This window comes from Adiantum capillus-veneris, chromosome 30, assembly GCF_014529385.1.
Source record: "Adiantum capillus-veneris isolate H3 chromosome 30, ASM1452938v2, whole genome shotgun sequence".
In the NCBI taxonomy this organism is placed as follows: Eukaryota; Viridiplantae; Streptophyta; class Polypodiopsida; order Polypodiales; family Pteridaceae; genus Adiantum; species Adiantum capillus-veneris.
Genome location: NC_140960.1, coordinates 98,114,653 through 98,186,741, shown reverse-complemented (window position 1 = coordinate 98,186,741; position 72,089 = coordinate 98,114,653). Strand labels below are relative to the sequence as shown.

Sequence of the window (72,089 nt, the reverse complement as noted above, 5' to 3'; positions counted from 1 at the left end):
AGAGACTAAGGCCATACTTGATAGCGGAGCTAGCATTGCCATTGCGACCAAAATGTTATGGGAAAAATGGGGAAAACTAGCAATACGAACAACTAGAATGAAATTGCAACTAGCGGATGGGCACATAGAAAGGCCTATAGGATTGCTTGAGGCAATTGTGGTATCTTCATGTGGCATAGAGTACGAACATACATTTGCCATAGTAGATTTTGGCAAGAAGAACAATTATGAAATTATCCTTGGTAGACCGTTCATGAGGCAACTCAAGATGGTGCAGGACTGGGGGTATGATTATTTGTATCTAAGACATGCTGAAACCACTACACGTGTAAACATGAAAATCATAGCTACCATGATGTCACGAGAACACCTGTGGAAGAATTTGACTCGGCCACCATTAGTGGATCAGAAGTCCCAGCGTGGCTTTATAAGAAAAAGGAGATATGGATGTGCGGAGCATCTCAATGTAGTGAATTTGACCACAATGAAAGGACACTAGAGAGGGTCTTGGAAGATGATGCCTATATACGAGAACCCTTTCCTGAAGAGAAGCTCGAACCCCTAGAATGGTCTCAAATTTTGGCTACATTGGATGTATGCGTCAATGAAGTCACTCCCACCAAATTTTGTGATGAGAATGGCTACGTTGTAGTACCATACTACATGTTGAGCAAAATTGTGGAGGAAGACGAGAACGATGTAGATACTGAGAATACGAGGATCAATAAAACGGAAACGAAACTTGAGATTAAGATAGTGGGCTATGTGGACATCCCCACTAAAGAAATCGAGCAGGATGGAGAAGAATTTTATGATTCTTCTGATCAATGTGAAAACAAAGATAATGTGGATGACGAGAAGTCGGAAAATACGGAGGAAGATGACCATCAAGATCAAGACAATGACGTCTTCTACAATTTCCCAAACCAAAGTGAGAGACGCCAAAAAAGATACAAGAGTAGGCGACACCATAACAGTCTACCAACTAGGCTGAGACCTATGCCAAAGTTCAGGGGTAAGACACATTTCCTTATGAACATTCATGCTGTTGATTGTGCTAAGGACAAAGTGTCAGGAAGATTTCTTGAGGTTGCTGAAGACTCAGGTTTTAAGTCCAGACTGTTGAAACCTAAGAAAACCAGCAAAGCAAAAAAAAGAGTTGCAACAGAAAAATTGGATGTCTCTGGCGATCCAATTATAACGAAAGTTGAGCGGAAAAAGAGATACAATGATTTGAAACAAAAACTAAAAAATGTATGGACAACTGAAATGGAAAGTAGCGATGGAACGAACGCTAGTGGTGGGAGTAAAAAGATAGATGTACCTCCTCACTATTGTAAGTACACCATTCAGGAAAGAAAATTGGTGGTTCAGCAACCAATGAGAGAGCCTAAATCAAACGGGTCCTACAATGGGCCAGAGAACGCCAAGAAAATAGACCTAGCAGAGCCGAGAGAAAGTCCTCGATCTGCTAACATTGTCACAGATCTAAGCCAGGAAGAAGAGGACTTACTGATCAAAACGCTTAAGGAATTTCGTGATGTATTTGCTTGGTCGTACAAAGATCTGAAGGGGGTGGATCCTAACATTTGTGAACATTCAATCCCTCTGAAGTCTGATGCAAAGCCAAGCAAACAACGTCCATACACGTACAATGAGACATTCGCCAAAAGGATAAAGGAAGAGATAGACAAACTTATGGAGGCTGAATTTATTTATGAGATAGAGCACACGGACTGGGTGTCGCCGATAGTGGTGGTACCTAAGAAAAACGGGAAATTACGAGTGTGTGTGAATCTCAAGAAGGTAAACACAGCAACAATAAGGGACAATTATCCTCTTCCTATCACGAAACACGTCCTGGAACGAGTAGCAGGCAAGCAAGCCTATAGCTTTATGGACGGATTCTCTGGTTATAATCAATTGGGATTCAAACTAGAAGATCAATACAAAATAGCATTTACAACAGAATGGGGCATATATGCGTTTAGGGTAATGCCATTTGGCTTGACCAATGCTCCAGCCACATTTCAGAGATTAATGACACATGCTTTTAAAGAATACTTGCGAATATTCTTGGATATTTACATGGATGACTTGTGTGTTTATTCTCTATTGAGAGAAGACCATATAGATCATCTTAGAAAGGTATTCGAAAAATGCAGAACGTATAGGATTTGCCTCAACCCAGAAAAATGTGTATTCATGGTACGACAAGGTAAAATCTTAGGCCACATAGTATCGGCTAATGGAATTACCACTGATGAAGACAAGGTAAAGGTGATCATAGAATTGCCAAGACCAAAACACTGTACGAGAGGTACAATCATTTATGGGACATTGTGGATACTACCGACGTTTTATCTACATGTACGCTGTAATAGCAAAACCCTTGTATGGTCTAATCACGATCTTCATATGGACCAACGAATGTGAGGAGTCATTTCATAAACTAAAAGATGCACTGGTATCTGCACCAATTCTAAAAGCACCAGATTGGTCAAAGATCTTCCATGTACAAATAGATGCTTCGACATTTGCAATAGGCTATATATTAGCGCAACCAGGGGAGGGTTATACAGATTTTCCGATCAGTTATGCTAGTAGACAACTCAACAGTGCAGAAAAGAATTATACCACCACTGAAAGAGAAGGATTGGGTATGATATATGCAGTAAAGAAATTTCGGCATTACTTACTTGCGAACAAATTCACATTTTTTGTGGATCATCAGGCACTCTTGTACTTAGTAAGCAAACCTTGTAACACGGGACGAATTGTAAGATGGTTCATTGTGTTGCTGGAGTTTGATTTTACGGTAGTAGTTAAGAAAGGAAAAACTCATCAAAGAGCAGACCACCTTTCTCAATTACTACATGGCAAAAAAGCTACTGGGGTAGATGATGATCTCCCAGACGCATACCTGTTTAATATAGAGATGGTATCGAAATGGTCAGAGCAAATTATTCCGTTGTTGACATATGGAATGAATCTTGACGAGACACACGGTGGAAGATGTTAGACAAGCACGAAATTACACAATGCTTGCGGGAAGAATGTACCATCATGGAAACGATGGGATTCTAAGGTTGTGTATAGGCCCAGAGGAGTACGATGCGTATCTAGAGGAGGCCCATACACAAACAGGGGGATTCCATCAAGGAAATCAAATGACCTATGAACAGTTAAGAAGACTTGGAGTGTATTGGCCAGGAATGGCATGCGATGTAGCTAATTACATCAATAAATGCAACTTTTGCACATCCAATACCACTGTGGAATATGCCACATTATACCAAGTGACAGTAGCACCTGCATGGATTCATGCTATTGTGGAATATTTGACTAATAAGGAGTTGCCAGGAGATTGGTCTAAAGCCAGACAAAAGGCTTTACAAATCGAAGCGAATAGGTATACCCTCATTAGTGACCAATTGTATAAAAGAGGAACTGATGACCAGCTGAGGTTAGTTCCTCATGAAAATGACTACTTTCCATTATTGGAACAAGCTCATGCAGGCATAGCAGGAGGTCATTTTTCAGCGAAGAGAATCGTGAAACTAATTATGGTTGCAGACATATGGTGGCCGACCATGATTCAAGATGCAGCAGAATTCGTGAAAAGGTGTAATGAATGTCAACGCACTAAGGTACCAGTTAAAAGAGACGAAATGCCTTTAAGACCAATGATGAGTGCTCGAGCATTCGCTAAATGGGGATTGGATTTTGTTGGTCCTATTACTCCACCAGCGTATCGTTCACAAGCACAATATATCATAGTGTCCACAGATTACATGACCAAATGGGTGGAAGCAAAAGCCACAACGAAAGCAGACGCTAGAACCACAGCACAATTCTTATATGAATATGTGTTTACACGTTATGGCCTTCCAATCGAGCTGGTGAGTAATAGAGGGACACTTTGTAAATGAAGTTATCCAACATCTCTTAAATGAGTTTATGGTAATTCATCGCAAATCTGCACCCTACCATCCACAAGCCAATGGTCAAGCAGAAGCAACCAACAAAATATTGTGCATAGTTCTTACAAAACTGGTTAGTGAAATAAGAACGGACTGGGATCGGACTGGGATCAAATGCTATATTCGGCATTGTGGGCTTATCGAGTTGCATATAAAACAACACTCAATGCTACACCATTTCATATGGTATATGGGTTAAATGCAATATTGCCTATTGAATTTTTAATTCCCACACTAAGGGTAGCCACACAATTGGACTGGACAGGGTATGAGCTTTCAGAACGGTTAGCGGACCTTGAAAAATTAGATGAGTTATGACTCAATACTGTAGCAGCCATATATGCAAAAAAAAAGACAACAGAAAGAGTTTTTTGACAAACATGTCAAAAACAAGGACTTCAAAACGGGAGACTATGTCTTAGTATACACCCTTAAATAGCATGCCAAGAAGCTAAAGAAAAAGGGAATGGGGCCTTATTTGATACAAGAAATATCGTCCAGTGGAGCAGTAAAACTGTCGACACTAGATGGAAAAGAAATTCCGAACTGGATTAGTGGGTGTCGTTTGAAAAAGTATCATCTACCTTTAACACCGGAAATGTTGTTTCAATTGCATTATGGCAAAGCCTATAGACAGGAACAGCAACGAATTCAGGACCAAGCACAACAAGAAGCCAAGGAATGCATTGCTAAGCGAAAGCAGTTTCTAAGGACAATAAACATGGTCACACTAATGATGACTGACGAATATCCTCTTTCGACATTCCAAAAAATCGAAGCGGATATACAAAGCGAAGAATTAGCAAAGACAATAACAGACTTTATGGCTCAAGATGAAAGCACCATTGACAACTTGGAAGATACGTGGTGTAGTCCTTACATAAAAGCTTATGCAGGCATAGAACAAGTTGAAATCTATACATTGCTTGATACTGGAGCAAAAATGAGTGTCATCAGCTTTGACCTCTTTCAGAAACTTGGACCAATGAGGAAATTCCCAGATACACACAGGTTGAAAGTAGCATCGGGGGTGATGAGGTGACCACATTGTGGTCTATTATATTACCAATCACAGTGCAGGCACACACGTACACTAATAAGTTCCATGTACTACCACCAAGTAGATCAGCAACGCCATGTATCTTAGCAGTGTCATGGATGAAAGCTAACAGGGTATTCATTGATTTGGATACGAATGAAGCACTGTTCAGAAATGAAAACTTTTTAGAACCCTTCTTATCATATGACCAATACATATCAAGGTGGAGACAGGAGTCAATACATCCGCAAAGCATTGACCAACAACAAACAAAGTTTACATGTCAAGAAATGTATTATCAAAAATCAACAATCATGCAGGGAACCAGGCAAGTTTGGGTACGACGTACAGATCTAGCCGAGGCACAATTTCATCAAGGGAGTAAAAAAACAAGTCTGGATCAAGCAAGACAGCTTAATTCCTGTAAAAAAGTGGACAGAAGAACAAACAAAACACCCAAAGCCAGCAAAGCTTCAAAGAACAATTGTCAACCAGTCGAATCCGCAACGGACTATATTGGTATGGCGTCCAAAATTGCCAATTCAGAACGTGCCAACAACACAAGTATGGATGCCAAAGAAGACCAACGAACAGTTGTCTACAACTGTCAATGACAAGCCAAATCATACAACCAGCACGCGGAAACAAGCAGAATCCACAACAATAACTACAAGGATATGTACGACCAAAGTCATCCAATGGAAACGAAAGAATGTTCCACCAGAACATGCAACAAAATATAGAACAATATCGACTTCAAAGGAGCCACATACACCAATTCAAAAACCGTGGAAAACAATCAAACAAAGAGCGGCAGATTTACAACTTCTTCTTGCAAAGAAAATCTGCCAGCCAACTCAAGCTACCACAAAAAAACTCAACGACAAATGCCAATAAGCGAATCTCTTATACCTTCCTCTTACACCGCATAAATTTTTTCTAAATGCATTGACTGTGCATGCATATAGGGATACATTACAAGGCCTGCATTAGCACGAGTTTACGCCCATGCACAGCACATACCCTTGATGATACCCTGTCGTCCGGGAGGACTCCAACTAGGAGGGGGGGAGGCATTCCAAAGCGGACTCGCGTCATATATTAGAGGGCAATGTTTGTGATTAATTTTTCAACCATTTTTGCGTTTATTGTGTGATTTTGGGAAAAAGAATATGCCCTCATAATTAATCAAAATTGGGGACCAAATGATCATATATGAGCCCCTAGGGATGTGTATATACTATAAAGAGAGTCAAAATTGGCCAAAAACCGTCGAAAAGCAGCAAAAAATAGGCCAAGGTTGACGATTAAGAGTGAGAATGTACATAGACGAGAGAAAAGTGAGCTACAAAGTTTTTTTCTTTTCATTGGTATTTTTATAGGTTAAAATTGCTATTTTTGGGTTATTTTGGGATTTATTTGCTTTATTTTAGCCATTTTCTAGCAAAAAATATAGAAAAAAATCCATAATCCAAATGGAAACACAACAGAAGAGACGCCTGATCAGAGCAAGGTAAAGAAGACACAGAAAAAATAGGGACTGCGAAGGTGACAGGGCAAAAATGACCACCGTCATGACGGGACCTCCAAAAGGAGAAATCTGCAAAAATTGTAGAACTGGAGCAAACGAGGTCCAAATCAGGAAATTTGCAAGCCTAAACCGCATCTCGCAAAAAGTTATGGCCACAGGTAAAAGATGGGAAAATTTTGTGTCGGAGTCGCAATTACATATAGAGGGGCTAGGCTAGAAATCTCTCATTTGAGTCATTTTCCATTGTGAGAGAGAGAGAGCTCCCTACAGCAGTTGAGACTTCCAGGAGCTCATCCATCGGGCACGGTCACCAGATCGACCTCAGATATGAGAGGTATGCTCGTCAACACTGACTCTAAGTGTTGTTTACTTCAGTTACTCGCAAAACCTCGCCAGCACCACCATCACAACCTGTGCACACATACTGTAGACCGGGTGTTAGGAAGACCTAGAGGCCACCAAATGGAACCAAAATTGAAAGGCTCAATGTCTATAGCTTAGGGATCAAGCCTATGACCTCGGAAAGCGTGAAGGAAGCAGCCCGGAAAACCCTAATTTCACAGAACCTGCAGCATAAGGGTAGCTGAACCAAAGTGATCAGAAATGAACCAAAACTCATAGGCAACAAGCCAATAACCTCGACAGACCAACTGAATGGTTAGACCATGAAAAATTTCTTCAAAACGGAGCCTAAAGTCCCTATCTAACGGAAACTGCGCAAAGCGTCACGATACTCTAACGGGCCGACCAAGTGACCAAATGACACCAAATTTGACAGGGTACATCCAAAAGAGGTCAACTACGAGTTGGAATGTGTCCACTCAAGAAAAAGCTCTTCCACTAGGGAAAATGCCAGCAACAGGCCAGAAAGATGTCCAAATGGTCGTTCTTGGTGATGTAAACACCAAAAGAACAACCGACTGCTTTGACGGAAGGTCAAAAGGAAATGAAAGTCAGCCTAAGTCACACAATGACCAAAAGGAACGGCGACCATCACCTAAGTGGTCTACTCCAACTCCAGAACCAACTAAGTGCTGCAAACAGGGAGTACACTCTTCTAAATTGATTAAAACTTAATGTGTGTGTCTAGGAGAGCCTACTAACACCATTGTCGTCAACTAACATCAAAAAACTTGTAAAAATAACTAGATACTAAGTCTATCGCGATAGACTTTCTATTACACTTAGACAAGTAAAATTTTGATTTTGACTTCATGAGGGGTACTAACAATGAATAATGACCACAAATATCAAATCAAAGTGCAAAATTGCTCTCTCTTGGCCAAGTAACTGAGTCTATCGCGATAGACTTGCTATTTTTATCTTGGGGGGGAAGGCTTTTCAAAATTTTCACAAGATAGACTTGGGGAAGCATATGGATGCAGTACACCAAATTTGGTGACAAGATGGACTCATATGGCAAGCCGAGATAGACTTGACAGCAACTCAGAGTCAGAACATGGCATCTCAAGGGTAGACAGTTAAAATTCACATGTGAGAGGTCAAGCAACCTTACATCAACTAGAAGAAGGCAGACAAATGATCACAGAGCCAAAATATGACAAGATGACACTAAGTCCCAGTCTATCGCGATAGACTAAGCAGAGTGATACAGGGCCATCTGATCAAAAATTGGAATCAACAATTGGCTTCAGCATGATGCAAGAGGACTACCCACTAAGTTTGAGCCCAAAACAACACAAAATGAAGGAGATGGGCCAACATCTCCTTGGAGGGAATCTGAAAAAATGGAATTTGATCCAAAAAGGGGTCACTTGACATTCATTTGAGGTGGAAATGGGATCAGATCATGTGCAAGACATGAGAAACCAACTGGTGGAGTCACAAGTGGAAAACATATCCCTTGTCAGAAGATAGCCAGTCTATCGCGATAGACTGGGCAAAAATTGCAAATGAGCTGATTTTCAGTTTGTGACTATAGGGTGACCTTACATGCCCTATGCACATACACTACACAAAATTTCAAGGCATTTGGACTTGTTCTCCTTCATCAACAACATTAATTTGAAGCCGTCAGAGTCGGACAATGAAAGAGCTTGTCTATCTGCTAACATTTTACCTTAACTCATCTTGGGATTAAGAAGGCTCATCTAGATGCATGATTAAGTGGTAATCAATTTAGAAGAGAAGTACTATGTTTGTACATTAACCGTTATTTGTGAATACAGGATCCATGGATGCTTCTCCAGGAAAAAGAAAAGGCAAGAACCTGGCAAACGGAAGGTGCAATACCCTATGCACTTCTACCCAATTCATTAAAGCCAGCAGACAGCCACCTGGATACCTGCAGACGTGCAACAGGCAGCAGCCTTTCAAATCTATCAAGGTTCATATGTGGATGACAAAGGAAATTTAGTGGATACAGTGATGATCCCCAAGGAGGCAAAAAATTACCTCAGAAAGATCACCGCAAAGGTCATGGCTGAAAAAAGTTGGCTTGTATAACTTTGTCTCACTACCACCAGTGGGGATAGATTTCAAGAGGGTACAACACCTAATTGAGACTATCCAAGAAGATGGAACTTGCAGGGTGGCAGGCATGAATAATGAAGTGATGGAGATTCAGATCACCAAGGAAATCATCAAAGAGGCATTGAAATTGTTTGATCAAGGAGCCAACATGGGAGAAAGAAGGAAGAACCTCACAGCCTACCTGCAAAGATCAAAACTACCTTCTTTCGAACTCATAGCAAACCCGGAAGTAAGAGAACTGACACAGGTATACAATTAGTGTTTGTTGAGCTACAGCAAGAGACCACCTAGATACACTACACCACACGGGGTCATCTCCACAACACTCACCTGGGCTATGGGAATGACACATGAGTTCTATATAGATCACGCATCATATCTGTTTGAGGAAGTGACAAAGCTACGGTAGGACAAGCCAAATTACATTGCAAGAGGAGAAGTCCTCACCAAAATAATATACCAGACCATAGGTGCGGCAGATCGGCTGCCACCTGCTCCTCATCAAAACAACTGGTTGGTGTTAAGAGAGAATATTGAAGACAGATCACAAAGGCGAGTACCGGCCTCTACTAACACCATTGGAGGACGAAGGCTGGAAAGAGTAACGAGAAGTACACAGGAAAAGATGGAAGAAGAAAGAAAAACTGAAGAAGAAGATTTGAGACTAAAGAAGCGGAAAATGGAAATGGAGAACAACACTAGATTGCAGAAGGTAGCAAAAATGGAAAGAATGCTAGAAGGCTTTGTTCTCGAGAGATCTCTACGAGGCAATGTAGGCTCCACTTGGAAACCTTCTAGTAGCACTTACACATTGAGAACAAAGAATAAACACAACCCAGCTTTTGAGTTAGACTGGTTCGAGAGGTACATCCAAGAAAGGAATGCTATGGATGAACCAGAACTGCTACTAGAAGAGGAGGATCTCCAAAGAATAAACACAACCCAGCTTTTGAGTTAGACTGGTTCGAGAGGTACATCCAAGAAAGGAATTCTATGGATGAACCAGAACTGCTACTAGAAGAGGAGGATCTCCAAACCTTGAGAGATCAGTTAAGGCCAACTTCACGAGATCAGGAAACACCACCTCCATCTCCAAGGCTAGAGACAAGTGAGAGGCAATCAACCCCACCTACTGACTCTCCTTTTCATTCAGAGAGCTCACATCGTGATGAGAGGGTACATACACCACCCAATGAAGAAGAAGAAGAAAGGACAGATGGTCACCCAAACACTGGAACAGTATCACACATTGATAAAGGCAAGCAAAAAGAGGTGGATCTGACAAAAGAAAAATCTTCCTCCTCTCAAGAAATTGAGCTGGAAGCTACTATAGACCTGGATTTACAGTCAATGGAGACCCTACTAAACCGAACAAGATTGCACAGTCAGTGGTTAGCCGATCAGAACAGGTCCAACAAAACGAAGTTAGAAAAAACCAATCAAGAAGTTCTAAAGCTGCAGGAGAAAAGAGATGACACCCTAAAACTGATCAACATCAGAGATGCTGAGATCTTGGGGCTCAAAAGCAGAGTAAACCTCCTCAAGGAAAATTTACAGGAGTCTAAAAATTTCAATGCCATTTGTGAAGATACAATCAATGTATTTCTTGAAGATGTCAGTGACAGAGATGAACAAATCCAAAGGTTGGAAAAACAAAAGCAAGATGTCCTGGAAACAGTCAAAAGTTTGCAAGTCATAATCGATGACTTACAAATTGAAGTTAAGGATTTGAGAGCAGTAACAGATATACAAGCAAGGGAAATAGAACGAGCAAAGAAACAAAAAACGTTGCTACCAACAACACCGGTGGTCCAACCGCAAGAAGAAGTGGCTGCACTGAAGAGAGAGCTAGAATTGGAAAGAAAACAGTGCCTAATGATAGCCGAAAGTGCGCTTACAGCAGAGGATCAATTACAAAGGCAAATCTCGGACCATTAGGAAAAATATGAACCCTCTATGGGCCCTTTGGGATTAAGGTTAATTAGAGGCCAGCCAATAGGAAGAGGGTGGTGGACACACTCTATACCCTCAAAAAAAGTAGGGGGACAAGGTAGCCTTACACCTCTTAATGGCCTCTTACCTAGTGAGAAGGTAAGGGAGGTGGCTAGGGGAAAGGGAGGGGGGGGGACCACTTTGACCTTTTTTCTCCCACTTTTTGGCCCGGATTTAAAAATACACTAAAAGTTTTAAAATTTCAAAAAATTTCAAATTTCAAGTTTTCCCTCCTTAAAAGGTCCCCTAACCTATTTCATGGTCAAAAAAGTATTTTTGACCTCCAAAAGTAAAAAACGTGCACTAAAAAATTCCAAAAAATTAAATTTTTTCAAAAATTTTCAAAACATCATTTTCCACCCTCCAAAGTCTTTCCAAACCTATTCTATAGCTAAAAGTGATTTTCTCTCTCTACAAACCCTTTTCCAAGCTCTCCATGGCTGCAACAACCACATGCACCCCCTATAGTCCAACATTATCTCTCTACTAGCTTTCTCCCATCTCCATTGTAGCACCAAGCAAGCTTCTTCCCCATCTCTTCCCCTTGCCCACCACATAGTTCCACACCAAGCTAGCTCCTCTCCCTTCTCTCACCTCCATTACAGCATGAAACAAGATTCTCCTCCTTCTACTTTCATTCACTCGCACTACATGGAAACCTCTACTCCTGAAGGTGGAAAAAGCATCAACTCACATGACTTGCATACCACAAGAACAGGAGGTGTGAATAGTGCATGGGCATTGCAAGGATTCATCTCCAACATAAAGATAGAATGGTGAGAAAACTACCCTTGTAGCTTACATTCAGAGCTTAAGATCATCTCCATCTTTAAGTTTATCATGCTGGAGGGAATTAACCTCTTTATGGCTTTCAATGTTTAGGCTTCACACCTCATAACACTGGGTGGTGCTATTTTGTTGATGGCTTTGGTGCGCCATCTATAGTTTTGTAGCATGTGATTGAGTCTCACAATGTAAGTAAGTTGTGTTATCTATGGAGAGTCATCAAAGATTTTTCTTATAATTTATTCTTTGTGTAGTTATCATTAGATTATTAGAATGATATCATTTTGTACTTTATAACTTTGTGCTCACATAATCTGTTGTTTACTTACAGAGTCAACTTGTTTTGAGAGGACATGAGCAAGCAACCATGTGCAGAGATGGAAATCACCCTATTTTTGTTCCGTGAGGAACCTTTCACTACCATGTTAAAAGATTTTGATAAGAATAGTAGGATTTTTGTAGAATCTTGAACCAATAGGTACTCTCTAGGAGCTCTTAGAAAAGCCATCCCTATAGTACTACTATCTTCCCTAGTGTCATAGACACACAAATACTCGTGTATATGAATCTCTAGATGAGAAAGACAAATACTTGTAAGAGAAGCCTAACAGCAACAACATTGTCTCCATTTGTAATTATTTTTATGAGGCTGGATTCCTCTATAAATGCAATATAAATATTTCTTTTTGTTAAATGGTGTCGCACTGAGTGAGAGTATTTTATTTAGATTACTGGAGTTTCATACAGATTTGAGAAATATTGTTGATTTTTTTGGATATTCTGATTTGTCGGTAAGATGTTTGAAGTTTCAAGTCTTAATCATTCCACCATGAAGAAATTCATGCAATATTTTGATTTTAGTTTAATCACTAATGGTTATTCTTATTAAGTGGATCATAACCTTTGTCAAGATGTCCTCATTTGGGGATGTTGAATATATATCAATAGCAACATTTCAAAAGTTGAGAAAGCTAAATTCTTGCTTTCCAAAATGTTATTGTTTCCATACTATTCCTATGCCAAGCTTGACTTAGAGAAATGACAACTTGAGATGGAGGTGTAGATATATAGGGGTGAATTATTATTGATTCTTGTTTCATCATATATATTATAAAGCCTTTGAATTTCCACCTTTTTTAGTAGTGTTGACAAGTTTTTGGTATCAAACCTTCTTAAATATCCCTATTCATTCGCTATTGGTAGCTATTTATTTGGTATTGTTAAAGATCATACCAATAGCTATCACCTTGTGAACTTAATTGTTGAATTGCGGATTTGATTTTTACTATGTAGCTCATTTGGATAGAGAAAGTGTAAACATAAATTATAGATACATGCATTGTTAACATAGAAGATATGTATCACTCGAACCTATATAACTGCTAATCAAGAAACCTTTGGTAGGATACTATAACAATAGGGGTCACATGTGGTTTTAAATACCAAAGAAATGGCTTAACCAAAACATTTCCAAGAACACGAGGTGAACACAAGGAAGTAAAAATTGGCTCCTTGTTTGGTTGATTTCTAGTGCTAAATGTTCTGAGTGCACAAAATTTGTGAGGCCTTTGACCTTGCGAGTTCACTAAAGTATATGTAACATAGCACATGTGTTCAACAGAAGGGAATTTATATTCTTGTAAAGTTACAGAAACATGTGTAGGTAAGGCCTATAAGGGCTACTTTCAATCCATTGTGGTGAACGGACATGATATAGGAAAATTTGACATAGTGAATACTCCGGACATCAAACACTACAACTCTATCTCATGGCCATACATTAAAACAAAGCCCCTATTTGTCATTTTGAATCCCCAGAGACCCTCAACAAGAGGGACCACAACGGCGCGTAGAATGCCCATCCAGGCACAAATAGGGACCAAGATATTTCCAAGAACAGGGGATGGACACAAGGAAGTAAAAAATGGTTGATAAGCATGATACAAGGTTTAGGTATCTGCCAAATGGGGGGGGGGGGGGGGTTTCTATAAGCACATTAAACTGCCCAGTTCTATCTCATGGCCATGCATTAAAAAAAGCTTGTACTTGTCATTTTAGGGGCCCAGGGACCCTCAACAAGAGGGGCCACAAGGGCACGCAAACTGGCCATCCAAAATTTTGGATGGCCAGTTTGCGCGCCCTTGTGGCCCCTCTTGTTGAGGGTCCCTGGGCCCCTAAAATGACAAGTACAAGCTTTTTTTAATGCATGGCATGATACAATGTTTAGCTATTTGCCATTGTGGGGGGGGGAGTTTGCTATGAATACATCAATTTGCCCAACTCTATCTCATGGCTATGCATCAAAATTTTTGGATGGCTGATTTGCGCGCCCTTGTGGCCAAATTTTGGATGGCTGATTTGTGCGCCCTTGTGGCCCCTCATGTTGAGGGTCCCTGGGGCCCTAAAATGACAAGTACAACATTTATTTTTATGCATGGCATGATACAATGTTTAGCTATTTGCCATTGGGGGGGGGGGGAGTTTGCTATGAATACATCAATTTGCCCAATTCTATCTCATGGCTATGCATCAAAAAAAGCCTGTACTTGTCATTTTAGGGCCCCAGGGACCCTCAAAATGAGGGGCCACAAGGGCGCGCAAATCAGCCTTCCAAAAATTTTGCATGGCTGATTTGCGCGCCCTTGTGGCCCCTCATGTTGAGGGTTATCATGCCATGCATAAAAATAAATCTTGTACTTGTCATTTTAGGGCCCTAGGGACCCTCAACATGAGGGGCCACAAGGGCGCGCAAATCAGCCATCCAAAAATTTTGGATAAAATTTTGGATGGCTGATTTGAGGGTCCCTGGGGCCCTAAAATGACAAGTACAGGATTTATTTTTATGCATGGTCATAATTCAAGTGGTAAGGTTTTTTTTTTTTTAAGTGTTGGACTTTTAGGCTGTTTTCAAGAGCTTCTAGTGTTCAATTGGCTCTGAATCTGTCTGGGCTTGTCTCACATAAATTTGTTCATCTCGTCGCGCTCTTCGACTATCGTGTGATGCAAAAAAATCATATCCTACTCGGATTTTCCAAAAATCAACGTGCAAGTTGGCAATTTCTTTAAAAATGATGTAAAACAGACATTTCTTACTTTTTCCTTAATCTACGGGCTCGAACGGGCATTAAAACCATGGAATCTGAAAATACTCAGAGAACCAATGTTTTTTATTATGTTAAGGACTGCATTTCCTACATACAAAACTTTCTCAAAATCTCACCCTAACACCTTCAAAAGTGGCTTCCAAGGAGTGCCCTCGATCAAAAATTGAAACTGAAGGAAAACAATCAGAATGAACTCCTAGACTGTGTACAAACTTTAAAATAACCAAAATTTCCTTTAAAAAAAAGTTATTGCTAAAAAATTGAAAATAGACCACCCTTAGACTTCCCACAATGATAGAAATCAAAAGGTTCAAGGAGAGGTCTGGTGTCACAAGTGCATGGTAGGAATCTAATCGAGGCTTATTCCGTCAAGATCTCTTATACTTTATTATGTCTTCTCATGTACAATCTTACCAAACAAAAACAAACTTACACTTTAAATGACAAAAAAAAAAAATTTAACTTATCAAACAATCTAAAATATGGTAGACCTAGAGTGCTCTTACACATCAACAAACAAAAAAGTCCAAATTTCTTCTCATTAACTTTGATAAACATACATCTGTGAACACTTTACAAGGAGTAGTGTGGTCATAATTCTTACATCCATTCCATGACATGGTATGCTCCTGGGGTGACCTATCACATAAAAATATCTTTGGTAGGAGTGCCCTCATGTTAGGAAAGAGTGTGTTGTTGCTGATAAAAAGTTTTTGCATTGTCCTACTAGGGATCTCTTCATGTCAGCATAATGATTTTTGGTGTAGTGGGAGCCACATTGCCGCTGAGGAGAGCTTTGTGCCACCGTAAAAGCTTCATGTTATGCCAGTTCCTTGAGCCGTTCTTGCAAACAACGCCACTCAACTAGCATAGCAAGAGGTCACCTTGTAACAAAAACATGTATGAATTCAACATTTGCAAGCTATATAATGAAGACACTTGTTAAGTATATGTTGTACAAATTTGCAAGTATTTCTATCTAGCTGGGAATAAACAATATAAAAATATACATTAGGATGAGACTACCACCCCTAATAAGCATGGATTTGAAGCACCTACCTGCAAGATGTAACAAAGAAGACTGTTTTAGAGGAAAAGTGGTGACACTTGGCCTCTCTAACCTGCAGCCTTTCACTATTTGTGCATAAAAGAAACCTTTGTGCCAAGCACTACAAAACAAGTAGAGGCAACACCTTAGACTTCAAAGTTTATGATAAGAAGAACACAATCAAAAGTAAGAAGTATATTGTTACCTTGCATAAAAGGGTGTTTTATTCAAATATGTGATGGTATTGGCAAGATATTGAAGAATCGTCAACATTCATCTCACCGATGCTACGACGTTCCTGGGATGACCTCCGCTCACCCTCACGTGCGGCTTTCGATGCAAACGTTGCGAACAAGCAAATATGTATGCATACGATTTGTGATGTCCTTGAGCACCATGGTAGTTGTTGCATGAGGAAGCAAAGGATGAAACGAGAGAGGGGGGAGGGAGAGAGAGGAACATGGGAGAAGACAAGGGGGTAGTGGGGGGGAGAGAGAGAGAGAGAGAGTGGAGAAGGAGGAGAGAAGGGGGCAGGGAGGGAGAGGGAGGAACATGGGAGGAGAGAAGGGGACAGTGGGAGAGAGGGAGAGAGGGGAGGAGGAGGAGAGAAGGGGCAGGGAGGGAGAGGAGAGGGAGAGGAGAGGGAGAAAGGAGGGAGGAGGAAGAGAGAAGAAAGGTTTTTTTTTTGGGGGGAGTTTTTTTTTTGGAAAATTGGACTTTTAGTGCTTGTAAGTTTAAAAAAATGTCAAAAAATACTTTTTTGATATGGATATATGTTGGGGGGGAGTTTTAAGTCAAAAATAAGTAAAAATAACTTTTTTTTTTTAAAGTCAAATTTTGGCTCTTAGTGATCCACGTTTTTGATGATGTGGCCACACCTCTTTACTCCCTTCACTTTCAAAAAGCTAGAGAGAGAAGGTGACCTCTTAGCTTCTTGAATGCCCTTGTCCCCTTAACCCCTCACACCATTAGCCTTAATCCCTAAAAAATAGGATTCCTTACAAGGCCCATGCAAGGTTCATATTTCTCCTAATGCTTACAAAGTGAACAGCAACAAGGACCAGCTCATGACAGTGAAATAGAAATCATTGTTTCCAAGTCCCTCAGGAAGGAAAATGAAAATTTGCACATCAGAGTAAAAGAGTTAGAGGAGTCTGCAGCCCAAAAAGAGATGGAATTTCAAACTCTCCAAATCAATAATAGAACAATGGTTGTGCAAATTGCAAGTCTCCAAACTGCAAGGCAACACCAAGGACAGGTAAGAGTGCACCTGGAGCAAGCAGCCACGGATTTGGCTGGACTGGCAGAAATATATGGGGGTGATGACTATGAGGAAGAATCAGATGACCATGAGGCACCAGATACATAGACTGATCAAACTGGCTCCAAAAACCAAGAAGAAGACAAAGAGTCAGTCACAAAATTTGAAGAGCAGAAGCTGGCCGAACAAATGGAAAAGCAATCAGAGATGATGTGGTACAAGGCCATACAACTAGAGAAGGAGATGCTACAAGGGCTCTCCAGATCATGCAAGACAGCAGCAGAGCTACGGGAAGAATGAAATGCCCCTATGTTACCCTATGCTCTGCTAAAATATGAAACTCTGACACATCAACGGCAGCTCGCAAAGGAAGAACAAGTGCCAGTATTTGAAGGAGAATTAAAGGATCGGGAACAGCAAAACAGGATAGTAGACAGCCAGCCAAAGTGGAGGTGTCAATGGATTTTGGATCACCCTAACAACTTGATCCTCTTAGTCAATGCACCGCCTGAGCTGAGGAATGATAGGACTTTTTGCCCAACACCCCAAACTTACACTTACAGCCAACATAAAGCCTTACAAAGCAGAAATCCTACATGGCTAAACTATCCAGTATTGACAGGGCTTGCCGAGGGAGAGAGAATATCCGGTTCTTACATGGTGAAAACCCTTCAGGGCACCATAGCAGAATTCGGAGGCTCTCCCGGCCTATCCTGGAAGATGCTATGTAAAATAGCTCGGACTTTTTTGGCCTATCTCACAGTGTTCTCAGAAAGATGGACTTCAGAGTACATGAATACAGAAAGAAGCATATCAGAGCTGTCATATGATCTAAGTGGGCCACCTACAGAGCTAGTGTTGTATGCCTACTTCACATGGCTAATGTTTTTGCCAAGATACCATCTCCAAACATTCGAAGAAGCATTTTACACAGGCTTCTTCATGTACAAATCCAAAAATTTTGGCCCATTAATGGCAAGCGAGTCTATGCTATATGATGCGTTTCTACATCAAATCAACCAGGAAGGAAGACATCGACACTGAAGACAAAGACGATCATGTCGTGGTAGACATGAACTAGGAGGGGGGGAGTGTTGGAGCCCAACTTGTTCAAATGTTGTAATGAACCCACCTTGTAAAGCCTATCAAATTCCCATTTTTATGTCAAAGACGTCTTATCATTTGATCCACTTGTCTGGGTTATGTAAAGATTAATCAGTCAGTCAGGACCCAGACGTGTTTCCACTTTGTAATTATGATGAAGAGAACCCCATGTACATTTTTTAGCTAAGGTGACTAAAGTATAAAAGTCACCTTAGAACCATTTTTTAAGATAACATTTGAATATTAATCCTGTGTCGTGCGAGTCTAAGAGAGAGAGAGAGAGAGAGAGAGAGAGAGAGAGAGAGAGTGTGTGTCTTATCCCCTTCGCTACGCGCTTCTCCCTCACCGGATTCACAACATGACCACACCATCGCGGTAGCCTCTCCGAGAGCTACGCGCCCACACCACGCATTCACATTTTCGAGCTGTTCGCGATCGATTCTTCCTCGAGCTTGTTTTACTTGTAAGTAGCACAAACAGTGTCTGTTTTCAACAATCAAGTGCTTTATGGAATGAGAGAGAGATTAGCTACACATAGATACTCATCAACTTAAGTTTCGCACACTTTTGGATTATGACCTGTGAGTCTATCGCGACTGTATTCGAGATAACTAGGGTTCAAATCTGGTGAGATTAGACTTATAGGTAAGTATATCCTATTGAGAGGATGATGCCTAGTAAGTTTGATGCGACTCCAAGTTCATTTGAGGTGTAAACAGTGTTGTGAGCGTTTAGGGATAGAGTGGGTTGCATTCTACAAGGGTTAGTGATTGATGCATCATAGAAGTGTGTATGTGTAGATTGGTCTCAGCCTAACAAGCTAACGAGATTGCCTCCATGCACCTACGGGTTAGTCGTGTCATCGGATGATAAGTATGTTGTCTGTGTCGTGCTTATGAGCATGAACAGGGGAGTAGTTTTGCCCTAAAACAGAAGGCTTATCCTCTAGCAATCTAAACCTCACAAACATGAATTTTGAGTGGTATAGTTGCAAAAATTTGAAAAAAAAAAACCCAAAAATAGGACCCGTTTTTGCACACATTTTAGGTTCAAAAATGTTGTGCAGAAGTAAGGTTAATGGTGAGATCGATATTTCAAAGAAAAAGTCAATTTTTTTTCAGCTTATAAGGCAACTTTGTGCACCTAAAATTTCATTTTTATACTCTTAAAATAACTCAAGCAAAATGATCACTACACAAAAGTGTCTTGTTAAATACTAGTCTAGTGTTAACAATCTAGCTTTGCATTTTTACTAGCAATTTGGATATGATAATTAATGTTTGAAAAGAATATACAAGAATCGATGACGTGGGAAGCATGCATGACAAGAAGCATGTCAAGCAAAGGATTGTAGAAGAGAAACCATGTAATGATGACTTGGATGAGATGGAAAGAATGCATGAAGGGGTAAATGTGACATCACAACAAGCAAACTCTCCTGGGGGTTCTATAGATAGTAAAGAAATGGATGACAATGATGCTTAAACCATATGAGCCTCTTGGGGTGCAACCTTTTCCACCACCATCGAGATACCAGATAGGCCCAAATAATGCAGCCCAAGGAGGAGACAAGCCTCAACCACTATTGGGCTAGCAACCTCCTTTATCTCAAGAGAATGGAGCAATTTTTAGATACACACAGTCATTAGAAATACTTGCAAATTACAAAATGTTTCCACCAACTTCATATTATGAGTCCCATGAGAGAGAACCTGAGGGTAATGCACATGTTGACAAGGTCCTCCTTATTGGACTAGTACCAATGATGCTATAGAGCCATCGTACATTGTGCAAAGAGCAAGGCCAAATGAGACAATATAAAAGCAAAAATGTTAAAAGAGAAATTACCTTAGAAATCGAGCTGCAACAAGCCATGGAGAAGCTTAAACTTGAAAAGGACAATAAAGAGCAAACCAGAGGAGCGGTGTCATCCAAGATATCCTCAGGAGGTTCAATCTTGGTGGATAAAGTGATGGAACCTTTTGAGGCTCTATTGAAAGCCTACAAAGCTATATTGAAAACCATTCAAACATTGAAACAGAGATGGTTGACATATTCGCATCCAAAAGTTGAGAAATAGAGATTAGAAATGTGCAAAAATCTCATAGAGACAGCTCAAGCTCTAATGGAGCCAGAGAAACCAAACATCCCTAAACAAGAAGTGTTAATCCATAAAAGGGACGGGGAAATTGAGCACAAAGGAGACGAAATGAATGATCAAATGAAGCCTGAGACAAAAACACCATTGGACAATATGGTAGTGGCTAATACCACATATGACTCTAAGTCACAAGTGATGATGCCAATTCCATAGGTGGAACAGCCATGGTCACAAGCCTTATGGGTAACAATACAGACTAGAAAGGATGGTAGTGTGAATTTCAAGTATGCACCTATCACTAAAATCAATATGGATCACGAGATTTACCTGAGAGATATGCAGTCTTTATATAGTGATGCAAGAATAGAAGTGTCGAGGGAGAATAAACTAGAAACCTCCAGGACTTTTCCATCCTTCATATGAGAGCATGAAACAAAATCCAAGGTTCAAGTAGTGCCTTCTCAATAGAAGCCTATTCCAAAGATGATGGACACTAAAAGCCTACAGGAACTAATGTCAACTCCTATACAATGTGCGATTATTCTCACTAAGTTGTTACAAATCAGACAGTATCTATGGGGAGAAGTAGGAAAGTACTTAGAAAATATGGATATAAAAATATCTCATCAAGACATCCCCTGGATGAACACATGGGTAAACCAACACAAGATAAAATCAAGGCAAAACCAGTACCGGTAAACAAGTTGGGTGATTATTGTGAAGGGGAAGAAGGAAATACTACCTTGCCAATGGAACACAAAAGGGTCAAGATGATTTCTATACTTGATAGCGGGGCTTGAGTGTCCATTGCCACAAGATAATTATGGGAAAATTGGGGAAGACTGGCTATCAAGAAAACAAGAATGAAATTGCAACTTGCAGATGGTTACATTGAGAGACCAATGGGTATGTTGAAACATAGCATAGTAATCTCTTTTGGGATAGAGTACAAGCATACCTTTACAGTAGTTACCCCTCATGGCTCACGGACACCATATCACCTACGACGGACATTGTATTATTTACTTGGTAGAGTTAGGTACCGGGCTTGTCGGTCCAATAGGAAAAGGGTAAGAGTGATCGCCGATGAGAGGCGCACTCTAACTAGAACATTCAAGGGATTAGTTGGCTAAGCATGGGCGCTCAAGTGTGAATGGGGCAAGCTCATATAAAAGTCAAATAAACCTAAAATTCACTCATTCTCTCATTTGTGCAATTGAAGAGTGCTCTTGCTCCATCTCCATCTTCTTCTTCTTCATCTCCTTATGTGTGTGTATATGCGTGAGAGTGCTCTTGTTCCATCTCCATCTTCTTCTTCTTCATCTCCTTATGTGAATGGGGCAAGCTCATATAAAAGTCAAATAAACCTAAAATTCACTCATTCTCTCATTTGTGCAATTGAAGAGTGCTCTTGCTCCATCTCCATCTTCTTCTTCTTCATCTCCTTATGTGTGTGTGTATGCGTGAGAGAGAGAGAGAGAGTGTGTGTGTGTGTGTGTGCAATCGAGCATTGCGGCGGCACGACGGCGGTTGAGCGCGGCGTAGCGGCTTCTCCCTCTTCTTCGCGGCGAGGAATCCTCCATGACAGCAAGCGTAGAGCAGTGAATGACACACCATCATCATCTTTGAGCTTACTAGTTTAGGCTTGTTGTGTGCTTGGAGCCATTTGTGGCTCGTACACGGTGTATTGGCAAGTTCCTTGCATTGACACGTGCGACATACGTGCACATTTTTGGCACTTTTTCCGGGGAATGCCATACACTAAGCTTGAATGGCACTCTGTGCTTCTTTTGTGGTGCAATTTCAATTGTAGGAAAGGTAAGGAAGGAGGGTGTGTGTGTTGAGAAGAAGGATTTTGTGTTGCTACTGTGTATTTTTTTGTTAATGGAGTTTTCAAAGGTACTGTGTTTTTTCTCTATGTAAGGTGTTAGTATTAAGGTTGTTAGTTCTGTGTAATATAAAGTACAGTAAATAGGAAGTAGATCTGTGAGAGCTAATAGAGTGTGTTAGTGTGTAACAGTAGGTGTATTAGTTGGAAGTAGGTAGGTAGAGTGTGTGTGCTCGCGCGCAATCCTCGGCGACCTTATCCCCACCAAAATAAAAAAATGAAAAAAAAAAATAAAGGTAGGACCGAGATTGGGAATATCTCCAAGACCCAAGCCCAAGCTCACGCTCAGGCTTAGGTCTCAGTCGCCTTTTAAAATTACGAATTTTAGCTTCACACGTAGAGAAAAATCGATTTCTTGAGGACCAACGGAGCTTCAGGTGACCGAACGTTGTGTTGTAAAGCACACCGCAACCCTCTGAGTGATACGCTCATTTTGAGCTATCACACACTTTTTAATCAAAAAACCGATCATTCAAAAATATTAAAAAACATAAGAAAACGAGTGAAAACGGACGTCTGAAAAAGGTAAGCGGTTAATCTTCAAAATTATTCGTCGACGCTTGAAGGGTGCCAAAGGCACATGCATCTGTGCTCTAGTCGTGTGCTAGAGACGGAGCAACTAGAGAGAATTTTGACTTACGCGAGTTCTTATTATCCATCTACTTTAGGTTCCGGGCCCTCGGGGGGGACCCAAGGCAGTACAAACCAAGACCCGAATATAGCGGGTAGTGACTCTTCCTCTGACTACAACGTCATGGAGGGTTTCCCAATGCCTAATCCCAATAGCTCAAGCCAAGACATGCATGCCATGGGTCCACGGTTCGGGCCGAGCGTGCTTAGCCGCTTGAAGGAAACCTTTAGTAGAGCCACTCGCTCCGAACATGGAGTTAATGATGTAAATGAGGGGGGTGGGGAAGTAAATTCTCCATTCATGACCAACGTAGACCCTATGCCCTTAGAGAATGTGCACGTGAATACTTCATTCACTGCACCTCCTGACTCCTTAGAGTTATTCCCCTCCGAGGTCATATTACCCGATGGTAGAAGCCTTGCCGAAGTGCAAGAGGTTGAGCGATATATCCTTGCAGCAAGGGAAAAGGAAATTGAGAGCTTATGCAAGGCAGAGCAACGAAGAGAGTCATGGGGCCTAGGAGGGCCTCTTTATTTGCCACGGCTTCAAAAATGGGATTAGGGAATGAGCAAATGGGTAGCTACCATGTGGACTAAAATGGTAGATGTGGCAGGGCTTAAATGTGAATAGCCAAACTTGTAGGGCCTAGGGGGAGATGGGAACAAATCTTTATTAAAAATAATGAAAAAAATTCTTATGTAGAAAACTTGAACCTTTTCCAAAAAGCTGGGATAAAACCATTTTTTTCTCTCTCATTGGTTCTCATAGAATGGATTAGACATGGATCAACTACCGTCATTTCAACATGATAAGGATGCGTCTAGTGTTTTTTTGGGGGGGCAAACGCTAAGCTCTTTGCTCAATTGTTTGGCGATAAACTATAAGATTTTGAGCATAATTGTCAAATTTTTGTCAAGGTTTCTAATACAATTAGAAACAAAATTACCTTCTCAAATACTTTTCAATTCAAAATAATTAATAAGTCGTAGTATAATTTTCATTTAGAAGAGGTAATTTTCTAAATTTTAACATAATTTTTCTAATTTACGATATATTTTCTAGAGAAAGAAATACAAATTTGGCTATAAAAGTTTATACATCTTACCTAATGCTCATAGTTTTGGCAATAATATGTTAAATTTTACTCCTAGTTATAGCCAAAACCCTAGGGTGCAAATTGTGTTTTTTTCCAAATTAGCAATATTGCCAAAAAAAAATTACATTGGATACGTCCCATATCCGTCTCTCTCATAATGAGAGAGACAAAGTATTGAGGAAGGAAATATGGCAGCTCTATACACAATGTCGTGCTGTGACACGTACATAGTGGGAACGAATGCTACAAGATCTATTTTGTAACTTTTTAGATACATAAGTATATTTCCTATAATGTCCATATGCATATCTAAGTATAATAATAAGCTTTCTATCTCATCATATTATTTATCACAAGGGTAACATATTCTTACTTTACCATTAGAAAGTACTATGTGAAAAAGTGTCAATAGCTCCGCCTCTTTAACTTGGGTCAAAAAGCATTGATTTTTTATTTCTACTATCTCATTATTATCTCACCCCTAGCTAAAAGAGAACTTGTTAAGGGAATTAAAGATGGGCATGGGACAAACTGGGAAGAACTCAAAGTAGCTTTAAAGGAGGAATATTTCATGGAGGACTCTAAGAGAGTGACCAAAAGGACATTCTTAGAATGGGTACTCAAGCCAAAGCAAGGACTATCAATAACGGAGCTACTTAGGGAATTTGAGCGACGCTATGCACAACTCATCACGACAGAAAAGGCCACACTAGATGCACAAAAGACAGATCTTTTCTTACAAGCTACAGGTAAAGAGTTTCAAGAAAATTTGGAGCTTCTTTCTTCAAGATAAAGATGCTGAGAAAGGAAAGACCGACTAGAATGAGGTTGAAGGTGCTGTCTCATTGCTTGCCAAATGACAAAGAAGACGGGACAAGATGGTAGTAAACACTACAAGTCCTTCTACCTCAACTTCTGACAAAATGGTAAAGCCTACTTTTATCGCTCCTAAGTTTGACGAGTCCATGCTAGATGAGCTTGTGAAGGGAATGCATGACTTGAAGGTGAAGCTTGCAAAGCTTGAAGAAAAAGGCGAACCATCAAGGCCAGTTCCTAGGCAAAGACAGCAACCCAAAGAAGGGTTTGTTAATCGATGTATTTGGTGTGATAGTACAAACCATGTAAGAAGGGATTGTGATAGTTTTAGCAATGCCTTGACAAAAGATGTTATCTTTTTTAAGGATGGTAAAATCCACTTAAGAGACACGGGTCTACGCTTGAGAACTAACTTTGGGAATGGGGGAATGCAAACCTTAGTTGAAGATATGGCAACTAACCATGCCACCTCTTCAGTTGAAGCATCAACTTATGGAGTAAAAATTGAGCCTCTTGGTGATGAAGAGGTGAGTGACCACCATGGTCGACTTTGGCCAAATGTCATTCAATTAACTAAAAAGGGAAGTCTTACAAAAGAGACTCTACATGAAGTAGGTGATTTCATACGTCTATAAACAAGGTGGAGTGATCCACTAGATTCAATGTCTGTCCATTCCTACATTACAAACTACCAAATCCATGAAACTATTGTAGAAGAAAAGCGTAGGTGTGAAAATGGTGATGAAGGGCCTTCAAAAAGAGCTACAAGAAGTGGAGGAAGGAATGATATAGCACCTTTGCAAACACCATCAACAGAGGAGGCACCTTCACCAGAAGTGACCACGGAGGAATCTACAAAATGGAAGAAACAGGAGCCAACAAAAGGTAAGCCAAAAGGACCAGCCTAAAAACTACAATCTAACATTGAACTTGCTACAAACCTGAAGAAATTTTTGTTACCATATACATGTGGTAGTGATGTGTGTGAACACACTAGGACCGCCAGGGCATTTTTTCCCTCTTTAGGAGGTTTTTTCCCCCAAGCATTGTATATACGCCCATCACTCTAGGGCTATCTATCTTTTCATTGCACACTAAGAAACACACCCTCTATTGTGTGCCTTGAGCTTCCTTCGTCTTCTCCAAGTTGTGTGCGTTTCTCTACAACCTTAATTCCAACAATTGGTATCAGAGCAGGTTCCGTCCTCCCGGGCTTAGTCGCCAGCTGCTCCAGCATACGCTTGATCACTTCTCTGATTTCAGTGAGCTTTATCAAGCATTCGTAGGTCAAAAAAAAATTTGGGTGAGCTCTTAGAGTTCAGTCTGCTCAATTTTTGATTTGGGCTCATTTCCGCCTCCGTTTCCACTACAAACACTACTGCACAGGCTATTTCGTCATTTTGTGCAAAATTTTTGTCAGTGTTGTTTTTTGCATAACAAGTGCCTCATAGTCTTCTACAGTTTGTGCTATATAGCACGTGTTGTTCCCTCTCCATTTCTCCTATTTTCGAGCAGTTTTCACATCAGGTGCAGCATTTACCATGGCTGACAACAACACAGATGTGTTCAAGATGTTTGCTACTGAGGACAGGTTGGATGGGGACAACTACCCTATGTGGACTTATATGATGCAACATGTTCTTGTGTCAAAGGAAATCTGGAACATTGTGCAGGGCATTGATGTACGTCCTGGTTCTGAGGATGTAGGCGATATTGAGGATGTTGCAGCTCTTGCTGCACAAGGATTGCTGCTATTAGAGTTTTTTTGCCTACGCCAAAACAAGCTCATTGGGATATAAAGGATGCACAGGCTCATGCATTGATTGCATTGTCTGTGAAGTGCACCATTGTTCCTTACATTCGTTCATCAAAATCTGCAAAACAGGCTTGGGATATTCTAGCAGGTCTTGATGCGAGCCACAATGAGGCTAAAATTTCTTTGCTGCATAAAGAGCTGGAGTCGAAGATTATGCATGAGGAAGATGATATGGACACTTTCCTTGCTGGTGTCAAGGATATCAATGAGCAAGTTATTTATGCAGGTGAAGTCATTTCAGAGAGTTCCCTTGTGCAGACTGTTCTTGATGCCTTACCAGATTCCTACCAGACTTTCGCTAGTACCTGGAGACTGATGACCCAAGTAAATCCTGAAGTTGTCAAGTTTGATGTCTTATGCACATTGTTGTTGCAAGAGTCACTTTCGAGAAAAAACAGAACTAGGAAGCGTGCAGTTGAACACGCTTTTATTGTTTCTCAAAGAAAGGGTGGTAACGGCAATGCGGCCACTTCTTATGGTTCTATTGTGACGAGTGGCAAAACTTCTATTCCTGATGCTTCTGCTCGCAATAATTTGTCTGGAAATTCTAGTGATAAGGGAAAAAAGAAGATGCGTTGCCATTATTGTAAAGCTAATGATCACTTGATCAAGTCGTGTCCTAAGTTGAAGGCCAAAGAGGCTAAGAAGAAACAGGGTGGTTCCACTACAAATGCAGCCATTGTTGAGTCTTTTGTGAAAGGAGATTGTGTTGCTGATGTTGATGTAGAATGGGCTTTTAGCGCAGAGTGCACTTACAATCCTGTTGTCCATGATGCATGCTTGTCAGTTGCTGCAGATTCACATGTGTGGTATTTTGACAGTGGTGCTACAAAGCACATTACCTCACATCGTGAATTGTTTACCTCTCTCGAGTCTGTCCCTCATGGGAATTCAATCACTTGTGCCAACAATGCCTCTTATCCGGTTCAAGGAGTTGGGAATATTGTGCTTACTACTGCAAATGGCAGTTCCTTCACACTTGTTAATGCACTTTATGTACCTGGGATCAAGAAGAATCTCTTGTATGTATCCACACTTGCTAGACTTGGACTTGTAGTCAAATTTGTGGATGACAGATGTACAGTTCATGATCTCAGTTTTGGTGATGAAATTGTTGCATCTGGCCTTTTGTACCGTGGGCTGTACAAGCTCACTTTGTATGACAAGTGTGGACAAAATTTTGCAAATGTTGTTGCAGATTCAAGGGCTATTTCAGATGCAAAACATTGGCATGCACGTTTTGGTCATTTGAATTTTTCCAGTTTGCTTCGTTTGCATAAATCTGATATGGTTGCTTCTTTGCCGCCTCTTGAAGCACCTGTAAAACATGTTTGTGAAGGCTGTATTTTGGGTAAGATGCAGCATTCTAAGTTTCCAAAGGATGGTTCAGTTCGGGCCACAGGTTGTAGCTTGTGCATAGTGATGTTTGTGGGCCCATGCAAACTCCGTCCTTGGGCAATTACCTTTACTTTGTGACTTTCATTGATGATTACTCCAGGCATGCATGGGTTTTTCCACTTAAAGCAAAGTCCGAAGTTTTTATGTGCTCCAAACAATTTCTGGCTATGGCTGAAAATGTCACGTAATGTACTATGGACACCCTCCATTCCAATCGAGGGGGACAGTATATGTCTCATGAATTCAATGCATTTCTGGCTGGGTGAAAGCATGGTTTGGTGGTACAAAAAAAGGACCTATTTTGCTTCTACCTGGTTGGTACTTCTACATATGTCCACACTTTGGAGGGAACCTTTTTTTTCATCTATGTTAAAGAATGGTAGGAGGGAAATTTGTATGATTTAAACTTTCCGTGAAAGAAAACGTGGGTGGGGCAATAAGTAATGGGAGTGGTGTTTTGAAACCGTGCCAAAAGTCCCATCACAGACTGCGTTTGTGAGTGGCGCAGTTTCTCAACACATTTTTCAGCTTCCGCCTTGCTCTCTTACTACATCGCCTTCTGCAAACCACTACAGTTGCTGGTAACAAGCTCCCCGGCTACTCACAATCAGGAAGATGAGGACGCCAACGAGGAAATCAGCAGCCAAAGCGTCACTGGACAATGGGAAAAAGAAGAAGAGGACAATGGATGCAAAATCCCCTCGGAACATCAACACCCCAAATACGAGGGCTAGCAAGGGGGCCTCCTTTGTGGAGAGGGAGAAACCTGCTGCGTCCATGGAGACTTCGTTTAAGCCTGGGCCTCTTTTTGCCGATGATGAGACTCCACGGTCATCTACAACATCTAAAGGTAGGTGCTATGAGAGTTGTGCGTTTTCTGGTGATTTACCATTTTCTTTTCCATGCATGCAAGCTTCTGCATGTCTTTTATCTGATGAGGTCTGCATTTTCTTTTTTTGCATGCAGCAAGTACATGTGCATGTTTGGGATCTTCTTAGGAATTTAGGGTTTAGGAAAGTTACAAAGTTACATGTATAAGCTGCTCTTTTGATTGCTAACTTGCATGCATGCAAGTGAAAAAATTAGTATATGTTGTGCATGAGCATAGCACAAAGTTGAAGCTCAGTAGGGATGTCAGCATAACCAAACTTGGTTAGTACCAAATTTGGTACTAACCAGTACCAAATTTGATACTAACCACAACCAAAATTGGCTTTGTACACAACTGAATTTTTCAATTGTCACCTGAATGACATACATTCATTTCATTCCATGTGTTTTGTTTTCCACAACTGAAATGAGGCATATAATGAGGGCATGTCTTTACTTGCGTGTTGTTTCCACATCGCAGGAAAAAACAAGATGGAGGATTACCCTATCTTGACAAAGTTTTGCTATATAGCACAAGAGCTTCATGATGAGTATGGTTTGAGCATGGAGGGGGTGCTGCCAAAGGATCTTACAGAAGATGACATCCCCGATGACCAGTGGCTCACTGTATTCAGACATTCCAGCCAGAAGAAGACAAAGATTTACTTAAATCACGTGCAGCCACGGCTTCAGGATGAATGCAGGTTTCTGTTCCATAAGGTGTACCAAGCCCCACCATCATGTGGGGAGATCACTACAAAATTTGCGCGTTGTTTTGCATATGAGAAGTGTCATGCAGCCACAAAGGACCCTGCGGGCCATAGGGTTGCATGGGGCAGGTTTGGTGAGAGTGTACTCAACATGTGTTCCTCCCGACCAGGAGGCTTGGAAAAGAAGGTTGAGAATTGGCGAAAGGCAAACGGTGCGTCCCAAGGAGGCCACCCGTCAAATACCAAGAAGCCCCAACTTACGCCAGTCGGTAGTATGCCCCCTACACAGAAAGTCCCCCCACAGCATCATGAGGAGAAGACACCTGATTATATTGCGGACCTTGAAGCTATGGTTGGGAGAGTCCCTCGGACAGCTGAAAGAGCTGACAATGTCTCTGAAGCAGAAGAAGGAACACTCTTGAGGGCAGAGGGTTCCAATAAACTTGTCAAGCAGATTATGGACGACATCAAGGAATATGAGACCCAACTGGAAACACTGAGAGAGGCCAACACTAGCGATGACGTAGAAATCAATGTGATAGAAGCTGATTTGGCTGCCAGTCGAAGGATGCTACGTCGATACGGAATCAGTGAAGATACGTCATTGCTCGACAAGGAGATTCTAGAGCAACAGGTGCTGGTAGTTTTGGGAGTTTTTGGTAGAACTGTTTATGCTTGGTTTGGTTGGATTGGTAGTGTTAGGTACCTTTGGTAGAACTGTTAATGCTTGGTTTGGTGGGATTGGTAGTGTTAGGTACCTTTGATAGAACTATTTATGCTTGGTTTGGTGGGATTGGTAGTATTAGGTACTCATGGTAGAACTGTTTTTATTCTAGGTAGTTTATGGTTTCCTTCTGTCTTATGGTTTGGTATTTCTGTTACTATGAAGAAGTTTTGGTACTTTAAGGTACTTTCTGAAAGTGCTGCAAAAGGTGTATGGTAGTTTTATTCTGATAGCTTTGGTAGTTTTGCTAGTTTTGGTACTTTTAGGTACTATTTGAAAGTGCTACAAAAGTGTAATTGGTAGTTTGATTTTGGTAATTTTGGTAGTTTTGGTAGTTTTTGAAAGTGCTGCAAAAAGTTTTTCTTTGGTAGTTTTGGTTGTTTGGTACTATTTGAAAGTTTGATTTTGGGAGTTTTGGTACTTTTGGTTTTTTTAGGTACTATTTGAAAGTGCTGCAAAAAGTGGCTTCTGTAGTTTGATTTGGTAGTTTTTGTAGTTTTGGTACTTTTAGGTACTATTTGAAAGTGCTGCAAAAAGTGGGTTTGGTAGTTCAATTTTGGTAGTTTTGGTAGTTTTGGTACTTTTAGGTACTATTTGAAAGTGCTGCAAAAAGCTTGTTTGGTAGTTTGATTTTGGTAGTTTTGGGTACTTTTAGGTACTATTTGAAAGTGCTGCAAAAAGCTTCTTTGGTAGTTTGATTTTGGTAGTTTTGGGTACTTTTAGGTACTATTTGAGAGTGATGCAAAAAGCTTGTTTGGTAGTTTGATTTTGGTAGTTTTGGTACTTTTAGGTACTATTTGAAAGTGCTTCAAAAAGTGGCTTTTGGTAGTTTGATTTTGGTAGTTTTGGTACTTTTAGGTACTATTTGAAAGTGCTGCAAAAAGTGGCTTTTGGTAGTTTTGATAAGGTTTGGGTAGTTTAGTTCTGCATTGAGGGTATTTATATGTTTTTGGTACTATATGATTCCCGAGTTTGGTAGTTTTTGGTAGTTTTGGTGGTTTTGGTAGTTTGGGTTCTGTTTCGTAGTACAGTGCTTAGAAGTACCAGTCTCGGTATGACTTCTTGGTAGTTTTTGAAACTAATTGGGACCGCTGGTTGTCAACAGGCTGAGTATGACACTCTGGAGAAAAAATGGAAGGAAGGTCAAGAGCATACCCTATTTGTGAAGGAGATGTTGTCTGATATCAGGCTTGGGAAGAGGTTCCTGCTATATCCTAGGCCCCAGGTTAATGATTCGGTAAATGTGATCCCGGTGTTTGGTATGTGTGTTGCATGCGGTGAGCCCTTGGAGTGCGCACATGTAGTCGAAACCTTCATGCTAGAGTGCCGACACCAGTATCATCTCTTGTGCTTCAGTGCTCTATTACAAAGCAGGGATCAGTGTGTCAAGCCGGGTTGTAATATGGTAATCTCTGATTTGGCAAAGTCCTGGGCCAGTGGGCTTCAAGTTGTCAAGAGTAAGTATGTGTGCATTTTTGAATACATATGCGCACTTGCAACTCAGTGAGGTTTTCATACAAGTTAGTATGTGTTGTCTTTCTTTGTGTTTGTAGAGGAGCAGGATGCTGCAGTTGCTGACCAGCACGCCACAAAGTCGGCTGCAAGTCGAATATGGGACGTGGATGAGGTGACAAGGGAGATATCATATGTTCTCCACGATCTAAAGCAAGGTAATTCTGTAGGGAAAGACAATGTGACGGGACAAAGATGTGAGGCAACAGGTGACAGCGAAAGTAAAAGTGAGGAGGAGGCCAGAGATGATAAAAACACAGGTGACAGCGAAAGGAAAATTGAGGAGGAGGCCAGAGATGGTAAAAAGACCAAGGACAAGGAGGAAGGTAAAGTCCCTGTTGTTATGGAGCTGGATGCGGAGGAAAGCCAGGATGCTGCCAACACAAAGCTCGATGAAGCAACGGCCAAGAAGGGAGAGGAAGAACCCACAAAGGGGGGTGTTGGGGAGGGGGTGGAAACCACAAAGGGGAGTGAAGGGGAGGGCAAAGAGGGGTCGGAAGGCAAAAAAGATCGGAGGGAGGCCGAGGATGAGCAGGAAGAAGTACTTGCGAACGATACTGTTGTGGACAGCACCGACGGGGGCGTTGACTCTACTGCTGCCGATGCTGTTTCGAAGCGGAGAGGTGATTCCCCTAATTCCGTGATCCTGCAGGAACTTTTCTGTTTGCAGAGAAAGAAGCGCAATCGCACCCGTGATCAATTATCCCGTGCATGCAAACTGTAGCCAGTGAGAATCTATTGTATTCCGCACTTTGTGCGTTTTAGTGACTGAGTCAACTTGATTTTTTGGCCCTGAGCTTTATCTTTTCTCTCTATCTAGTTCTGTGTTGGTATGTTACCTTTCGTTACATTACTGTTTCAGTTGTCCTCACTATATGTGCATTACAGTACCCAATTTGGTACTTTTTGGTACTGTTGAACTTGGGTGCACGTCTGTCCACTATTACAGTACCAATTTGGTACTTCTTGAACTTGCGATTTCGGATAGTCCTTATCACTTGTGCAATACAGTACCAAATTTGGTAGTTTTTGGACCAGTTTTCTGTTTTAGATATGATGTTTGCACTGTGTATTTGTCCCCACTCATTATGTTTGTTGGTGTTGTAGTAAGTTGGTGGCTAGACGAGGCACCGGCAAGCACATTGTTGCAGCCTGATGTGGCTGCTAGACGATTGTGCTTGATCTTAATGGCGTGCTACTAACCAGCTGAAGCGAAATCCCTGAGGAACTTGAGTGCCTGCCAAAGGAGCACACGCCACAGGTATTCCATCTCGGAGGGAATGTAATTTGTCTTGTAAGGCCGGATGCGGAGCAGTTCATCCTACGGCTTAAACAGAAAGCCAACCTAGTGTTGTGGTCCTGCTGTAGAAGGGAAAAACTGCTACACATGGTGAATGCGTGCTTCCCAAACCATAGAAGGCAAAAATATTTTGCAGGTAAAGCATGCGTGCTTTGAATGTTGCAGGACATAAGTTACTCATACCTCTTAACCTTGTTTTTTGGCATTAGCAGATATTGTCTCCCAAGAGGACTGTGAAATATGGCGGGCCCGTATGTCGGAGGTGCAGGTTGTGCCCAAACACGTGGGCGATAAGCCCATTTTCCTGAAGAAGCTACGGACGCTGTGGGCAAGGCACCCGAAGTACGATGCCAGCAACACTATTCTTGTAGATGATTGTAGATACAAGCCTCTTAAAAATGACTATGAAAACTGTATGGCAATCCGATCATACGATCCCATGGTAGTAGGAACCGATTACCCATTTTACTTGCTGGATTTTGTTTTTCCTTGGTTGCTCGGGTGGATAAGGGATCGGTACCCAACAGCGTACACTCGCAAAAACCCAGTCTTTGACACTGAAGACGATATTTCTGGGTACATTACTGATTACTTCATACAAATGGAGGGGTACTCCTATAAATTTGATCCCCCGAGGTAGCAGATTGCCATAATCATGTAAATAGTGGAATTTTGTAACCCGATACTATACATAATGGAAAACCACTTCTCTTGTTCAGACTGTCTTGGTATCTTGATCTCTATTGTTGAAACCCCTGACTAATTTTGTTGAAACCTCTTGGAGCTAACCAGGTTGACCAACATTTTAATTTTTGAGGCAGATAGCATATATGTTTGGCATACCTTTCATGTTATCAACGTAGTTCTAGACATTGCTCAAGGTGGTCGTATCAAATACGAATAGACAAACTGAAAAATACCAAGAAATAAAGTAAACCATAAGTGATACAGCAAGTTCAGGGAGTACCAAATTGTACCAAATTTGGTACTGTAATAGTGGACAGGAGTGCACCCAAGTTCAACACAGTACCAAATTTTGTACTGCAATAGTGGACCGACGTGCACCCAAGTTCAACAGTACCAAAAAGTAGAGATATAGTGAGGACAATTGAAACAGTAATGTAATGAAAGGTAACATACCAACACAGAACCAGATAGAGAAATAAAGTAAACCATAAGTGATACAGCAAGTTCAAGCAGTTCCAATTTGGTACTGTAATAGTGGACAGACGTGCACCCAAGTTCAATAGTACCAAACAGTACCAAATTTGGTACTGTAATAGTGGACAGAGAAGCACCCAAGTTCAACAGTACCAAAATGTACCAAATGCACATATAGTGAGTACAACTGAAACAGTAATGTAATGAAAGGTAACATACCAACACAGAACTAGATAGAGAGAACAGATAAAGCTCAGGGCCAAAAAATCAAGTTGACTCAGTCACTAAAAAGCACATAGTGCGGAATACACTTGGTACTGTTGACTACCACATTTGGTACTATTGACTACCGGATTCAGTTGTTCAATCAGGGCTTCTCATTGCCCTCAAGTAACATGGACGCACCTTCGTCACTCTCATCATCATGATATGGCATGCTATTGTATATCCTCTCATATACTTCAGTAGACAACTTGTATTGTAAAATTTGACCTAGGGATCCTGCAATAGGCTCCATCGGGAAACGTATGGCCCTAACAAGATGTGAGTAGATCATTGCCGGAGATGTGTGGTCCAATAGCCGGTATGTATCAGCTTTTCCTTCAACTTGGCCATAAAAAAAGCCTTCAACAACCTTCCCTCCTCTAACAATTTTGTTATGCCACTTATCCTTTTGTGCTTTCACCGTTTGGTACAACACTTCTGTGCATTTGATAATGTAGAAGCCCTCGTTTGCCTCAGCTGCTTTTACTGCAAAATTATCCCCTATGGACAGCATGCCACTTAACATTTCAGGGCATCCTTCATATAGTGGTAGGTTGGACACTTGGCTCATCGAAATCGATGTTGAATCTCCACCCTCCTCCTCGTCATCTGATTCGTCATCCCTAATTGTATCCCTGGACTCTGGCAAGGGTTTGATGCAAACATATTTCCATTCGAGTCAATGTGCATTCTGTTCCTACATCTTCTCCACAACCCACGCATACACGGATCACAAAATCATGAAAGTGATCAAAAGCGTATGGCGGTGCGGTTGTCCTGTGAATAGCCATCAGCACAATGAAATGAGCGGGATCCAACAATGCGCTCACAGTCCCATTGCAGATTGCGCTGCACTTCATTCGCGCCAATAAGCCAAAAGACTCTTTGCGTATTACACCTCTGAGACTGTTCTCTTGGCTGAAAAGTTGCTTTCAAAAAGTTGACAACATCGACTGCACACTTCATACGCCAACCATCTAGTTTCAATTCCTCATGCATCAAAGCTCTCTTGATGACTGCCCCTGCCCCATCATGTTCACCTCTTCCATGGCCGGATGCAGAGAAGTTATGCATCATGTGCAAGCCTGTCATTTGATAGTACCTAGCCACAAAATAGTAAGGTCTACGGGCCTTGAATTGTGAAGCAGCACCATCTGACCAAACCCAATGTTGTTGCAGAGAATGTCCTCGAACTTTCAGCCACTTGTCATGCAGCAAGAAACAATGTTGTACAAACAATGTGTCATGTTGCTTGTCATCCGATATGTAGAAGTGTAGCGTCTTCTGTGTACCACCTGCTGCATTTCTTAAATAAGTGATGTGCACAAGTATTGTGACTTGGGTAGACCACCAATGCATTGACTGAATTTCATTCTGAACTTTAAAGGAATAATTCTCCGCAAAGTCAATAATAGATACTACAACGTTGCTAGGAAAATTCAGCAAACAGTCCTTGAATTGTTGGGCTTGCCAGCGGAAGACAAAGTTGTGCCTGATGAAGCCTATCAGATGGGCTGAAAATAGGCTAAGAAAAGTCCCACTTTTCATCCGTTGCACAATCAAGTCCTTTCTCTTCTTCTCACTCCCACCTTCGTGAACCTGTCCTGTTCCAACCTCCATGAAAACCTTCATAGACACCTCCTTGCTATCCTCTGCTATCTCATCAGGACAAAATGTCAACCTCCGTACTCCACATTGTGAGCAGTCCCCCATCAAGCATTTCTTTGCATGGTATTCACAATTTGGAGGCTTTGGGCACATGATGGATTCCCACATAACGGTGATGTGCTGACACACTGCTTGGTTTGCAAAACACGTTCCTCTCTCATCACCTCTGCAACAAACGGAGCAAGTGCAAAGGTGACCTTTCCCGTGGTGCCCGAACTTGTTCTGCCGCATTTGATTAAGGGCCTCTTTGAAATAGAGCATCTGCACATGAACCACATAGCAGCAAGTATTTCTGTCCTTCAACTTCCGTACAAAGTATGGCTTCAATGCCTCGAAGCATCTAAGAGACACTACCACTGTTGGGTGAGCCTTCTTGAATCTTTGGTACAGCTCAACCTATGGCACAAAAACAAAACGATTCAGAAAAAAACCAACATCATGGTACTGGTAAAATTTCACTACTGCAGTAGTGCCAAAACTGGCTTTCAACAGTTCCAAATATGGTACTATAATAGTGGACAGACATGCACCCAAGTTCAAAAGTACCCAAAAGTACCAAATTTGGTAGTGTAATAGTGAACAGACGTGCACCCAAGTTCAACACTACCAAAAAGTTCCAAATATGGTACCGTAGATTTGGTACTGTCGGTAGGCTTTGGTACTCTATAGATATTATTTGGTACTCTACATATAGGCTTTGGTGCTATCAAAAATGTGGGGTACCCTGTAAATATACTTTGGTCCTATAGTGGTAGGCTTTGGTACTCTACAGATAGGATCTGGTACTCTTCAGAGAGGATTTGGTACTCTACATATAGTCTTTGGTGGTATCCGATGAGTTTGGTACTCTACATATAGGCTTTGGTACTATCAGAAGTGTGGGGTACCCTGTAAATAGACTTTGGTCCTATAGTGGTAGGCTTTGGTACTCTACATATAGGATCTCGTACTCTTCAGAGAGGATTTGGTACTCTACAGATAGTCTTTGGTGGTATCCGATGAGTTTGGTACTCTGTAAATAGACTTTGGTTCTCTATACATAGGCATTGGTACTGGATAAATAGGTTTTGGTACTCTGTCGAGAGGATTTGAAACTCTATGGATAGGCTTTGGTACTCGATCGCTAGGATTTGGTACTCGATATACCGAATTTGGTACCCTACATATGTGCTTTGGTACTTTATAGATAGCCTTTGGTACTCGATAGACAGTATTTGGTACTCTACATATAGGCTTTGGTACTATCAGAAGTGTGGGGTACCCTGTAAATAGACTTTGGTCCTATAGTGATAGGCTTTGGTACTCTACAGATAGAATTTGGTACTCTACAGAGAATATTTGGTACTCTACAGATAGTCTTTGGTGGTATCCGATGAGTTTGGTACTCTGTAAATAGTTTTTGGTTCTCTATACATAGGCATTGGTACTGGATAAATAGGTATTGGTACTCTATCGAGAGGGTTTGAAACTCTATGGATAGGCTTTGGCACTCGATAGCTAGGATTTTGTACTCGATATACCGGATTTGGTACTCTACAGATCTGCTTTGGTACTCCATACATATGCTTTGGTACTAGATACACCGGATTTGGTACTCTACAGATGTGCTTTGTTACTCCATAGATAGCCTTTGGTACTCGATAGACATGATTTGGTGCTCTACATATAGGCTTTCGTACTATCAGAAGTGTGGGGTACCCTGTAAATAGATCCTGGTCCTATAGTGATAGGATTTGGTACTCTACAGAGAGGCTTTGGTGGTATCCGTTAAGTTTGGTACTCTGTAAATAGACTTTTGGTTCTCTATACATAGGCATTGGTACTGGATAATTAGGTTTTGGTACTCTATAGAGAGGGTTTTAAACTCTATGGATAGGCTTTGGCAGTCGATAGCTAGGATTTGGTACTTTATGGATATTCTTTGGTACTGTAAACACCCTCTGCCGTACAGCAGACTACCAAATTTGGTACTGTCTGGACCAAATAAGCCTTAAGTAGCACCAAACAAGATGTACAATTACTAGAAGTTGTTGGTACCTGAGATTCATCGAGTAGATGTATAGGATGTTTGACGACACTTTTCATTCCAATTCTCATCTTGCATATGTCTTTCTTGTTGGGTGAAACTCTGCTCTCTGATGTCCAAAAGGCATATACCAAATCTCTTGTTTCATTGGTAATAACGGTTCCTTGTGGCAATTGTCTCTCACAAGCACTCAATGGCAACACTTCATTTTCATCTTTATTCTCTAGCCGTGAGCTTGCTGCAGCTATATTCCTTCGATGGATCCCCAAGATACTAGCCATTCTGGATTGGTTTACTGATTGGGAGTTTGTACTATTGTTCAGAATCATTGCCAAAGAGCTTCTCTTTACAAAAAGTTCACTTGCTGAATGAGGGACCTTGATTTGAGTCAAAGTGTTGCGCACACCCGATACAACAATGTCTTCGACTTTGCTGAAATTTGATGGTTGCAGCAAGGAAAATGTTTGGTGGTCCAGGAGTTGCCGGAATATTTCTTTCTGCTCATTCTTTGCAATCCCTACTGTTTGCTTGCGCCAACATCGAGCCACCGCTGCACAAATGTTCTTTCTTGACCTGGCTTCCTGTAATCCAAGAGCAGACGTAGGATGTATTTCCTTGCTTCTCTGTGCGCGTTTCTTTGCAGCCCAATAATCACAAAGAAAAGCTTGATTACCGGCTGGAATACTACTACTAATGGAATTGATGTGCATCTGCTGAACATTGCTTGGGCCACCTTGTACCTCGCCAAAAGAGAGGAACTGTGTGTCACCTTCCATCTCGTCGATAGAGAGGACCTGTGCATCACCTTCTACCTCGTTGAAAGAGAGGTCCTGAGCATCACCTTCTATGTCATCGAAAGAAAGGTTTTGAGCATCACCAAGACAGTAATCTCCTGTGCTACTATCCATTTGCAGAGAGAGAGAGAGAGAGAGAGAGAGAGAGAGAGAGAGAGAGAGAGAGAGAGAGAGAGAGAGAGAGCTCGAACACAGCAGTTCGGTGGCTATGGAGGTGGCAAGGAAGGCGAGAGGGTTCAAAACTGAGAGAGACACACAGGGAGAGGGACGTGCGAGGGAGAGAGAGAGAGAGAGAGAGAGAGAGAGAGAGAGAGAGAGAGAGAGAGAGAGAGAGAGGTGCTGGAGTGAAAGCTCCCAACCGTAACCCCACCCCCGGCCCCGCCGTCACCCCCACCTCTTCTTAGGATTGCATGCTTCTAAAGTTAAAAAAACGTCCACTTAAAAAAGAAGTTTATTTGCCCTCCCCAATTCCAAAAAAATGCCCATGGTTTTTACACACAAGAATCACCAAGCATATGTTGTGTCAAGGACACTACTTTTTGTACCACCAAACCATGCTTTGACCCGGCTAGTCATGGGATAAAACACCAAATGTACAGTGCCTTATACACCTCAGAAAAACGGTGTTGCTGAGAGGAAAAACAGGTCACTTACGGAAATGGCACAATGTATGGTCAAAAGTCAAGCTTTGCCGCATTCTTTTTAGCTTGAGGTCATCATGTGTGCCACTTATGTACATAACAGGTGTCCTACAAAAGCTTTGCAGTCTATTACTCCATATGAAGCATGGCATGATCGAAAGATTTCTATTGAGCACATGCGTGTTTTTGGTTGTTTGGAAGATGCTTTGGTGCCACAAACACAGCGCAGAAAATTGGGTGATAAGGCTGTCAATGTATTTTTGTTGGTTATAGTGCTGAAAGCAAAGGTTACAGGTTATATCATCAGCAACCAAAGCGTATTTTGGTTTCACGGGATGTAGTGTTTGTGGAAGATTCTGTTCAGCTGTCATGTACTAGAGATAGTAATGTAAGCTCACATGACATTTATGACACTTTGTTGCCTCTTTTCAGTGGTGGAAATACGAATGTAATTTCCAATGAGACAAATGTACAGCCTATGGCAGATCATCCTATTACTAAAGCAGATGTACATGATGTACTTGATGAGGAAAGGTCTAAAAATGAGCAGGCTAGAGGTATGCCAAAATGGCTGGTGCACACTTTGCGTGACAGTAAATTGGATGCACCGTTGTCTAGTCGTACTCGTTCAGGCTCTCTCCTTGCATCTTATGAATCAGATTGTTATGCTTTGGCTGTGTCTAGCTTACATGATGTTGAGGAGCCTCTGTCTTTTGATGAAGCATTGAATTCAAAAAATTGGATGGCTGCCATGCAATCAAAATATGATGCACTTATAGAAAATTACACATGGACTTTATGTGATTTGCCTCTTGGCGAAATGGCCATTGGTACGAAGTGGTTTTACAAGTTGAAACGCAAGCCGGATGGTGAGATCGATCGCCATAAGGCTTGACTTGTTGCAAAGGGTTATGCATAGCAAAAAGGGATAGATTATGAAGAGACTTTTTCTCCCACTTGTCATATGACTACTGTGCATTTCTATGTGCATTGGCAGCTCATTTTGGTTGGGATGTACATCAATCAGACATTGTTACTTCTTTCTTGAATGGTGACATATTTGAGGAAGTTTATGTAACACAGCCTCGCGGTTTTGTCATAAAAGGACAAGAGGACAAAGTGTGCAGATGTAAGAAGGCTTTGTATGGGGTTGAAGCAATCTCCTCGTGCTTGGTATGAGAAAGCTGACACTCATTTGGTCAAACGAGGTTTTCGTAACCGTCCAACAGAAAGCACATTGTAAGTAAAGTGTGAGGGTGATGTACTTCTCATTGTGGTTCTTTATGTCGATGATTTACTGATCACTGGACCCAATGAGAGATATATTGCTGAATTTAAGGCTGATTTGAATGCTATTTTCAAGATGAAAGATTTGGGGCTGTTGCATCATTACTTGGGTATACAGTTTAAGCAGTGTGCTCGTGGTATTGCCTTGTGTCAGAAAAGTTACATAGAGAAATTGCTATGTAAGTTTGGACTTGAGGATTGCAAACCTATTGCCACTCCCATGGAAACAGGTTTGAAGTTGAGTCTACATGATGCTGGTGATCCTGCTGATGTCACTCTTTATCAAACTGCCATTGGCTGCCTCATTTATGTATACAACACGAGGCCGGATATTCAGTTTGCAGTCTCACAGGTCAGCAGATTTATGCATAGCCCAGGGTCTAAGCATTCGCAGGCTGTCAAGAGGATTTTCCGCTACCTTAGTGGCACTTTACATCTTGGCTTATTTTATCCCAAGGGGGGATCATTGCCGCCAGACTTATATGCTTTTTCGGACTCAGATTGGGCTAGTTGTTTTTACACGTGAGTGTCCACAAGTTGTTTTTGTTTCATGCTTGGCAGTTCATGTATATCATGGTTGAGCAAGAAGCAACCTATTGTGGCCACTTCGAGTTGTGAGGCTGAGTACAAGGCAGTCTTCACAGCTACGGTTGAGTGTGTATGGCTCAAACGGCTGATTTGGGTGTTGGACAAGACACTGCCAACACTATCTACACTGACAGTCAGAGCACATTGGCAGTTGCGAGGAACCCAATTTTTCATGCTCGCACAAAGCACATTGAGGTGCATTACCACTACATAAGGGAGAGGCTCTCAGCAGGAGAGATCAGCTTGGCTTATGTACCAACAAAGGACAACCTTGCAGATCTTTTCACAAAGGCATTGTCTCTTGAGAAGCTTGAAGCTTTCCACAAAGCTTTGGGCTGACTCCCCTTTGTGGATTGATCATGCCCTCAGGGGATGGCACTTCCCTTTACTCATGTGCCAGCTCTCGTTCACCGCATAACTCCAGGGCGGATTTGTTACCATATACATGTGGTAGTGATGTGTGTGAACACAATAGAACCGCCGGGGCATTTTTCCTCTCTTTAGGAGGTTTTTTCCCCCAAGCATTGTATATACTCCCATCACTCTAGGGCTATCTATCTTTCCATTGCACACTAAGAAACACACTCTCTATTGTGTGCCTTGAGCTTCCTTTGTCTTCTCCAACCTGTGTGAATTTCTCTACAACCCTAATTCCAACAAGTTCTAGAGGAGCGGATTTTGAATAGCAAGGTTGAGTTTACTTTGGGGAGCTTCTTGGCATAGCCAAGCATGAATTCCATATAGAAATTATCGACATCATCAAGAGAAAGAAGAAAACACTTAGAAAGCATATTCGCCCACAAGCTGAAGGCGATACTATGAAGACACAAGGAGTACAGGTGCATGCTAAAGAAGCTAATGGAGCTATGGTGGGATGCTACCAGTCTTCTTGAAATGTAAGACAAGTGAAATTTTTTGATGAGGGGAAGAATCTCAAAGTATCCTTGGAGCCACTATTCTAGAAGCCATTGGGCACAAGCTACTACAGAGACATTGATCAAGGTAGGTGATCTTGAAGAACAATTTGTTGCCCTAATTGACCATGGTTCTGAAATAAATATAATGTCAAAAAGTCTTTATAACAAATGCAAATGGCCAATGGACAGAGAACATTGTTGGATGGTCAAAGTGGCAAACAATTCATCACGTCAATTGTATACAGCATGTCCAAGTGTAAAGGTGACAATAGGTGATGTAAAGGTTGAGCAAAACTTCTTTATACAGGACACATCTTCATATCATCTTATCCTTGGACAACCCTACAGTGTGGGAGCCTGAATGGAAACAAAGATAATGGAAGATGGTTTAGCTTATGCCAGGATACGAAGCAAAGATGGTAAACGTGTTGTTCAATTTCTCACAGTTTGTGTAAACCATGAAAGAAATCATGACAACGTCAGAGATCATCCTCTACCAAAGGTGAGCAAAGAGTTTCATGAACATAGAGAAAAGTATGGATTTTGGCCAAGTACCATTGTAAAGCGGGATTACAGTGGTACAGAAAGAAAACGGGTCTCGCCTAATCCAAAAATAAGTGAAACATTCTCAATGGGCTCCTTGGTAACAAAGAATGGATCAGTCTTTTTTACAAAACTTGAAGATTTGAGGAGATGTGCGAGGCAATATGTACATAATGTACAATTAGGCATGAAAGAGAGTGTGTTGTTAGAGACTACTGAAAATGTTTTGGGTTTGTGCGAGCAAGTTTCTTTTTTATATACTATGGGTGAGCTTGAAGCTATAATAAAGTCAAGTTTGCATTTTAAAAATGAAGTTGTGGAAGTTTGCTCTATGGAAGTATATCAAGTCATAGAAGCCTTTAAAGAAAACCAATGTTTTCATAAAACAGCTGGCCCAAAAGTCCATGTTGAATGTAACATTTAATGGCCTAATAACTTGTATGTAGCGGAAATTAGCATGAACATAGTGGGCATTTCATTAGAATAGATTCCTAATGAGAATTACAAGAGTGCTTGGGTGGAGAGAGCAACAAAAAGCATAACACCTAGTTAGATAGCATCGACAATACTTTCAAAAGAGAGAGAAATTAAGCTAATGACAACAGTTGAGGACCGGATTTGCATGGAGCCAGTCCCCCCTCCAAAAGGCTTTGTATTATGGTTTCTACCATCAAGAGAGACATTGTACAATACAATTCTTTGTGTTCCTTCAAGACTAGCTAGTGCAATGAAGATGAAAGCTTCATGCACTAAGCAAAACACTTAACAAACACAACTTTAATTATCCCCGTTCTCAGACCCAAGACCTCACACACCTTCGAAGATGGTGAGAGCTAGCAGGGTATGAGAGTAGATTGAGAGGAAGAAGGAGTATCTTACGAGAAAGATGTACATCTCCTCACATAATCACTCATATTAGCATAGCTTTAGCTTAGTTATTAGCTTGGTAGAGGAGATGAGCATGCATTGAAGCTTGGCTCTTGGTTGGATTTGCATCCACATGCCAAGAGAGTGTTGATGTAGGCTTCTATCTCACAAGCTTGGAGTAGGTGATGAGATCTCCATTAAAGCTTGGGAAGAGATAGTCTTCTTTGCTTCACACATAGATTGTGTGTGAGTGTGTGTGTGATAATGCCTTGCAAAAATCAGTCCCCCTCTCTCTCTTGGGCGATCCCCCTTGCTATTTGCTCTTCCTGCAGCCTCATTGGCCCTCCCCAAGTCAAGCCAATCACAATTAAGCAGCATAAGTGATAGCCTTCTGACATGTGTCCCCCTTTCCCCTTTTGTGAAAGCTTTAGGTAATTAAATAATTAAACTAAACTCTCATTGGACCCCTTTGCCTCCTGGCCAATAGGAATCAGGCAAGCCATGGGGCTCCTGAATGCTCATTGGACCCCTTGGGAGACTGCCCAATAGTCTTCTAGGAGACTTAATTCTCATTGGTTTCTATTATTAAATGTTTTTAAATTAATTAAACTAGATTTACTCTAGCTTAATTCTCATTGGTCCACTTCAAGGGTCATCCAATAGAAATTGGCACACCTTGTGGGCATCTGGGCTAGGGAGCTGACATGTGTCCCTCATTCCCTTTGTGTAAAGGGAGCCTGTGTGTGTGTGTGTGTGTGGATTTCTCTCTCATCCCCTAGAAGAAGGGCTCGCCCCCTCCCATGTAGGGATGTGCAAAGACTTTTAGGGCACACACAAAGCATCCAATTTTCCCTAGGGTTGACCTTTGGACACAACTTTTGAATTTTGGAACCTTAGCATTTTGGAAGTCTTAATGGGCTGAACCTTAGGATCTTTTTAGCCCATTGTTGCACATGGCTCTTTTGCAGATGGCCCCCCCTTTGGATCCCTACTGTGGCCGGTCTGCTAGCTTAACCAATATTCTAGCTTTTTCTCCCCTGGCACTTTTCCACATTAAATGATCAGTTTAATATGAGAAAATCATTTAGGAGAATTAGCTATTGATTATTATGACATTGAAACTAAATACAAGGGTGTAGCAAAGAAGGTGAAACCAGTAGCTTCACCCTTACCACCCAACAACAGGGAAAAGATTGAGCAAGCTTCTTTGCAACCAAGTTGGAGGAATCCTAAAAATATTGGTCACACCTTCACAAAGGAGTCTTTTCAAGAGTTGAGATTGGTTGCGAGGAATTTCTAACAAAGGAAGAGACAAAGTGCTTCAAAGAAATGCTTTCAAAGCATGGTAAGGCTTTTGCATTTGAGCCACATGAGATGGATGTGTTGATCCATCTATTGTAGCTCCTATGGTAATTTTTACAATACCTCATGTGCCTTGGAATCTGCGGCCTATTCCAGTTCCAAAGGCTCATTTGCCCAAGTTGGTAGAGCTATTGAATGAGAAGATCAAAATGGGAATTTTGGAGCCTTCTTGTGCTCCATACTTAAACAGGGAGCCTTCTTGTTCTTCATACTCAAAATGGTGGTTCACAATCCCAAAGAAGAATGGTGCTCTACGCTTCATCCAATTAGAAATGTAGGTACAGGTCCAATTGTGGATGAGTTTGTAGAAGCATTTGCAAGGAGGGCAATCTACTTGATGGGGGATCTCTACTCAGCTTATGATCAATTCCATCTTGCAATCAAAAGTAGAGACTTGAAAACCATGAGGACACCTTTGGGTTTGGTAAGGATGTGTACCTTGCCACAGGGAGCAACCAACTCGGTTTCACATATGATGAATGGGATGAATAAGGTCTTACGTGACTTTATTCCTCAAATCACAATGCCTTTCATTGATGATTTTCCTATCAAAGGATATGAAGAAAGTGACAAAGAGTGAAGCTTTGGATCTCAGCGGATGTCGGAGGTTTGTGGTAAATCACATATATGATTGTGATAAAATTCTATCTAGGTTGGAGGAAGTGATTTTTTCTTTGTCACGGAAAAAGTCTATGTTTCGTGTCAATGAAGTGCTCATTGTGGGACACATTTGTGGGCCATATGATAGGAAACCTTGTCCAACAAAGGTAGATTTGATCCAAAGAAAGAAAGAAACATGCACTAGCATCACTGAGGTTAGAAGGTTTTTGGGAGCGTGTACACGTCTTTTATGTTATTCGGATTCCACATTATGCACATGTAGCTTATCAATTTGTTAGAAAGAATCAAAAGTTTAAATGGACAGAAGCACATGTAGAAGCCATGAAAAAGCTAAAGGATTTGCTCTAGTGGGCACCAACTTTGAGAAAGGTAGACTATGAGTGTCAAAAGCCAGTAATTGTGATAGTAGACACCAATCCTACAGGAATTGGATGGGCAATAGGGCAAGATGACGAAGAAGGGCACAGGTATGTGGTGAGATTTGGAGCAATGGTACTAAGTGCTTGCCAAAGAAACTATCCACAGATAAAGAGAGAGTTATCGGGTATGTTTATAGCCTTGAAAAATGGGAAAGAGTACCTAATTGGTGCATGTGTGGTAGTATAAACAGATTGTCTACCACTTCTTGGGATGATTACAAGCTGCTCAATGCCAGACATTGCTATGTTGTGGTGGATTGCCTACATTAAGCCCTTAAATCCCAAGTTTAAGTACATTGCAGGTAAAGACAATACAGTGGTAGATACACTATCAAGGGCAAGGTATGAAGATGAGTCACAAATGGTTGATAAGGGAGATGATGTAGACACAAAGTTCTATTATATCTCTCATGTCAAAGGTAACAATGTCTGCATGACTAATCCACTTGAATTGTTCTTGAAAGAGCTCTATGAAGGTGATTGGCTTCTTATTGGAAGCTACTTGAGTACTCTAGCAAAATAGGATGATTGGTCTCAACAAGAATTCAAGAGGATACGTAGGAAATCATATGGCTACTTTTTGAGGGATGGTTACTCTGTGAGTTTCATGAGAGTCTATGGGCTGGACACAAGGGTGTGTGGGCAACCTTCTCCAAGTTTAAATAAAAATACTGGTGGAAAGGTATGTATAAAGATGTATCTCAATTTGTAGAGTCATGTGTAACTTGTCGAATATGTTCAAATGTCCGACATCATGATGTATTGCACCCTACATATCCACTAATCATGCACTATAAATTGGTTGTGGATCTAGTCACAATGCCTTTAGGAATCAGGTAGATGACATACTTAGTTCTTGCAGGAGAGGACCTAACTAACCAAGTTGAAGGGCGAGCATTAAGAGCTAAGAAATAAATATATGGTGAGACTAGTGTGTGGACTATTCATGGATATTAGCTCAATGAGCAGATGGTGTTAGAATAATTAGTACTACATAATAAAAAAAGTTAGGGAAGAATTATGGATATGGAAAAAGATATTGGAATCATATGATATGGTCTCTCTTTTGTATAATTTTTGGTGAAAGAGAAAAAGTATGCAAGTAAATGAGAATTATGTGGACTTTCTCCATATCTCCTTAAAAACCCTCACTTACCTAGCACTGAGCTAGTTGAACCCAAAAAATAAATAAAAATATATTATGGCCCTTTTGTGTATAAGTATTTCATTGTGTAAAGCGATGTCCTGTTGTGACACGTACATAGTGTGAACGAATGCTACAAGATCTATCTTGCAACTTTTTAGTCACATAAGAATATTTCCTATAATGTATTTATGCATATCCAAGTATACAAAAATCTTTCTATCTCAAAATGTTATTTATTGCAAGGGTAACATATTCTTACTTTACCATTAGAAAGTACTATAGAAAAAAGCGTCAATAGCTCCATCTCTTTAACTTGGGACAGAAACCATTGATTTTTTAATTTCGACTATATCATTTTTATCTCATACCCTAGCTAGATCCTATATCTAGGGTATCTTCCAATATACATATATTCTATGTATTCATTAGGAAAATTTTGAACTCATTTTTGGGCCTTTTAAGAGTGCCACATCATCAAAGTTGTACAAAAGAAAGCAACCCGGTAGACCCCTCTAAATATTGCTTAGAACCCCATGATATGACCTATCATTGGAAAGTTCTTGAAAAATAGATTCTAAAGAGCCAAGGTCCGAAAAGTTTGGATGACTTCTATGAAAGTTATCCCATTTTTTTTCAATCAGCCAGGTTTTGTTACCGTTACGGTAATCTAAAATCACCTTTTTCTAGATCTACATGAAGGCAATGTTCGATACATGCATGCTATATATCAATAGATAGCATTTGAAGAGTAGAATCTAAATATCCAACCTCCGACAAGTTTGGATCTTATTTGCAAAAAATTTACCGATCTCCACTTTTTGAAAGCTATGCCACATTAACAATTCTTACAAGGCCCATTTTTTAGTCCAACTTTTTCTAATGTTTCATATTTTTCTTATATTTCTTTTTAATAGCTACTAGGAAGGAATCAAATCGTAGTGGGACACTAGGTTGCATGATTTTCAAAGATACACCTATTTTAATGCATTATTACAAGCATGATTACAAAAATTTGTCAAGGAGCAATGTCATGTTTTCATATTGCACGAGGTGTCCATTAGAATCAAATGAAAGTCTAGGCTTTTATGTGCCCTATTTTGATGATTTTTTTACACAAGGTTCCAATCTAAATTGAAAAACGTATATAAAATTGGAGTCGTAGCTAATGAGCTTAATTTTCTACCCCTATTTTTATTTCTTTATTTGCAGCCACGGTTGAGGAGCTATGATCAAAATGGTGGAGCCCAGCCTGCCCACATTATGCAGAGATAGCCCATTTCAAACTTTTCCAGTCATGTTCACACTGGCTCTTCTCTTTCTTGTGTAACCCTTGGGGGTTCCCTTCACCTATAAAAGGAGACCTATTCTTCCTTGTAAACCATTTATAAGATGAATTCATGAGAGTAGTAATGTCTAATTGTACTTAGCCATAAACATAAGCTTAAGCCTACACTTGCTCTTAGAGGAAGACTAGCCATTCTTGTAATCTATCCTTGGAAGATAAGATCTAATCAAAGAAGGACTTGAACTTGGTACGTCAATCAAGGCTTGAACTCTTCCCTCTTCTTCTCTCTCCACATCAAAAATGGTGAATAACTCCCGAAGGGTTTGTCAAGTAAGATGTGTTCTACTTTGATATTTTGTTGATTTCTTGTTGTTTTCCGCCTTGAAGTCTTCCCTCTTCTTCTCTCTCCACATCAAAAATGGTGAATAACTCCCGAAGGGTTTGTCAAGTAAGATGTGTTCTACTTTGATATTTTGTTGATTTCTTGTTGTTTTTCTTTCATCTCTAATCCAACATATATCTCTAGTTTCATCTCCCTCTCTAACCAGACCTATCTCTCTCACTCTTAGAAATTCATTCTCTCTACAAATTCTAGGTTCTCCTTGCTACAAGTACATCTTTCCCCGAAGTATCCTTATTGCCTACGAGCAAGAATAGGGCTTGGGAGGGAAACTTCTCTTCTCTTCATTTCTCTCATGTCTACATTTTTCACATACTATAGTTATCCTAGATCAATAATCCACATGATGTAAATTTCTATCACTTTCACTCTGTGCGATCTATTGCAATTATGGATAAGTCGTAAAAAAACACTTTCAACAACGTATAGTGTTTCTCTTTGGCCCAGAAAGGCACAATGAAATACTTATTTCATCGGATCTCATCATACTACCCCTTATAAACTATAACTTTTCTTTTGACATAAGTGTAGTTATCTTGCTATGAACCAAGAGGATTTGTACACACAATTAATCACAATCACTAGACAAAACATGTGTATTATAGTAAGCACAAAACTACAATTCCAAAGAACAATTCGTAGCCTGTTTGGTCTAAACGCCATTAACTCATCTATTAACCCGTTCATATTACCCATGATGCGATATGACCATAGCCTTGATGTTTTTATCTTTGTATTGTTTTGATATTCTCTTTTGTGTTCTTTCTTTGTGTGTGTGAGTGCAAGAGAGAGAGAGTGGGGCTTCTTTGATTGCACTTCCTTGCAAACCCTAGACTTGATGGCATCTATGGTTTAACTCCTTCATTTAGTCTTTGGAGTTCACTCACAAAATCTCACAGCCAAAATCCCGGTGCTTTCCTGGCAAGACCACAAATTTTTGCACATATTTTTGGTAAACCCGATGCAAATCTGCCAATGTGAGAGTTTTTGGGTAACCATGGGTGATTGTGTTGAGAAACATGGTATACATTTTGACCCAGCAAACAATGCAAATGTTTCAAGCATTTGCAATGTTCATGCAACAACAACATTCCATTGAAAGAAGCGAGATTTCAACAACCAAAGCCATACAAGCGGTCGCCAATAGAAAGGATCAACTCAATGACAAAGATGTAACCAAGTAATTATGCGAGTATGTGAAGGTGATGGAGTTGCATCGCGTGGCAGAAGGTGAGATGATTCAAATCTTTGAGCTAGTTGTTGCTCCAGAAAATAAGAGAACTTGTTGAGGGAATTAAAGATGGGCATGGGACAAACTGGGAAGAACTCAAAGCAGCTTTAAAGGAGGAATATTTCACGGAGGACTTTGAGAGAGTGACCAAAATGACATTCTTAGAATGGGTAGTCAAGCCAAAGCAAGGACTATCAATAACGGAGCTACTTAGGGAATTTGAGCGGCACTATGCACAACTCATCATGACAGAAAGGGCCACACTAGATGCATAGAAGAGAGATCTTTTCTTACAAGCTGCAGGTAAAGAGTTTTAAGAAAATTTGGATCTTCTTCTTGAAGATGTCCGACTCGAATGAGGTTGAAGGTGCTGTCTCATTGCTTGCCAAACGACAAAGAAGAAGGGACAAGATGGTAATAAACACTACAAGTCCTTCCACCTCAACTTCTGACAAAATGGTAAAGCCTACTTTTATCGCTCCTAAGTTTGATGAGGCCATGCTAGATGAGCTTGTGAAGGGAATGCGTGACTTGAAAGTGAATCTCGCAAATCTTGAAGAAAAAGGCCAACCACATCAGGGCCAGTTTCAAGGCAAAGACAATAGCCAAAAGAAGGGTTTGTTAATAGATGTATTTGGTGTGATAGTACAGACCATGTAAGAAGGGATTGTGATAGTTTTAGTGATTCTTTCAAAAAAGATATTGTCTTTTTTAAGGATGGTAAAATCCACTTAAGATAGACTGGTCTACCCTTGAGAAATAACTTTGGGAAGGGGGAAATGCAAACCTTAGTTGAAGATATTGCAAATAACCATGCCACCTCTTCAATTGAGGCATCTACTTATGGAGTAAAAATTGACCATCTTAGTGATGAGGAGATGAGTGACCATTATGGTCGACTTTGGCCAAATGTCATGCAATTAGCTAAAAATGGAAAGCTTACAAAAGAGATTCTACATGAACCACTTGATTGCATACGTCTAGAAACAGGGTGGAGTGATCCACTAGATTCAATGTCTATCCATGCCTACATTACAAACTACCAAATCCATGAAGCTATTGTAGAAGAAAAGCGTAGGCGTGAAAATGGTGATGAAGGGACTTCAAAAAGAGCTACAAGAAGGTGAGGAAGAAATGATGTAGCACCTTTGCAAACACCACCAACATAGGAGGCACCTTCACCAGAAGTGACCATGGAGGAATCTACAACAAGGAAGAAACAAGAGCCAACAAAAGGTAAGCTAAAAAGACCATCCTACAAATTACAATCTGACATTGAGCTTGCTACAGACTTGAAGAAAGTTCTAGAGGAGAGGATTTTGAATAGCAAGGTTGAGTTTACTTTGGGGGATGTGCTTAGCATAGTCAAGAATGAATTCCATGAAGAAATTATCGACATCATCAAGAGAAAGAAGAAAACACTTGAAGAGCCTATTCGCCCACAAGCTAAAGGCGATACTGTGAAGACACAAGGAGTACAAGTGCATGCTAAAGAAGGTGATGGAGCTATGGTGGGATGCTACCAATCTTCTTGAAATGTAAGGAAAGTGAAATTTGATGATGATGGGGAAGAATCTCAAAGTAATCCTAGGAGCCACTATTATAGAAGCCATTGGGCACAAGCTACTACAGAGACATTGATCAAGGTAGGTGATCTTGAAGAACCATTTGTTGCCCTAATTGACCATGGTTCTGAAATAAATATAATGTCAAAAATTCTTTAAAACAAATGCAAAATGGCCAATGGACGAAGAACATTCTTGTATGGTCAAAGTGGCAAACAATTCATCAGGTCAATTGTATGCAGCATGTCCAAGTGTAAAGGTGACAATAGGTGATGTAAAGGTTGAGCAAAACTTATTTATACAGGACACATCTTCATATCATCTTATCCTTGGACAACCCTACAGTGTGGGAGTCTGAATGGAAACAAAGGTAATGGATGATGGTTTAGCTTATGCCAGGATACGAAGCAAAGATGGTAAACGTGTTGTTCAATTTCTCACAGTTTGTGTAAACCATGAAAATAATCGTGACAACCTCAGATATCATCCTCTACCAAAGGTGAGCAAAGAGTTTCATGACCATAGGGAAATGATGAGTTTTGACCAAGTACCATTGTAAAGTGGCATTGCAGTGGTACAGAAAGAAAACGGGTCTTGTCTGATCCAAAAATAAGTGAAACGTTCTCAATGGGCTCCTTGGTAACAAAAAATGGATCAGTATGTTTTACATAACTTGAAGATTTGAAGAGATGTGAGAGGCAAATGTACATAATGTACAAATAGGCATGAAAGAGAATGGGTCGTTAGAGCCTACTAAAAATGTTTTGGGCTTGTGTGAGCAAGTTTCTTTTGTAGATACTACGGGTGAGCTTGATGCTATAATGGAGTCTAGTTTGCATCTTCAAAATGAATTTGTGGAAGTATGCTCTATGGAAATATATCAAGTCATAGAAGCCTTTAAAGAACACCAATGTTTTATGAAAATAGTTGGCCCAAAATTCCATGTTGAAACTAAATACAAAAGTGTGGCAAAGAAGATGAAACTAGTACCTTCACCCTTACTATCCAACAACTGGGAAAAGATTGAGAAGGCTTCTTTGAAACCAAGTTTGAGGAATCCTAAAAATATTGGGCACACCTTCACAAAGGAGTCTTTTCAAGAGTTGCAGATTGGTTGTGAGGAGTTTCTAACACAGGAGGAGACACAGTGCTTCAAAGAAATGCTCTCACAGCACGATAAGGCTTTTGCATTTGAGACACATGAGATAGGATGTGTTGATCCATCTATTGTAGCTCCTATGGTAATTTTTACAATACCTCATGTTCCTTGGAATCTGCGGCCTATTCCAATTCCAAAGGCTCATTTGCCCATGTTAGTAGAGCTATTGAATGAGAAGATCAAAATGAGAATTTTGGAGCCTTCTTGTGCTCCATACTCAAACAGGTGGTTCACAGTCCCAAAGAAGAATGGTGCTCTACGCTTCATCCAAGATATGCAACCAGTGAACAAGGTGACAATTAGAAATGTAGGTACAGGTCCAATTGTGGATGAGTTTGCAGAAGTGTTTACAGGGAGGGCAATCTACTCAATGGGGGATCTCAACTCAGCGTATGATTAATTCCAGGTTGCAATCAAAAGTAGAGGCTTGATAACCATGAGGACACCTTTGGGTTTGGTAAGGATGTGTACCTTGCAGCAAGGAGCAACCAACTTGGTTGCAAATAATTAGGTAATCTTTCCCAATTTGCAAGGTTGTAACCATATCCCATAAATCTCTCTTTATCTATGGATAGTTTCTTTGGCGAGCACTTAGTACCTTTTCTCCAAATCTCACCACATACCTGTGTCCTTCTTCGTCATCTTGCCCTATTGCCCATCCAATTCCTGTAGGACTAGTGTCTACTGTTACAATTACTGGCCTTTGACACTCATAGTCTACCTTTCTCAAAGTTGTTGTTGACTAGAGCAACTCCTTTAGCTTTTTCATTGCTTTTACATGTGCTTCTGTCCATTTAAACTTTTAATTCTTTCTAAGCAATTGATCAGTTACATGTGCATAATGTGGAATTTAAATAACATAAAAGACACATGCTCCCAAAAAACTTCTTACCTCACTGATGCTAGTGCATGTTTCTTTCATTCTTGTATGACATCTACCTTTGTTGGACAAGATTTCCTACCAAATTGCCCGCACATATGCCCCACAATGAGAACTTCATTGACACAAAACATATACTTTTTCCTTGACAAAGTAAGATTCACTTCCTCCAACCTAGATAGAATTTTATCACAATCATATATGTGATTTACCAAAAACCTGTGACATCCCTTGAGATCCAAAGCTTCATCTTTGTCACTTTCTTCACATCCTTTGATAGGGAAATCATCAATGAAAGGCATTGTAATTTAAGGAATAAAGTCACGTAAGACCTTATTCATCCCATTAGTTGTAGAAACAGATTGTCTACCACTTCTTGGGAAGATTACAAGACTGCTCAATGCCAAACATTGCTATGTTGCAGTGGATTTCCTACATTAAGTCCTTAAATCCCGAGTTTAAGCACATTGTAGGTAAAGACAATACAGTGGTAGATATGCTATCAAGGGCCACGAAGGATGAAGATGAGTCACAAATGATTGATGAGGGAGATGATGTAGGCACAAAGTTCTATTCTATCTCTCATGTCAAAGGTAACAATGTATGCATAACTAATCCACTTGAATTGTTCTTGAAAGAGATTTATGAAGGTGATTGGCTTCTTATTGGAAGTTACTTGAGTACTCTAGCAAAACAGGATGATTGGTCTCAACAAGAATTCAGGAGGATATGCAGAAAAGCATATGGCTACTTTTTGAGGGATGGTTACTTGTGGAAGCATCCTTAACAAAAGGGTGCTACACCACAAAGGGTTATTTGTAAAAAAGAGACTCAATTAAAGCTCATGCAAGAGTTTCATGAGAGTCTATGGGTTGGGACACGGGTGTGTAGGCAATCTTCTCCAAGTTGAAAGAAAAATATTGATGGAAGTGTATGTATAAAGATGTATCTCAATTCGTAGAGTCGTGTGTAACTTTTCAAATGTATTCAAATGTCCGACATCGTGATGGATTGCATACCTACATATCCACTAGACACGCACTATAGATGGGTTGTGGATCTAGTCACAATGCCTTTTCAAAATCTAGCAGATGAGATACTTAGTTCTTGCATGAGAGGACCTAACTAACCAAGTTGAAGGGCAAGCATTAAGAGCTAAAACCACAGAAGTTGTATGAAAATTCCTTCTTGATGAGGTGATTTGCCGTTATGGTTGTGTGGGAAATATCACTACAGATAGAGGTGAGCTGGATGTCGCAGAAGCAAGGGAGTTCTTTTCCATATTAAGAATCAAGCTTTCTCTTACTATAGCTTACAACCCTGAAGGTCATGGAAAGAGTGAAAGAGGGCATCCTCCTATCATCAAATCTTTGGCCAAGGCTTGCGAAGGAAGAGTTGGTGAGTGGCCAAAACTATTGGCATATGCTTTATGGGCTTATCGTATAACATATAGCTCAGTAACTGGCTATATGTCTGCGGAGCTAATGTATGGTTAAAAGCCAGTGATGCCAATTGAAGATACAATTCCCACATGGCATGTACTACCTTGGCAAGAGGGGCTTAGCATGAAATATCTCCTTGCATTGCGCATAAGGAAACTAGAAAGAAGACCTGGACACATTGAGACTGCAAAAGAACAAATCAAAAATGCAAGGTTGAAAAACAAGGACTACTAAGTGACATCGGCTCAGGATCAAAACAATTGACAAAGGTGACTGGGTTTTAGTGTATAATAGTAGCCTTGATAACCAACACACAATCATGCATAAGTTCTCAAAAAGATGGTTTAAACCATACGTTGTAAAATTTATGCATGAAAATTCTACTTACAGCTTGTCTGAACTTGGTACATAAGTAAATATTCCCATTGCATGAATAAGGATCAAAGTGTTAAGGGAAGAGAAGATAGTGATCCAGAAGATATTGAGGAGGAGGAAGAGCAAAAAACAGGTGAAGATCAAGGTTAAGATGAAGCGTTGGAAGCTATCAATGAAGATGAAATCATGGAAGACTTACAAGAGGATTGATCTTACAAAGATCAAATGTGGCATATATCAAAGGATTTGCAGGTTTAGAGGGGGTGGATGTCGTGTTGTGACATGTACATAGTGGGAAAGAATGCTACAAGATCTATCTTGCAAGATCTATCTTGATTCTTTTTAGATACATAAGTATATTTCTTATAATGTATATATACATATATAAGTATAATAATAAGGTTTCTATCTCATCATATTATTTATCGCAAGGGTAACATATTCTTACTTTACCATTAGAAAGTATTATGAGAAAAAACGTCAATAGGGAAAAGCACCTTTTGAGGTAATAGAGGGAAGATCAAAAAGTCCCTTGCTACTTAAGGTACGCAGGAAGATCTTCGCTCTGCAAATGAGTATAGCAGAGACCTACAAGAATATTTCCAAAAGATTAAGGATGCTATCTCTATCTCACAGCAAAGGCAAAAGGATGTTGATGACAAGCACAGAAAAGCCCAAGCCTTTAAAGAAAATTATTGGGTCTTACTTAAATTTCCCAAGGTTCGATTAAGGCACACGACTGGCAAGAATCCTACGGGACACCAAAAGTACTATGCTAAGTTAGCAAAAAGGTACTATGGTCCCTTCCAGATTCTTAGGCCAATCAATGAGATGGCCTATCAACTCAAGTTGCTCAGCCATTGGCTCATACACAATGCTTTCCATGTGAGCCTACTAAAGCCTTACAAAGGAGAGCAACCACAAGAACCAACTATTGAAGACCCACCGAAAATCGAGGACCAAGAAGAGGTGTTGTAGCCCGAGTCCATCCTTCGACATAAAGGCAAGGTATTAAGAGGCAGTAAGACTATCTGATGACATCTTATTAAGTTTAAGAATTATCCTTTTAAAAATACTAGATGAATGTAGGGCATCGATTAAAGGATAACCTAAACCTTCTCAATGCTTACAATGCTTCTCTAGAGTAAGCAAATGTAAAAATGTTAAAAATGAGCAAAGTTTTTGTCTTATAGGACTCTCTTTTTCTTTATTGTTCACAAAAATGAATTAGTATGCATGATTAGATCAATTTTGTGGAGACGAAGTCTCCCAAACACTAAGTAGAGCTTGTCACTCTACTATGGAAGATTGATAGGACTAATGTGCAAACATGCTTGCGGCAGCTTAGTCTCTCAAAGCGCCAAATGGACTAGTCATCCATTCTGGAACGATGTCGTAGGGTAACATAGGGATCCTCTACCCACGAGGAAAAGGACTAATGAATATGCTTTATCTTCTCTACCCCATAGTCGAGGACGACTATGATTTTAAGAGAGAGGTAATGTCACAATAACTTATCTAATTCTCCTAAATGATTTTCTCATGTTAAACTGATAATTTAATATGGGGAAGTGCCAGGGGAGAAAAAGCTATAATATTGGTTAAGCTGGCAAACCGGCCACAGTAGGGATCCAAACGAGGAAAAATAGGGATCCAAAGGAGGAGGCATCTGCAAAAGAGCAAGGTGCAACAATGGGCTTAAAAGACCCTAAGGTTCAGCCCATTAAGACTTCCAAAATGCTAAGGTTCCAAAATTCAAAGGTTGTGTCCAAAGGTCAAAAGCCTAGGAAAATTGGATGCTTTGTGTGTGCTCAAAAAGTCTTCATGCATCCCTACATAGGAGGGGGCGAGCCCTAGAAGTAGGAGATGAAAGAGAAACTCTCTCTCACACACACACAAGCTCCCTTTACATAAAGCGAATGAGGGACACATGTCAGCTCCCTAGCCCAGATGCCCACAAGGTGTACTAAAATCCTATTGGATGGCCTTAGAGGTGGACCAATGAGAATTAGGCTAGAGTAAATCTAGTTTAATTAATTTAAAAACACTTAATAAAATAACCTGTAAGAATTAAGCTCTCTAGAAGAATATTGGACAGTCTCCCAAGGGGTCCGATGAGCATTCAGCAGCCCAATGGCTTGCCTGATTCCTATTGGCCATGAGAAAAAGGGGTCCAATGAGAGTCTAGTTGCATTTATTAATTACCTAAATATCTCACAAAAGGGGAAAGGGGAACACATGTCAGAAGGCTATCACTTATGCTTCTTAATACTCATTGTCTAAGCCTAGAAAGGGCCAATAGGGTTGCAGCATGAGCAAATAGCAAGAGGGGTCGACCAAGAGAGAGAGGGGGCTGATTTTCTCAAGGCATTATCCACACAAACTCATGTGTCAAGCAAGAAGATACTCTCTCTCCTTCTCAAGCTTTAATGGAAAGCTTATCACCTACTCCAAGCTTGTGACAAGGAAGGCCTACACCAACAACTCTTGGCTTTGTGATGCAAATCCAACCAAGAGCCAAGCTTCGATGCATGCTGATCTCCTCTACCATGCTAATTACTAAGCTAAGCTATGCTAATATGAGTGATTATGTGAGGAGATGTACATCTTTCTCGTAAGAATACTCCTTCTTCCTCTCAATCTACTCTCATACCCCGAGCTCTCACCATCTTTGACGGTGTGTGAGGTCTTGGGTCTGAGACCGTGAGGGAATTGATGTTGTGTTTAATAAGTGTTTTGCCTAGTGCTTGAAGTTTCCATTTTCATTGCACTAGCGAGTATTGAAGGTTCCAATCCAAATTGAAAAAAGTATATAAAATGGGATTCGTAGGTAACGAGCTGAATTTTTTGTCCCTATTTTTATTTATTTATTTGGAGCCACGGTTGAGAAGATATGATCAAAATTGTGGACCCCAATCTGTCCACATCATGCAGGGGCATCCCATTTCAAACTTTTTCAGTTCATGTTCACACTGGCTCTTCTCTTTCTTGTGTAACCCTTGGGGGTTCCCTTCACCTATAAAAGGGGACCTCTTCTTTCTTGTAAACCATTCATGATATAAATTCATGAGAGTAGTAATGTTTAATTGTACTTAGCCATAAACATAAGCCTAAGCCTACACTTGCTCTTAGAGGAAGACTAGCCATTCTTGTAAGTTATCCTTGAAAGATAAGCTCTAATCAAAGAAGGACTTGAACTTGGGGCATCAATCAAAGCTTGAAGTCTTCCCTCTTCTTCTCTCTCCACATTAAAAATGGTGAATAACTCCCAAAGGGTTTCTCAAGTAAGATGTGTTCTACATTGAAATTTTGTTAATTTCTTGTTGTTTTCTTTTCATCTCTAATCCAACATATATCTTACGGCCTACAAGCAAGAATAGGGCTTGGGAGGGAAACTTTTCTTCTCTTCATTTCTCTCATATCTATATTTTTCACATACTAGAGTTACCCTAGATGAATAATCCACATGATGTGAATTTCTATCGCTTCCACTCTGTGCCATCTATTGCAATTAACGTATGGATTATCTGTAAAATACACTTTCAACAACGTACGTACAGTGTTTCTCTTTGGCCCAGAAAGGATCAATGAAAAACTTCTTTCACAGGATCCCATCATACTACCCCTTATAGACTATAACTTTTCTTTTGACGTAAGTGTAGTTATCTTGCTATGAACCAAAAGGATTTGTACACACAATTAATCCCAATCATTAGACAAAACATATATATTATGGTAAGCACAAAACTACAATTCCAAAGAACAATTCGTAGCCTGTTTGGTCGGAAAAGATTGAACGCCATTAACTCATCTATTAACCCGTTCATATTACCCATGATATGATATGACCATATCCTTGATGTTTTCATCTTTGTGTTGTTTTGATATTCTCTTTTGTATTCATGTGAGAGTGCAAGAGAGAAAGAGTGGGGCTTCTTTGATTGCACTTCCTTCCAAACCCTTGACTTCATGGCATTTATGGTTTAACTCCTTCATATAGTATTTGGAGTTCTCTCACAAACTCTCACAGCCAAAAGCCCGGTGCTTTCCTGGAAAGACTGTAAATTTATCGACAACGAGAGACATGGATATCGCCTAAACAGCCTCTTCTATCAAAGATGTTGTGCTATAGAGATTATTTCATGAGTATCATTGATGGTGGTTTTATAGAGAGACCCATATACATGAAGCACTTCTTATGACATGGCTTGCGAGTAGCTATTGGTCAGCTCACAGTCTCACCACATCAACTGGAGATCGAGACTGATAGAGCAACACGGATCCCTAGAGAGGAGAGGATATATGAATTGTGTAGAGAGGAGGTGGAGAGAAGGTTCATTATGTATGCAGTGTAGATCATATACAATTGTCAAAGAGAGGATATCCCACCTTCTGTAGAGAGCAACATTCTCTTCGTTCACTATTTGATTCTACATACCAACATATACAAGGGAGATTTATTCTAATCATATAGTGTCATAGAGAGATATCATTACAGCCTAGACAGCTCCAAGGAGAGGCCGCAAGAAACAAATTACCACATTTTTCTAGAGATCTACTCCCCTCATGGCCCCTACACATAATAGAGTCATTCTCTAGAGAGAGGAGACACTTAGAGCTCGCAGGTGATAGAGGGTGCCTAGTTTTTGAACACCATGTCCCTACCAGAGAGACATGACAAAGATCAGAGATCCAGCTCCACAAAGAGGCTATGGAGAGACTCACTTGATTCAAAGTAGATCCCTATATTTTCTTCAAGGAGCTGCCGATACCTTCTTGATTGATGTATATTATTTTATATCTCAAGACGATACACGATGGAGCTAGCTAGACCACATATCATGATTGTATATCCGATGCATATAGCTTTGCATTTTAAGCCCCTAGCAGTAGAGCTCCATCTTCCCCTATTCCCACTCATTGTACATTTATTTTCAATGCTAGTATCGGTTGATTACTTGGCTATAGCTTTATAGTTCAATTCTTTTCATTTTGATGGAATGATAGAGGATACCCTACACACACACTGACCTCTTTTATAGGTCGAATTTAGCCTTTTGAACGATGTTTATAAAATCTTTCTTTCTTTCTTTCTTTCATAATGAAGAGCTTCAATAGGTTGTGGTTTACATTGAGAAGAGAATGCGGAAACCAAGGTACTTGATAGTTTGAGGAGGAAAGTGAGGTTTCAAACCTTTGCTACAAGAGGCATTTGGAACGAAAAAGTGATTTTGCAAAAGGAGATGCATATTACATTGTTGGAGTTCATGGAGCAGAGTTGTTGAAATTCCTCAAGATCTCTACACACACACACACACACACCTTGCAATCTCTCTCTTTTCAGTATACATATACATCTCCTCAATCTACATACACACATGCACATAAGCATAGCCTAGTTTGTGAAAGCTTGTAAGAGCAAGAGATAGACAAAATTGTGATACATAACATAGGACACGAGAAGGAGAGAGAATCTTGCAAATAAATTGTCTTAAGTCTTAGTCCCCAAACTCCATGGCACACTCTTTGGAGTTGGGTTTTTCATATTTTATTTCAAAAAATTAGAGGCCCTTTTTTTACACTTGAATTTTTTTGTGGTTCTCACCACTTTTTGCATGTACGGCAATGGGGTTGGTTCTCTCCACCTATGTACAACTTAAGCTTTACAAACTTTAAGAATATATAAAAACACTTGTGATAAAATAAATGATCCTGAGATTTTATTGGTTTTATTGTTAGACTCCTTCTCCCCATCTTTCAATGTTCCATTGTATACAACATCAACTCACCATTAAATTAAAAAGATAGCAACAATAATTAACCATTGCACGCTCAGTTATTACAATTGTAATGCTACTACATACAATAGAAGGGTATTCAATATCGTAACATTCCTCCCACCAAGGTTAGCAACTTTCCTCAGTTGCTCAATAAAGAATCAACTAGACCATGAGTGATGGCCCTTAAAAGGTCAAAAGATATTGGTTGTAAATCGTGCCAATTTATGTTGTGGGGGCCTCATGATCAATCAACCATTCATGTGGAAATGACTTTCTCTTCTAGTTTGCAAGTGAAGATAGATCATCCTAAACAGGATGTGGTGGAGGAAGGGGTCCTCCAGAAGGTCTTAAGAGACTTATGTGGAAAACATTGTGTGTGATGGTAATTCTAAACAAATGAAACATCATTAATGACAACATTTACTTTGAGAACACCATAAAAATGTGGATACCCCACAAAAACATAGGTGTTACCACTTTTAATCCTTTGTTTCCCCATTTCAAGCATGACATAATCACCTTTCTTAAACACAAGTGGCTTGCAATGCTTATCGACCAACGTTATATAAGCACCTACGCAAAAAAGAGCTCAAACTACAAATGACAATAAAGTAGCTCTAAATGATAAATAATACAATAATTGCTATAGTTAGATAGTAAAATTTTATGAAGAGGAGATGATTAGATACTATAAAAATAATTGAACATGCAAAAAGGTAGAAAGAGAAAGTGTTACTAGGTTTAACAAAGGACAATTGAAAGAGAACTTTTCAGTGGAAAACGAAAGAGAAAGAAGTGAAATTCCTTGAAGATGCAACACTTATACCTAGGTGGCATGCCAAAAAGATGCGGTAAGCTCAGCAAAAGTCCCCTCCTCAAATGACCCACCCAATGAGGAATCATTCCCAAGTATTCAAATACAAGAGCCTTTTACAATAAAGAATACACCAAATGCATAGAAATCAATTTATAAAATACAAAAGGAAAAGCCCTTGCAACATGAACCTAGGACAAGAATAGTGTCTCAAATTACAATCCTACTGCTTAAGAGCTGAATAATAATAGCTCTAAAAGTTCCTCTTTGAAAGCATAGAAACAAATTTGGATGGTAAGGAAAATGATTTTTCACCAACAGTGACCTAAGTGTCCCTTTCTTTATGAGACAAACCAAGCCAACTCAACCCACAAACTGTGGTGTTGAGGAAGTACAACCCTTCCCATTGCACTATTCAGAATCCCATGTCAGCACTCTCTCTCTCTCTCTCTCTCTCTCTCTCTCTCTCTCTCTCTCTCATACACACATACAAAATAGTAAATTCTTTTGGTTTGGATGAGTCTTGGTGGCAAGAGCACTACCACATAAACCGGACGAGTTTCAAAAGAGCATTGAAACCGCAAAATTTAGAACACACACCCATAAAGGCTCATATAAGTCAACTTCTTCAACAACCTACCTTTACCTACACCAATGCTATTTTTAAAAAAAAACCAGTTCTTTGGTGCTTATTTTTTAAGGTCAAACTACTGAGACAACCAAGATTGGTGCTAAATCTAAGGTATTCACCTAGATTTATAATGAAAATCCCCAATATTTCACTTTTACTATTAAGGCCCAAGGAAATCACAACCAGAATTTTTCACTTTCAAACAGGAAATTTACATGACAAACCAGGATATGTAAGCATTGCGGGTCCAGAACCAGCACATTTAGTGTATTTTAATCCAGCTAAAATTAATCATTAATCCATACCAAATCAACGCCAACAAAGTGCCAGCCATTCTTCCCCAACTGACATAATATTTTTCCGGAAAAAAGCAAACTGGATGCCGAACTTGCAATTCAAACAAAGAAACATAAATTTGAACAGAAGTGAACTATGGGACAAACAGTAATCAAGTTACTAATAGCCACTTATAACATTGAAACACCCTGCTTCGGGGAACTGGCTACTTGTGAATTGATCCATACTAGAAGTTAATGATCTGAAAATGGGCAGGGTTTGTCCAAGAGGCCATGTGCACATGTAGTTACATCGAACGTATGCATATACCTTCATAAGTTCAGAATAGTCTGAACTCACGAATTATAAGAGGGAATAAAGCACTCATAAAACTATAAAAGCAAGGGACACACGAAAAGAAAAGAAAAACAAAAACAAACAAACTAACTAACTAAATCACTTTGATTGCTTCGAAACAAAACTAGATAAAACAAAACATTATTAACTTAAAAATGTTTTCAGAAAAGGTATGTGTAAAATAAGTTGACGCAACTTACTTGGCTTAAAACAAGTACTCAACTTTAAGCAAAAAAAGGATAAGACATCTTAAAAACTTAATCCTAGAAATCAAACTTCACACAACAACCTATAAGACATCGAACGTATGCATTCTAATGAAGAAAGATCTTGCGATTTGTTTAATAATGAAAGACTTAAAAGGATCAGAAGATTAAACTCAACATCCACAAACTGCCAAATTGTACTTGAAGTTGGTACCAACAGAGATTTGCTTCTTGCGAGTGCTGAGGGTCACAAATCTATAACACTGCAAAGTGGACAAAACACTGCAAAAGACGAGAAAAGAAAAAACAGTTCATCAAAATTTTCAATCAAACAGATCCTACAGACACAACAAAAACGAGAAACAAACAGTATTGAGCTTCTTCTTTCTTTTACTCTAAAAGGTTCATACAACTGCCGTTCGTGAAATGACATATGACTGCATACACATGCTTGGAAGTCTCACATACCAGCAAGCTGACCAAAAGCTTGAGTTTACAACAGCAATGGAAAGTTGGACATCCTGCTCTGACATGCCAGCCAAAGTTGCAACAATGCAACCAAAAGACCAGGCACACAGACTTGCAAGCTTCGACAACAAAAACTGAACCACCCATTGCAGGAATCATTTAGGCCAAAAGAAGTCAACGAATAGTCGCTACTCAGAAAGACAGGAAAAGATAACTTCAAACACCCAAACAGCTATACAAGATCGACGAGAAATCCACAACGTAGCACACTGATGGAGCTGAAAGGTGTTAAACCAACCGCCTATTTAATTACCCAACCATATTGGAGGGGATGGTGTGTATATCAAACCCGAAGTCAAAACACAACAAGGTTAAAGCTCCCATTGGCATTTTAAGACCAAAAACTGAAAGGAAAGTCAGATGAGACCCTTAAATGAAGGGACCCATTAACAAACTAAGAAAAGACATTCAAAAATTCGAACACCTTTCTCCCTTCTCCTCCGTGGCATGTTTTAACATGCCAAAAAATGATGCAGGTGGTAAAAACTCAAAAACGAAGCAATGCCAGACTACAACCTTGATGAAGCAAAGAACCACTGCTTAACAAAGACAGACAAATCAATCTGATCATGGGCAAAAACACATATTTGTGACCCTAAATAATATGTAAGTACCTATGAAGCCAGAAACAACAAGAGGCTACCAAAACATTTTCTTCCAGTTAGTCGATTCCAATTGACTTGCAACCAATAATGAGTTTTCACCCAGAATCCAAAGGAAGTCTTGCCAAACAGCCCAAGGTATTGCATCATTCTTGAGACAGTAGGCATGTCGAAGTTGTCTGTGGTCAATACACATTACAATACTTATCACTCATTCGAATTGCCAGTTTACTATCCCAATACTACCCATTTTTAGCCGAATCAATAGGCTCCACATAAAGTTCATCGTCCCCCACTACATGCATAGAAAAGGCAAACCTGAATGAGAAACAATGCATAGACCACTAACATCCAAACTTAAATGTACCACTGATGTGAAGAGTAGGGAAGCATACCGACTATCTTAGCCATGTCTTGCAACGATGAGCTCATCGGCATAATCCATCTCCTTGTTCAGGAAAAGTGGCAATTCATCATTGTCGCTAATGCTGAAATTCTGGCCAATGGCTTTCAGAAATTGATAGACTTCATACATTGTAGGACGATCCTTTGGGCCTGGAAGAACACACGCACACCCAACTCTTAAAAACTGATTTAACTCGTTGTCATGACCTCTTCCTGTAAGTGACATGTCAATGGCCTCCTCTAGACACCCATTCTTTGAAAGAAAAGCAACCCATTCTGCTAGGTTCCCTTTGAACTCAGCTTCTGCACACACATCCGTTGCTCTCTGACCAGTTACAAGTTCAAGCAACACTACCCCAAAGCTGTAGACATCTCCTTTCACAGTGGCAACCAAGGTTCTGCTATACTCAGGAGCTACATAGCCAAGATCACCGAAGTCACCATTTACAAAAGTGCTAACATGGGTGTCTACAGGATCCATAAGGCGGGCAAGGCCAAAATCCGTGATCCTTGATTCATATTCATCATCCAGAAGTATGCTTTCACTGCTGATGTTGCGATGGATTATTCGCGGATTGCAACTATGATGCAGCCATGCAAAGCCGCGAGCAGCTCCTAAGCCTATCCTGAGCCGAGTAGTCCAATCTGGTTTGTTTTTCTCAGGCATTTCATGAAGGCAATCTTTCAAGCTTCCATTAACCATGTGCTTGTACACCAGCAATTTCTCAGATCCGGCACAGCAATAGCCGAGTAAGGGAACAAGATTCCTATGCCTCAGCTTCCCCAATATATCCATCTCCGAGGCAAACTGCTTGTCCGTCTGTGAAGATGGACGTAACCGCTTGACTGCCAACATGGAGCCATCTGGCAGAAAGGCCTTGTAGATGGTGCCCGTCCGACCAGATCCAATAATATTTTCTCTGTTGAAATCACCTGTGGCAGCCATGAGATCGGCTAGCTTTAGCTTCTTCAGAGGCTTCTCAAAGAGAGACACTGATACTGATCGTGGCGCTCGGATGCACTTTGCCCACTTGTTCTCATCTCTCAAAAGAGCTCTTTCCTTCTTCCTGGCACGCAAGAGCACCCACCAGAACCCAAATGCAGCAAGAAAAGCGACAACTGCAGCAGAGGCAACAGCAGCACCCACAATCAAACCAACATTATTAGGGCCTGAAGCACATTGTTTATTGAGAGGGGGACCGCAGAGTCCAGGATTGTTGCCGAAGGCTGATGGAGGCTGGGTGGAAAAGCTGGATGGGATGACTCCACTTAGCTTGTTGTAGGATACGTCCAGCTCACGCAATCTAGGGAGGATGCCGATCCCACCAGGAAGGTAACCTGAGAATTGATTATGCTGCAGATGCAGAGTGTTGAGGTATAAGCAATCCTGTAGATTGTTAGGTATAAAGCCTGTGAAGCCATTCTTTGACAAATCCAGCACTGTTGTGTAAGGCAATTGGCTGCAGATATTATCAGGGATGGGCCCACTAAACCCATTTTGCGACAGATCAAGGGTTTGCATGGAGGCACATTTCTGAAGCCCAGAGGGAAAGCTCCCAGATAGCCCTGCTTGTGGCAGCTTGAGCGCCAGCACTCTGTTCTCCTGGGGATTCCAACAGGTGACGCCAGCAAAGTTGCATACATACCCTCTGGAAACGTTGCCGAAATTCCAGGTAGCTAGAGAGTTGTTGGTGTCTGTGACAGACTCTTTGAATGCCTTGAGACATTCTGTATCATCTTCACACAGCACCTGCAAGTAGGGAAGAAGCAAGAGGGCGTAGAGGAGCACTCTACGCGTGCACTTGTCCATAGTGGATAGTGCACGCCAATACACGCCCGTCCCGAGATCACGGCAATGCTGGTCCAAGATCACGGCACCACGATTTGGCGACTTCTCTGCTGCTGGCTCTCTGCAAGATCCTCACCTAACATTCCCTCCATTGTGCTCCGAAGACTACCCCATGGAGAAGCTTCTTTCTACACAAAAGGGAAACTTTTGGGCTGCGAATCGCGATCTGGTTGAGTACGCGTCAAAATGCAGCTACATTTTGTCACATACGCCACACACATACCAAGAGGGGCAATGTACCTTGCAGATTAAGGGGTTTACGCCATGGCCAGGAGCTTAGTTGAGTGCAGAAGCGATGAAAGTCAAATTCAAGGTTGGCAGAGCCTAGTGGCGCACTGTAGTCTGTGCCCCGTGTGTGTGTGTGTGTGCGTGTGTGTGTGTGTGTGTGTGTGTGTGTGTGAGAGAGAGAGAGAGAGAGAGAGGAGGAAAGAGCTCCACACCGCTTTTCGTCCGGTCATTTGGTCCGACTGCCAAATGGAGCTCACAAGTTGCAATGCATTTGAGAATTGGTGACACCAGTGACCAGTTCTTCCTTATGGAGTAAGTGTGGAGCGGGAGCAACTCAAAGCCTACTTGGAAAGATTTTGAGAGTTTCCAAAAGCACTTTTTACGAAGCAGGCACGGGAACTAGTGGCTCTACTCTGGATATATTTATTCATTAGTAAGATTCCTCCAACCAATGACTAGTGAACCTTACTACTTTTCGCCTATATTTATCAGAGATTTCCCTCACTAAAAAGTCACTTGAAGGTTTTGAACTCATTTCGTCAACACTTTCAAGCGATGGCCTAAACTAGCAAACAGACAATTGGTTGGTGAAATCTGTTTAGTTATCATTTGTAATATAAAAAAAATGCGCTCCACAACGACCCTACCACGACTCCCCAAGCCCTTCTCCGCTCGTTCTGTCCCGTCACTCCCGTGGCTTCCTCTCAAGATCTGCCCACCTATTCACTGCTAACACGCATAGCTTCCACCCCTCGCACGCCTGCTTGTGCTCGTATCCTGCGCTAGCTGCCCCCTTACTCCCCCAGTCTCACAGTTTGTTTCCATTTCCTAGAGCTGCGAGCTCCCCTACGCGCGGTCGTCTCCTCACATCTCCCCCCCTTCCTCCTCCTCCTCCTCCTCCTCCTCTCTTTCTCTCCTCTGTGCGTTGCAGTCGGGACCTCCACTCTCGCTTTTTTTGCATCTTCTTTTTCTACAATTGGGTACCCCCTACTACTTGAATTGAGAGCTCTTCTAATTGAGGTTATGAGTATGGAAAGTGTTTTAGAGTACTTGATGAAGATGCATCAAAACCCCTCACATTGACTTTATACATTTGCATGGGAAGCAAGCAAAAGAGTTCAAAAGACACATAAAAGCAAGATCTTGAGCACCGGTTGGATGCAAGAAATAAAGAAGTGGTTTGGGAGATGGGATTCATTTCACTTGCTACATGATGCCTCAATAGACTCCAAAGTGAATGAACATTTTCTATAACACCACTGTATTATGGCTTGGGAGGAATCTAGTGGGTCACACATTATCCATATTGCCCCAAACTAAAAAATCATGTTCTTCATCAAAAGAGGAAATTGTACTCACCCGAATATTCTTAATCCTACCGATTGTCAGGTGATACACACTAGCGTAGCCATAAGGCTTTGCTCCCACTTACCTTGATGTTAAACGGGGCATTGGGGCAATGGAGAAGAGCCCCAATGACTACACACTATGCTCACTCCAAGTTTGAGAGTCTTATCACACACTACTAGAGTGCTGAAATTTTACTCACATTCACACTTGCTTCCCTCACATATTCAAGCATGACTTAGATCTACATACTTTCCTCACCTAGCCACAATGTGGGCTCTCCATTGTGATATTCTCATCACCATGATCCTTAAGCATTGAGGTCAATTATTAGCACCACACATATTACATCACATGTATATTTGGTCCCACACACCATATTTGACCTTTAATGACAATAAGTAAAATTCTATCTATTTATCTATCTCTCACACATGCATGTAGTACATTGATTAGAGTGCAAAAGTGGTGTATGTGGAGTGTGAGGGAGAAGAAATGGGAGACACACTGTGTAGGTAGATATGTGTACCACGATGATAGAGAGCTCCTTATTCTTCTATCTACTAAAGCATAAGATGTGTGTACACATAATGGGCGGTTAGACACATCTGGGTGGGAGAAGCGGGTTGCCAAATTCAATCAAAGCATACCAAACAAGAAGATATAGGAGGGTGACTTAGCGATGAAATATGAGAGCTACCTTGACTTCACATTCCAAAAGAAGTTCAAGAAGAAGTGGACAGGTTCATATAAGGTGCATAAAGCTTATCCTAATGGGATATATTAGTCGGTGCATGAAATTGGCAAACTTCTTAGACACAATGTGAATGGTGTGCATCTTAAGTTGTACTTTGAGAGAGGGTTAGTGCATGATGTGCATCAAATTGTGGCCAAGGAGGTTGGGCAATCCACCTTGTTAGAAATAGGGTTGCAGGGAAAAACACACAACTTGGAGAAGATGAAGAAGCTCTAGGCACACAACAGAGAGTATATTGCTTAGTGCACAATGGAAAGATAAGTGAGCCCTAGAGTGAAGTGCATATATACAATGCACGGGGGAAAAAACCTCCTAGTGAGGGAAAAAATACCCTCTTCCTAGCCTCCAACTGATGCATACCACATTCATGCCACTTGTGATTGTCCTTATGGTTGGTTTTCACAAGCATAACCTTTGTTTTGGATTCATTCATAAATCAGTCCCCCTATAAAAGAAAACATTTGCAAAGACAACCATAAGCTTTGTGCATTCTCTTAAGTATGTGCTAGAAGCACTACATCATCTACATACAAGAAAAGCATGACTACCACATTGTAAATAGTAACCTCTTCAATGCCTTCTTGTTGCGTAAGGTCAAATTGTGGGATTGACTTTCCATCTTCTTCTCTTTTTTTGAATTAGTTCCATGTATGCATGCAAATGACTTTGATAATTATTTTTGTCCTTAGTTGCATCTAGATTTATCAAGGAATTTTAAGCATCTTAACACCCTTTATCAAACCACCTCTTGCATGATCTATCTTTATTGACACCTTTGAAATGTTTGGTGTCATAATAATCAATATCTAATTCTCCTAAATGATTTTCTCATATTAAACTGATCATTTAATGTGGGGAAGTGCCAAGGGAGAAAAAGCTAGAATATTGGTTAAGTTAGCAGACCGGCCACAGTAGGGATCCAAAGGAGGGAAAATAGGGATCCAAAGGGGGGGCCATCTGCAGAAGAGCCATGTGAAACAACGGGCTAAAAAAAACCCTAAGGTTTAGCCCATTAAGACTTCCAAAATGCTAAGGTTCCAAAATTCAAAGGTTGTGTCCAAAGGTCAATCTTAGGGAAAATTGGATGCTTAGTGTGTGTGTGCCCAAAAAGTCTTTCTGCATCCCTACATGGGAGGGGGCGAGCCCCAAAGCTAGGGGATGAGAGAGAAAACCACACACACACACACAGGCTCCCTTTACACAAAGGGAATGAGGGACACATGTCAGCTCCCTAGGCCAGATGCCCACAAGGTGTGCCCAATTCCTATTGGAAGACCCTTGAAGTGGACCAATGAGAATTAAGCTAGAGTAAATCTAGTTTAATTAATTTAAAAACATTTAATAAAAGAAACCAATAAGAATTAAGTGTCCTAGAAGACTATTGGGCAGTCTCCCAAGGGGTCCAATGAGCATTCAGAAGCCCCATGGCTTGCCTGATTCCTATTGGCCAGGAGGCAAAGGGGTCCAATGAGAGTTTAGTTTAATTATTTAATTATCTAAAGCTCTCACAAAAGGGGAAAGGGGGACACATGTCAGAAGGCTATCACTTATGCTGCTTAATTCCTATTGGCTTGACCTGGGGAGGTCCAATGAGGAAAAAGCCAGCCTAACTTAGCAGCTAGGGCTCGCCCAAGAGAGAGGGGGGCTGATTTTTGCTTGGCATTCACTCTCACACTCTCACACTTGACCATGTGTGAAGGGAAAACACTCTATCTCCTCCCAAGCTTTAATGGAGAGCTCATCACCTACTCCAAGCTTGTGAGATAGAAGCCTACATCAACACTCTCTTGGCATGTGGATGCAAATCCAACCAAGAGCCAAGCTTCAATGCATGCTCATCTTCTCTACCAAGCTAATTACTAAGCTAAGCTATGCTAATATGAGTGATTATGTGAGGAGATGTACTTCTTTCTCGTAAGATACTTCTTTTTCCTCTCAATCTACTCTCATACCCTGCTAGCTCTCACCATCTTTGAAGGTGTGTGAGGTCTTGGGTCTGAGAACGGGGATAATTCAAGTTGTGTTTGATTAAGTGTTTTGCTTGGTGTATGAAGCTTCCATCTTCATTGCACTAGCTAGTCTTGAAGGAACACAAAGAATTGTATTGTACAATGTCTCTCTTGATGGGAGAAACCATAATACAAAGCCTTTTGGAGGGGGGACCGGCTCCATGCAAATCCGGTCCTCAACTGTTGTCAATAGTTTAATTGCTCTCTCTTTTGAAAGTATTGTCGATGCTATCTAACTAGGTGTTATGCTTTTTGTTGCTCTCTCCACCCAAGCACTCTTGTAATTCTCATTAGGAATCTATTCTAATGAAATGCCCACTATGTTCATGCTAATTTCCGCTACAAATAAGATTTTAGGCCATTAAATGTTACATTGGTATCAGAGCTCAAGGTTTCTCTTTTCTTGCTCAAGAAGGGAGGTCCTCAAGCTAGCTACAAATGGTTGGTATTATTAA

At 40.6% G+C, this 72,089-nt stretch overlaps 2 protein-coding genes across 3 annotated transcripts; one reads left to right on the top strand and one right to left on the bottom strand.

Annotated features, from left to right (window-relative positions):
• Nucleotides 1-31,535: 31,535 nt before the first annotated feature.
• On the top strand, nt 31,536-32,696 carry LOC147418483 (uncharacterized). Its single transcript, XM_086506675.1, has 2 exons — nt 31,536-31,848; nt 31,945-32,696. The coding sequence occupies exons 1-2, from the start codon at nt 31,563-31,565 to the stop codon at nt 32,625-32,627; spliced, it is 969 nt and encodes a 322-aa protein (XP_086362801.1). The 5' UTR covers nt 31,536-31,562; the 3' UTR covers nt 32,628-32,696.
• Nucleotides 32,697-63,997: 31,301 nt separating this feature from the next.
• LOC147418482 (probably inactive leucine-rich repeat receptor-like protein kinase At5g48380) lies at nt 63,998-67,775 on the bottom strand. 2 transcript variants are annotated; one of them, XM_086506674.1, is made up of 2 exons: nt 65,435-67,775; nt 63,998-64,191 (listed from the first exon to the last, which is right to left on the bottom strand). In XM_086506674.1, the coding sequence occupies exon 1, from the start codon at nt 67,252-67,254 to the stop codon at nt 65,443-65,445; it is 1,812 nt and encodes a 603-aa protein (XP_086362800.1). In that variant the 5' UTR covers nt 67,255-67,775; the 3' UTR covers nt 63,998-64,191; nt 65,435-65,442. The 2 variants fall into 2 exon arrangements, with proteins under 2 accessions (XP_086362800.1, XP_086362799.1); XM_086506673.1 differs by lacking the exon at nt 63,998-64,191 and adding an exon at nt 65,078-65,334.
• Between the last annotated feature and the right edge of the window lie 4,314 nt (nt 67,776-72,089).

Bases quoted from the DNA above. Each gene is read 5' to 3' on its own strand.
- LOC147418483 (XM_086506675.1), top strand. From the start codon at position 31,563: ATGTTGTCTGATATCAGGCTTGGGAAGAGGTTCCTGCTATATCCTAGG. The intron at 31,849-31,944 runs GTAAGTATGTGT...TTGTGTTTGTAG, and splicing joins TGGGCTTCAAGTTGTCAAGA to AGGAGCAGGATGCTGCAGTT.
- LOC147418482 (XM_086506674.1), bottom strand. From the start codon at position 67,254: ATGGACAAGTGCACGCGTAGAGTGCTCCTCTACGCCCTCTTGCTTCTT.